Source organism: Corapipo altera, unplaced genomic scaffold (assembly GCF_003945725.1).
Source record: "Corapipo altera isolate COAL_440 unplaced genomic scaffold, ASM394572v1 61286, whole genome shotgun sequence".
NCBI lineage: Eukaryota > Metazoa > Chordata > Aves > Passeriformes > Pipridae > Corapipo > Corapipo altera.
Genome location: NW_020884907.1, coordinates 32,176 through 93,123, shown reverse-complemented (window position 1 = coordinate 93,123; position 60,948 = coordinate 32,176). Strand labels below are relative to the sequence as shown.

The 60,948-nt window shown below is 39.7% G+C and overlaps 2 protein-coding genes across 3 annotated transcripts in view; one reads left to right on the top strand and one right to left on the bottom strand.

Moving 5' to 3' along the window:
* The first annotated feature begins 528 nt into the window (after positions 1-528).
* Positions 529-50,302, top strand: SMC5 (structural maintenance of chromosomes 5). Of its 2 annotated transcripts, XM_027652533.1 has the most exons (24): positions 529-700; positions 1,332-1,473; positions 2,612-2,664; positions 4,761-4,923; positions 7,172-7,306; positions 8,556-8,696; positions 12,851-13,012; positions 17,354-17,425; positions 18,243-18,498; positions 20,328-20,482; positions 23,197-23,310; positions 24,403-24,497; positions 24,698-24,830; positions 26,148-26,321; positions 26,455-26,624; positions 30,154-30,277; positions 33,351-33,473; positions 38,332-38,457; positions 38,902-38,997; positions 39,376-39,480; positions 39,696-39,815; positions 43,553-43,732; positions 43,821-43,916; positions 46,551-50,302. In XM_027652533.1, exons 1-24 carry the CDS (start codon positions 573-575, stop codon positions 46,707-46,709), a joined length of 3,222 nt encoding a protein of 1,073 aa, XP_027508334.1. In that variant the 5' UTR covers positions 529-572; the 3' UTR covers positions 46,710-50,302. The 2 variants fall into 2 exon arrangements, with proteins under 2 accessions (XP_027508334.1, XP_027508335.1); XM_027652534.1 differs by lacking the exons at positions 529-700; positions 1,332-1,473; positions 2,612-2,664; positions 4,761-4,923 and having other exon boundaries at positions 7,196-7,306; positions 8,499-8,696.
* A 3,212-nt stretch (positions 50,303-53,514) lies between these two features.
* KLF9 (Kruppel like factor 9) overlaps positions 53,515-60,948 on the bottom strand; it is an 18,138-nt gene continuing 10,704 nt past the window's right edge. The window contains exon 2 of the mRNA XM_027652536.1: positions 53,515-57,077. Within this exon, the coding sequence (XP_027508337.1) occupies positions 56,845-57,077 (233 nt within the window). The 3' untranslated portion in view covers positions 53,515-56,844. The remainder of the gene's footprint in view (positions 57,078-60,948) is intronic.

Here is a 60,948-nt window from a genome sequence, read left to right as displayed (position 1 = left end):
AAAACAACGGCATATATAGAAAGCCACCAGGGGTCCCTAAAGACCCCCAAACCCACAGCAAGGTGCAAACAACCCCTTAAATGAAAGACGGTCGAACGTTCTGTAAAGTAAACCCTTCTCGAGGCTCAGCCCTCGCCTGCTGAGAGACGCCGGGAGTATGTCACTCTTAAGAGCGTTTCTGAAGGGCGGCTGTCCTCCCTGCAGGTTGTCTGGTCCCGGAATGAACACGTGTAAACAACGTTTTTCCTGTTACTTTGCTGCAAATGTAACAGACACTACCCCGCTGAGCAGATGCCCCTCACAGACCGGCGAGCTGCTGCCTCCTCGCGGGCAACCACCGGCCCCGCGCGCCGCGCGGCCTCACCCGCCGCAACGCCCCGCCCCGGCGCGCGCCCCGCACCCGCGCCGCTCCAGCCAATAGACGCCAGCACGGCGCGCTTCCCGCCAATGAAGAGCTTCAGCGCAATTTAGTCCCGCCCACCCTGGTCATAAGAGCGCGGCGAGCGCGCGAGCCCGGCGTTGGGGCCGAAGGGGGGGGGGGGGGGGGGAGAGAAAAGGTGATAGAGGCCAAGATGGCGGCGGCCGAGGAGGATCCCGCGCGGGAAAATGGCAGCGCGGACAGGAGGGCCGCGAAGGGCGGCAAACAACCTCAGCGTTTCATCCCGGGCTCCGTCGTTCGAATCTTTATGAAGAATTTCCTGTGAGTGAGTGAATGAGTGAGGGGCGCTCTCCCCCACCTCGGGGTGCTGCGGCCTCCCTCCGCCCGTCCCTCCCGGCGGGCCTGCAGCCGAGAAGCCACAGCAGCGAAGCGGGGTTACCGCGGGTGGCGGCGGCTGCAAGAGGACTGCGCCAAGGGATGCCTTCCTTGCAAGGCGGTACCCTGTTTGGAGTGTGGAGTGAACCTACCGTTTGGGTTAGATGAGTGGAATGTGCGACTGTGGTACAGCAGGCAGTTGGAGTTAAATTGACTGAGCTCACTCAATTCTTTCTTTTTTTTATTTTTTTTTAATACGTAAAATAAAATTATACCCTAGTAAATTCAAGATAAATTATCATTATGTTGCTGATTTTCTTTCTTTATAATCACTAATTTTGAAGGAAGTTCTTGTGAGTACTCTGGCTGGCAGGAATCTGTCTGTTTCACGGAGTTTTGTTGAAATGTTAATTTTCACTCTTGAGGTTTTCTTACAAAATGGTGTTTGGCGATTGAGTTTAGATTAGGTAATTTTACCTTGTATTCAGTTAAATCATATATTGTTTTTAAGAAATTATTCTTTTTTTTCAAGCAAATATGGTGTCTATAAGATTAAAAAAATTACTGTGTTTTCCAGAATATATGATAGCTGTGAAGTATATCCAGGGCCCAACCTGAACGTGGTTGTAGGTGCTAATGGAACAGGGAAGTCAAGCATTGTTTGTGCCATCTGCCTGGGACTGGCTGGGAAACCTTCTTTCATAGGGCGGGCCGATAAGGTAACTATGAGCTTTTGTAATTTCATGTTGAATCTGAGTTTGGTTAAGAGCATTGTTCAGTGGAGGAAGGGGCGAAAGGCTCTTCCTTGATTTGCTTTATTTTCATAAAAGGTAGGTGTGCAAATTGAAGAATTGCCTATTCCAAAGGCAAAGCGTTTTACAAAGGGATTTTCTCTTTCTGAATTAATAGTTGTCTTGGATGAATTATGAAATGGAAACACCTGAATTATACTGCAGCCTGGGTGGACTAGATGTTATGTTTGAAGATGATTAAGCATCCATAGTGGGGCTAAAAAAATGCCCCCTAATGCCTAGATAACATTTGATCAGAAGTACCAACTAAAGGAGGAATAAACAAAACAGTGTAAATTAAATTTCTGAGTAGGTAGTATTTGTAGAAATAACACATCCTTAGTGTGTCTGAGAATATCTCTAAAAGTATGCTGGCACTGATCTTAGGTTTAAGTGGAATTTGGATTGCTCTACTACATTTACTTTTTTTTTTTGTTCCCAAGAGATCACGTGTTGACATTGTAGTAGGAAGTTTGTATTGTGTAATTTTTAAGTTTTGCAGTTGCTATCACGGATATTTTCGTTTTACACAATGTATTTGAGTAGATCTTTGAAGCAGTGAATCTGGGTGCCTAAGTGATTGTGTATATTCTCTTGTGGCAGCTGAGCCAGGAGCAAATGTAAATACAGAAATTGACTTCATGGCAGTAGTGTGTGTTGGTATTTTTATTGACTTTCCAGGATTGTTTTTATACTATTGGAATTGGTAGTTCTGTTGGTACAGATATTTGGCAGTATCTTTTCATTTGTATTCCCTTTGTTGTCCTGATTTGTGAGAACTTCCTCTCAGTGGATCTGCTGATGATAATTTGTTCGATTTTGGAGGTTGAAGTTAATCAGGAATAGTTAACTTGTGGAGGAAGTTCTAATGATGCTAGTTGATGTGCAAGATAAGTCTGTTTCTGTATCTTTAGTTAATAGTTTAAAAAAAAATTTTTAGTTGTACGTTTTCAAGAAAATATCCCATTGTGTCAGCTGTATTATACAAATGCATGTTTTTGTAAAATATTAACTTTTAATACTGTGCTGTTATTTTGTGATAACAATTTCTAAATTAATTTTCTAGGTTGGTCTCTTTGTAAAGCAGGGATGCACGAAAGGTTTAGTGGAAATTGAACTGTAAGTACTAAAACTGTATTTCCTCATTCACTTTTAATTAGATCATTTCTCCACTCAGTTATTCACAAAGCTGGGGAAAAAAAAAATTGGTATACAGAGGTCTGTCTTTAAGCTGGTGCTTTTTTCTCTTTTTATTACCCCCCAGACTTAAAAATTTTAAGATTAAATAATTACCACAGAAGAAATAAGCAGTGATGGCTACTCTTGATCTCACTTTCTGGAGCCTTTCACCTTGTCTTATGTAAAAAGAATGTATAGATAAAAATTGTTGTATATGGTGTGTTTAGATTTTGATGACATTTAAGCTTCATATGGTTCAAATACAATCAGCACTGCCATCATTATGTAGAGGTTGGAATTTTTTTGTTAAATTGAAAAAAGTCAAAGTCTAAATTTTGAAACAGATTGTTCTGCCTTCACTTTCTTATACTGATACTGGTAGTATGAGGAGCTCTCCTACATTCATACCAAAAACATTACATACTGACACAAAAAAACTAGAAGATCTGGCTCATTCTTGCTAATGCAGTCTTGTATGTAAGCTTTTGCAAAACAGACCAAATCAAAATCATTTGTACTTACTCTGTAAAATTTGTAACTAGTGATACAGGGCCATGTTACATGCTTCCTTGCTTTTTTGTGGATGCAATGACACAGGTGATTTTAATAAGCCTTAACCTGGTCTGTTCACCTGACCTAAATGAAAGATAGAGATAATCAGCTAATTCATAACCTGTGTTAACAATTGGCCACCCTGATCAGATTGCATAAAAAGAAAATTATATTAAGGAAAAAAATAGTGGAACAGGCCTCTGAACAAGACCTGTCCACTTTTGTTCTTGTGGAAGTGAATAAAGACGACATTCTTTGAAGACTGGCCAAGCAGTAGGTCAGGAGGTAGGATGTTTTTCAGGGTAGATGGTGTTATTATTTTGGCATAAATGCATCCTGATGTTACATGAAAGTCTGGAAAGAGTCTTGCAGTGTGAAGACTTAGCATTTTTACTCTAGTGGTTGCAATGCAGTTGAGTCCTTTATCTAGTTGGTAGAAAATACTTAAATACAACATTTAGATTGAAAGACCAGTGATGCAGAAGATTGCATTTTGACAGGAATTGAAAAATTTGAGTTCTGTAGGCATATACTGTGCTGGTTGAATTTTACCCTTGAATTATAATTAAAATCAGGTTATAGTAGTAAAAGTCTTTAATTTGATAAAAGAAAAAGAGCACGGCTTTCTATGTCTCTTGAAGGAAGTCTGATAGAATAATGTAATCGAGGAAAGAATCATCCAGTCTTCAAGAAGTGGACTCATATCCCTATGGAACTTAATCCGAAAGCTGGCAGCAGATGCATATTCACTTTACATTGATCTCTGTTCTTAAGTCTCCTGAGCTATGTGGCCACTAAACTTTTACAAGCCTGTGTTTTCCAGTTTTAACAATATGCTTAACAGGCACTAGACAATTTCTAAATCAAAATTATAGCCAAAATTTGACTTACCTCATTGCTCATTTGTTATTGATGCATCTTAAACAGACTAAACTTCTGAAAATAAGTGTTGAGTTAGAGAACTAAATAGGCAATTAATGTGTTTTTACTGGTTTTTAAAAGCAGAAAATGAAAATTAGTATTTTTATGCTTTATGATGTTGTTTTTATTCCCAGATGGAGTATGTATGCACAGCTTATTGATATAGTTCTGTACACTAATGCTTTATTTTAAAGCCTTACAGCTGGTGTGTACCTCCTTAATGCCAATTTTTAAACTTACTAAATGTCAAACAAAAAAATTACACTTTCATAGAAACTGTTAACATCTGCAACAACTTTTGAATGTTTCATACATTCAGCATGAGCATCTCATTTATGTAAATTACTTCCTCTGAGTTAAGATTTTCAGATGTTCTAGGATGCTTTCCATATGAGTTTAGTTCATCACTGAAGTACTGGATGTTTTCTGAATGATGAAATGAGAATGTGATGCTACTGTCCAGTTATTTAAATATTTAACTGTCTAAAAATTCTAATAATACTTAGACACTTGGTAAACTTTGTGTATTCTCAAAAATGTAAACACTTATTTTTACTAATCAGGTTTAAGCCACCAGGCAATATTATTATCACCCGTGAGATTCAAGTGGTGAACAACACATCATCGTGGTGGATCAACAGAAAGCCAGCAACCCTGAAAACAGTAGAAGAACACATTGCAGCTTTGAACATCCAGGTGGACAATCTGTGCCATTTTCTTCCTCAGGTATGGATGAATCAGACCAGCTGCCCTGAGGCCTAATCAGCTGACTGGGGGTGGAGCCAAGCTCCTTGCCAGGAGATTTAAACTGCTCCTGGGAGCACAGTGAACAGGAGTGGGCAGACAGGGGTGTGGCATTGCAGTTTGCACAGGCAGGGCAAGCAGGAAGGGCACAGGCACCCTCCCAGCTCTTTCTGATGAGTTGTGAGGTAGGTGTGTGGCACTGGGTATTTTTCTTTTTTTTTCCACAACTCGACCCAGCAATGGTTTCCAAACAAGTGAAAGCCATTGCTGCTGATATCAGGAGGAGTGTGCTAACCCAAACAGAACCCCTCAAGAAGGGCACAGCTGTTCGGGTCACTGGCTGTAGGGAATGTCTGAACCTGGTGTTAGTACCAGAGGACAGTGCAAGAGGCACCTGCGTATGATGCGAGCGGGTGATTGATTTGCTGTGCTTAGTGGCAGAGCTCAAGGAAGAAGTGGAGAGGCTAAAGAATATTAGGGAAAGTGAAAGGGAAGTAGTCTGGTAGAGTCACACTCTTGCAACCCCCTGCCCCTCCTGCCATCAGACAGATGGAGCAAACCAAGTAGATGGGGGGAATGGAAACAGGTCCCCAGTCGCAGAGGTAAAAGAATCCCCTGCCGACCCCCGTCACCTCCCATGCTGTTGTTAAAGAACAGGTATAAGGTCCTGGACCAGAGAATCACGCAGAGGACAGTCAAGAAGAGGATCTGTCTGGAGAGTCTCCAGCTTGCACCCCGTCTAGTAGATGGGTTATAGCCACAGCCATAAAGAAAAAAGAAGGGTAACTGTAGAAGGCAAATCTCTTCTGAGGGGAACTGAAGGCCCTATATGCTGACCGGACCCATCCCACGGGGAAGTCTGCTACCTTCCCAGGGCCTGGGTGAGGGATAGTAGAAGACTCCCTGAGCCCTCTGATTATCCACTGCTGGTGTTCCAGGCTGGCAGTGATGACTGTACTGAAAGAGGTACCAGGCTAATTAAAAAGGACTTCAAGGTGCCGGGTCAGTTAGGTAATGGGACAGCAGCGCAAGTGGTGTTTGCCTCACTTTCTGCAGTAGCAGGGATGAGTGAGGAGAGGAGTAGGAAAACCCATCTTAGGTGGCTAAAAGATTGGTACCACTGGCAGAATTTTGGTTTTTTTGACCATGGAGCAAATTCTGTCATACCCAGCCTGTTAGAGTCAGATGGGCATCATCTATCTAGCAAGGGCAAAAGGACTCTAGCCCATAAGTTGTTGGGGTGATCAGGAGGGCTTTAAACTAGGTTTGAAGGGGAAAGGGGTTGAAACCAGGCTTTCCAGAGATGAGCTTCAGGGTGGAAAGCCAGGTTTAGAAGTGAAGTCAGCAGCCCAGCTCAAGTGCGTGTACACTAGTGCACCCAGCATGGGAGCTGGAAACCAGTGTGCAGCAGGAAAGCTGTGATGTAGTCACCATCACAGAAATGTGGTGGGATGACTCGCATGAGTGGAATGCTGCCATGGATGGCTACAAGCTCTTCAGAAGGGTTGGGCAAGGTAGGAGAGGTGGAGGGGTGGCTCTATATGTTAGAGAATTTCTTCTGAGTCTGTAGAACTTGAAATCAGTAATGATAGTGTTGAGTGCCTGTGGACCAGAATCAGGGGGAAAACCAACAAGGCTGACATGCTGGTGGGAGTCTGTTATAGACCACCCAATTAGAATGAAGAGGGTGATGAATTATTCTACAAGCAGCTGGCAGATATCTCAAATTGCCAGTTTAGGACTTTCAGCATACTCTGCTAACATAACTTCGTATTGAAAACAACTTTTTCTCTTCAGTACATAAATGTCAGTTTAGTCGGTAATACTGTGTTGATAGGGTTTATTTGTTCTCTGCCACTGTATCAATGGCAAGCACACCTTTTGCTTCAGTCTTGGTTTTGAGCTATTCTTCTGCCCTTACCACAGCAGCAATACTTCCTGGTGGCCTTGGCTGCCATCTTTAATATTCATTTCTATGTGACTTAACTTTTGAGTTAGTCATAGCATTCCTGCTGCAAAGGTGTAGCTTGAGCAGCCTGAGAACAAATGTTTAGAAGAGCTGGATTGCTCCTCTATGAGATGGTAATGAACTATGCTAGAGCTATCTGGCATAGAACTGTAAATCAGGTGATGTTCATGAGAAGTAGGTTGCAGGATATAAATCCAGTATTACTGTATTGCACTGTTTTAGCTATTCCTGTATTTTTGTAACTTTTTTCTCATTTTGTAGGACAGAGTTGGAGAATTTGCAAAACTGAGTAAGATCGAATTGCTTGAAGCCACTGAAAAATCGATTGGTTCTCGAGAAATGTACCAGTTCCACTGCGAACTAAAAAGCTTCCGAGAAAGGGAAAGAGAACTGGAGGTAAATAATGCGCTATGTAGAGACAGAGCAGTGACTGGAGGGAAATTATCATGATAAAACTTAACATGAGATCTTACAGAATTAGAAGGTGATATTTATTTCCCAAGTCTGTAAGTTGATTTTACCAAATAATGCTCATCTTCTCTCAGGATTCATTTCCTCTGACACTCACATGCTTATAAGTACAAGGACATGTGTGCAAGTGATCTGGACACAGAGAACAAGGGATGTCAAATACTTATCTCTTTGGAATTCTTGACTGGCAGCAACTTTTCTGGACAGATCCTTTTATGTCTTTTAGAAGTCATCAGCTATTACAGGATGGTCCTTTGCTTTAATCTTGCTGACTTAAACTTCCATAGAAAGGAACAGACAAAGAGGAAAAGGAACAGTGTTCTGAGAATAGTGTCTCTTCTTAGCCATACAGGCCATTAGTTTAATCCTTTCTTCTGCTGTGTCTTCTTGTGCTTACACTTGTGCATTTTCACTCATACTTGTTACACTCTTGTACTAACCTTGCTGTTTCTGTTGCCTATTTCTATATGGTCTTTTACAAGCATTTTTTTAGTAGTATTTATCAAAACTAGTTAGATGTTTAGAAACATATAGGTTAATGAAGGTTTGAGCTTAAAGAATTAATTTCCTCAACACATTTAAAAAAACCCAACATGAACTTTCTTCAGGTTAGGATTAATGTTTGAATTAGTTTTATTTTCACAGAAAGTATGTGATTGTCATTCATGGTTTAGTGGCCCCACTGTGACTCTCCAAACCACACTGCTGCTCGCTTGTTCCCCTCTCCTCTTCCCCATGCAGGTGGTTGGAGAGAATTGGAGGCACAAGATCAGGGCTCGAGATGAGAAGAGGTTACTGGAAACAGCAGGGAGATAAAATGCATAGTAACAGCACTGATATTAATAACAAAAATGTACAAAAGAGAAAGTGATTCACATGAAAAATGCTCACCATGGGGCTTGACCTGACCACAGCCATGCCACTTCTGGCTCAGAACCAGCAGCCACCCAACTGCTCCCGCCAGCTCAGAGCCAGTGCTGGGCTGAGCTCCCCCAGAAGGAAGCCTTTCTCCCTCGGAAGAGAGACAGGACAACTATTCCAAGTTGGGTTGTACCCCTCTATTTCCTGCTGTACTAAAATGTCCCCTCTAGTGTTAAATTTCTGCTTTAACATACAGGTGAGATGTGGACTGTTTCTGAGAAATGTGTTCACCAAATAGATGCTTACATTGCAGCACTTGTGCAGAGAAAAAACTAACTCATTGGAGAAAATGAAACAGATGATTGAACGATACAAGCAAGATGTTGACAGATACCTAGAGCACAAGAGCCACATAGATTTGATAGAGATGCTTGAGAGGAAAAGGCCTTGGTTGGTAAGTTTTCTTTTATTTTCAGTGTTTTCCTTGCCTAACCCATTTTTTGTAATACCCCAAAATTGGAAATAGGCCAAAAGTTGCTTTAAAAGAAGTTTGACCAGAACAGCTTGAATATCACTATGATTGCTTAATGCAGACAACAGGTCAGGTCTTGAAATACTGTTCTTGGCCTAACTGTGATCAGATGTTTGCTTACATATCTAGCTGGACTGAAGAAGTTGCTTCAGAAGTAATTCAAGCAGTTATTATTTCCCATTTAGGGAAGCCAACAATACAGACCAGGAGCAGTAGTTTATTGTGTGCAGACACTACTGGTTTAATTTAAGTGCTAGCCAGTTGTACTACTTCCTGCTGTAACTTTTTTTTTTTCTCCATATTTTTGCTAGGGTTTTTGTCTTTACAGATTGCATTCTCCCTTAATTTTTTAGTTGAGGTTTGGTGTACATGACATACATGACAGTGAATTTAGGTTGCCAATCTCAAAAATAATAGTGTCTGGACAGATAGAAATTTTAAAACAAATTTAAAAGAGCCTAGAATGAAGAACAGGTTGTTTACACAAAACAAAGTCTTTCTGAACAGCACTTCGATAATTGTAGTTTAGTGTTGAATGGTTGGTCAGATTAAATTTTTCTAAAGAGTTTAAACTGATGTGGGTTTCAGTTTACTGAAATGTTTGTCTCATTGGCAAGCTTTCTAGAGTTCATGAAATAGAGTTACAGAACTTGCAAGAAAACTTGCATGTACTATTTGTGGAGAATGCGGAAAGCTTCCTAAGTTATTTTGTTGCAATTTTGCATATAACAAAGCCTCACATGGCTATATATAAAAAACTTTACATCTTGAGCAACTGGGTTCAAGGGATGTACCATCACTGCCTTAATCTTTTTCGTAACAGCACAGAGGAGTAGTAGTTGAAATAGATGGATGGTGGTAGGTAGGAAGTAGGGTATACAGTCTGTGATGTCAGCACTTGCTGAATGATGCAAGGTTTTCGTACTGCAGATGCATTAGTTAACAATGAGTTAACTGGCTGAGTTAACAAGAGAATTATTTTATTAAGAGAGGTGTAGGTGTTGTGTAGATAATGTAGATTGATACTGATTGTTCTCTAAGATATTTGTATATACAGGACTCTGAAGGCTGGTTGGAAACTGGCATGGGGACAACTAAACTAAGAAATTTTATCTGCTGTCAGTTAAATTGCCTTCCATAAGTTTGAGAACATTACTGTTAGTTGCATGTTTCTTAAGCAAATTTAGTGAAACTCCTTCACACCTTACTCTCAGTGCTGTCTTCCAGACAGTTTGTGTTGCTCCGTATGTTAAATGCTTTTGGTGGGTGCATTTAGTTGAGATAAATTTAACTTTCTGGCCACTGAATCCATAGAAACAACAGTGTGTTTTGACACTTTGTTAAGCTCTGATTTATAATACGGACTCAGTAGTGTATACTAGAATGTTTTAGTAGAAGTCACCTCCTTAATCACCTGCATAATCTACAGAAGTCACCTGCATAATCTACAGTTGAAATCAAAAGTCATCATCAACATAATTATTTTACTAGGTAGAGGATATTCGAGCTATGGGCAGCAACAAAATTTCACATTCCGTTGCCATTTTGTGGTTTGTCCAATCGTGGTAGAACTCTTGCTATTCTCCTACATTGCAAAATATCAAACTCTCTCTAAAAGAAGAAATGCATTGTCTTAAAAGTGCATGTTTCTTTGTTGTCTGACCTAGCACTGTGTAGTCCTAAGAATAAATGTTTTTGGTGTCTTCAAATTGGGTTTACCAAAGTTGAGGGTAGTATGGGAGTTAATTCTTCCTTGAGTGGATGTTTTCTCTCCTCCATCCTCTCCAAAAGGGAGGTTTCTACTTGCAGACCAAACACACCTAGCTGTTTAGATTTACCTCTGTAAGAAAACAGAAGCTGTAGGTCAGCCTTCAAATCAGGGGGAGGCAGATATATGAGCTTTGCGTTATGTTATGAAATAGGAAGACAGGCAGCCTGAAAACATGTTAACTGAAATATGACATTAGACAATCTCTTGATCCTAATGGAAAAGGAGATATCTAGTGCTGAACTTCTTTAATGTTCTGACCACACTCAAAGTGCATTTTTATTCTGAAAACTCTACTGCTCTTCACCTGAGCAACATGTTTCTAATCAAGCATTTTTCTCTAGACAGGACCAACAGTTTCTCTTTTGAGAATTATGCACCATTTTTATGCATGTCTGCCTAATAAGCTTTTGAACATGTGCTTTAAATTGCGTAGAATGGACCGTAGGAGTACAGCGTTAAAGGATTTAGGGTATACTTTATGTTCTTGTGTGTACCTTAGTGGGGCTTGCATCAAGTGATGGTGTCATCTACAGTCAGTGCTGCAGGGGCTAGGGGGTTTTGTTTGACACGGATAATCCATCTTTTATAAAGCCTTACAGAAAAGGGGTTTCTTACCCCTCAAAGCTTAAAGTTAAGGTTGTGGTGTACCATAAGGAATACTGGTTTAAGGTAGTTTAATGGCAGGAAATGCTGTTCTGCCTGCTGCTGTAAATGTCCTGGAAACACATAATTTTGAAAATGTGTTTTGACCAAGCCATGTCCATTCTTTTCCTCCTCTGACATTTACAATTGAGAAAAATACTGTTCTCTGATTAAGATGCAAATCTTTTGGTGCTGAAGTGCTTTAGAAGTTCTGCAGATCTTTAACAGGGTACATAATTACAAGGATCAAAGTTATTTGCTTAAGGATTACTGAAATATAGAGGTCTTGTGAAAGCCAAGTTTTCTTAAGTGATAAAGGGATCAACTGTATAAAACCAGTGTCATGACAACTTCTAGGAAGAAGTGAAACATAATTGTATGTGTGTGTATTTGCTTTAACCTTGAAACTTAACTTCTTTAAAGCAGAGCTAAATTTTAAGCTTATTCTTTCAGCCTAGTGAAAGTATGATCACTTTACCTCTGTAACTTTGTAACACTGGCTACTGATCATACTCCACATCAGTTACAGCAGCTTTCTTCAAATACTTTTTGGCCTTATGAAAAAGATGCTATGAAAAAAGACCTTGAATTTTATAACCTATGTTGATGTATTTGTGATTAATCAGGGTAATTCAGTAACTATGAAAACGCGGTAGCAGATAAAGCTGAGTTAGCTGTTACAGATAGAGCTTCCAGGCTGTTTTTATCTATTATTATTTTAATGCTCCAAGGCTTGGAATAAGCTAGGCATATGCTCTAAATCAGGGGCTTTCTTTAGTGTATACAAAATCAAACAGCTCTCCCTTCCTCGATCCCCCTGCATACATCAATCTACTCCTCCTCCCTCTGGTCCTCTGAGCACCTTTTTTACTCAGGAGCCCTTAACAGTCCTGGAGCAGTAATGTTCTTTTGTTTCTTTGTTTGTTTGGGGTTTTTTCCATCCTCTTTTTTTCCCTCCAGAGAACATAACACATGAAAAAAATCATTGACAATGACTCTTTGAGTTTTAACTGCTTTCTCCTCAAAATTTCTACCTTCTTGAAGTGGAAATTCTTGGTCACCATCCTTCTTACCATCTCTTTCCTTTCAGGAATGTTATCTCCAGTTAAACTTCCTAGATAGTTACTTCTTTGCTATTTGTATGGTGGTTTTGTTTGTTTTCTGAAGTTCTGTTCCACTCTGTCCTCTTGGTTTAGTTCAGCAGAGTTATGTGTGTTACTAGGTCTGATCTGTCCAGCTCCTTTCCTTTTCTTTCTCCTGAAGTTGTCTGTGGTTATTTACTCCTTAGCTTGAGGACTTCTGCTTAAATAGTCTCAAATTATGGACAGAAGGGGTAAAGAATTACTTTTCCACACCGATCCCAGATGGACTTAGAGGCAAGGTAATTGCAGACAAATTGGTTGTTTCTTCTGCAACTTGAATTGTATATTTTTTAAGAACCAATTAATGTGTGTGCTTGTTCACTGGGGACTGAGTAATCCTTACAACTCCTAGTCAGTGTGACTAGTAACAGGAGGATTACTTAAGTAGTTGTTCTAATACTAGGTTCTGAAAGAGATCTTTCTCCTAAAACACATAATAATTAAATAAAATGTTAGGGCAGTATAAAATGCTGGAGTAGAAGATGGAAGTCTTTAATTATTTTACTTTCAACTCCTCCAAGGAATATGAAAGTGTTCGTATGCAGTATATGGAAGTGAAACAGCGCAGAAACAAAGCCAAGAAAGACCTGGAGATTCTGAAAGAAAAACAGTTCCCAAGGGCAAAAAAAATCCGAGAAGCTGAAGAAAATTTGAACAGTCTGGATTTGAAAACAAGAGATAATGTAGGTATTGAAATTCTTGGTTAACATGTGTTATATTTCAGATGTTCTTTGTTCAGCTTTGTGAAATGTCAAGTAATAACTGCTTGCTTTCTCATGTGTCATGATGCTGTGTTTCAGAAGAAGTTTTTCTGAAGCACCTGTGCCGTTGGTTCCTGTTGCCTTTGTATCTCTTTTCTAGGCATACATTCCTTAGTAAAAATTCAGAAGCAACTCTGAAAGTCTGCTCTTGGAGCAAATTTTATAATTCTTTTCACAGGGATATAATGTTAACAGTTTCCCCAAGTTAGGTACTTCTGTTGAATTAGATGCTTGTGTTATCTGTGGTTTGGATTTGTGGATGCTCTTATCTTCTTAAAATGTAGCCAGTTTGGGTAGTTAATTTAAGTTAAATTACAGCTTTTATGGTCTATCGGATTCCTTTAATATTGAATGTCATTCCGTGAGGGCACAGTAATCCTCCATAGGTTGTGAATATTTTTATGCATAAGGGAATTTAATGGTAAACCTACCTATGTGTTACAACCTACTCCCTGTTTTTTGGATAGCTGCTATGAGGGTTTATGGAAAATTACTATTTCTGTATGAAAAATAGTACTGTAGTTCTCTGCAGAGTTTTAACTACTATGTACTGTTGAGACTGCAGAAGTCATTGTTTGTATGAGCTGCATGAATTTTTAGTGGATAACTGAAGATAAATGATAACATGAGAATGTTCACTGCATTGAGTTCTTTTTGAAGATAACTGATCGGATCAGAGGACTTGATATGGAGATATGTGACACCTGTAGAGAACTGCTGCCTCGAAGCATCTTGTAGAATCAGGGTCTGAAACTTCAGTGGCATTTACCACTCTGTGAACTACTGGGCCATGCATGTGGTTGCTTTAAAAATAAAAAAGGCAAACACCCTTACCCCAAACAAAAAACAGATCCAAAACCAAGCCAGAAAAAAGACAAACAAAATCCACAGATTGTTGTTCACAGCATTTCTGTTTTGTTGTGATATAACTGTACCAGAAAATATAATTTACACAAGTACCTCACTATTATTGTTATTATTAGGAAAACCTTTTGCTAAATGTATTCTTTGGATTTTGTGTACCACATTACTACAAAAGTTTATTATATTGTGATTCAGAATACTTAAATGTTTAAAAATATTGCAGTTTTATTGAAATGGACTTTTTTGCTGTAGTTATGTTTTTTGTTTTGAAGGTTTTTGTTGTTGTTTGAAGTTTTGCTCTTCCTTAGAGGAAAGTTAACAGCTGGAAGCTTGAAATTAATTTTCATATGCAGTAAGAGCCTTCATGCTTGTTAATGGATAAGCTTTGTTTTCACTGCTTGGTGTTATCCTGCTAGGTTTTACTCATCTTTCAGTTTAATGGATGTTGTACTAATATGTTTTCTTCAAACAGGAAGGAGTTCTACTTAACCATTGGTATCACTGTTCTTGGAAGTGTTGGGCTATAGTCATAAAAAAGTTATTTTCTGTAGATCTTTTGTACTCTGTATGAGAAACCTAGGACAAAACAGGGATCGTTTTAGTTTTAACTTGCAGAGAGCTTGCTTGGCATAGGCTGCTTTGTACAAAGTGGAAGAAAAACAGGGGAATGTACTAGCTGATTGATTTATACTCTTGAATCAGCGTATTTTTCTGCTCAGTCTAAACTTGTGGAGTAAAGCTTTCACATACAAAATGTTCACAAGGTTAACTGTATGCTGAAGTGATGTTTAGTTTGGGCTCGGAAAATGGATTAGGTACATCTGTTTGCAATATTTCAGAAGCCAGAAGTGGAAAGCAGTATTAGAATATTGCAGTAAGTGTTCTATAAATTATTTACATGAAATGTAATATTCTAATACTACTTTCAGTGATTAGTTACCATTAGTTACTATTTTGTATTTAATTTATAGCTGATACTATGCTATATGTAATATTATAGTAAGACATTTCCAAATCTGAGTTTTGTTCTGGTGTTAAATAGTGTGTCCAGGTCTAATTTGAATGATGATTATTCTGTCTTGGATGCATACAGTCCAGAATTGTGGAAAAAGACTTAAGGGAATGTATTATATACTTGGTTATGGCATGAACAATTTGTAAGATAGTAGGCCAGTGAAGATGATGTTAGAGTTTTGCTACTTTGTGAATTTTTGTGACAGTAGCTTTTCTTTGGGTGCTGAAATCCATTTCCCTTCTACATAACCTTCCTGTTGAGCTGTTAGAATGCCTTCTATAAGGAGAGTCATTGCTGGTTGCACTGTCACGAGTTTCACAAGAGTTTTAAATACCAAACTGTTTAAGTTGCTACTTCTTCATTAGTGTGTCACTTTTTTGTAGACTGCTTGAATTTTTTTGTAACTTCAAATTCCATCTTTGTAGGTGCAAGCATTTGGTGAGCATTTCATAGATAATTCTTCTGTAAGCAAACAGGAGTTGATTAAAGAATGATTTTATTATAGAAAAAGTGTAACTATTCTGACCCAAAAGGAGTTTCTTTTCAAGCTAAATGTCAAAAGCAGTTTAGTATTTTAAGTCTGCTCTATTTTGGGCACATAGACCTGTAGGGAATGGTCTTCAGACCCTTTGGTCAAGGTTTGTATCCATTATCAAGTAACTGTAATTCTCACTGCTTCTTGAGATCTTGCTCTTGGCTTGAGGGTATATATGTGAGAGCAGAGATCAACCATCTCTTTGTCTTTGTTGGTAAAAAGCTGGGCGTGGAGTTAAAATTTTGCCTGGAAGGCAAAACTGAACTGAAAGTAAAGGTAGAGCTAAGTCTGGGAAGAAATTAGTGTGTCAAGACATCATATGACTTTTGTTCCTGTCTCTTCCTGTTTTAAAATTCTTTTGATTATTGGGTTAGATTAAAAATTACTAGTCAGAATTGGTGCTTTGGGATTGTTGGATGTGTAGATTGTGGGGAAAAAAGGAAGAGACCTGTTTTGTAGGAAGGAGTTGATAAAATTGTATAAGAGAAGTCTAGAACAGTTTTTGGTTCAGTCTCTTTAAAGGTGTATGAAGACAGTTGACTCTGAAATGCAATTTTTTATCCATATTTAATAGTATAAAGCGGTCTGTGGTGGCTGTACCATGAAAATCATAAAGACAGTTATAGTTATTTTTCTGTAGGGTAGGTGTATATATAAATATATAATAACTGAAAATATAATAATTGAAAAGTGGAATTTCAGTTCCTTAATAGTGTCCTGATTTTGAGAGCCTTCAGAATTGTTTTGTGAACATTGTGCATCAATTTCCTGGGAGAGAGCTTCCTCTTCAGATGCTCTTTGGAGAGAGCAGTCAGCTGCAAGACCAAGATGTATTTGTTCCATTTTGCCTTCATGCAAACAGCTGTGGAGTCTGAGTCTCAAGTTTTTGTGTATCTTTGAGATTGTGGAAGGGAGAAGATTCTGCGTAGTTCTATTTTCTCCATTCTTGGTGCATCTTGGTATTTTCCGTATGACTCGGTTTGTAGGAAGATGTGTCCTTTGGTGAGAGTGCTGTTTGTTTCCTTGTCTGCGTTGGAATTTTCTTGCAGTCCTTCCATCCTTCTGTAGTGTTCCAGTATTCTGTTTGCACTGTTTTCAACCTTGAGGATGCAGGAAAGGAGGAATTAATTTTGCAGAGAAAGCATAGTACACTCCACTGCATTCAGAACTCAGGTGTGTAAGTGCCTGGACACTAATAAAACCTAGTCTGAGAAAGGAATTGGACTGGGAGTTGCCAAAAAGTTCCTTCCGATCTATGTTATTACACAGCTTTATAGAATCTGCGGATAGAGGAAGAGTAGAGACATGGATGCCTACACATGAGCCAACAAGTTGTCAAGCTCAGCTGTGTAGGGTGTAGCTTCAGCACAGTCCACTTCGGAGGCAAGATAACTGTCAAATTCTGTTTGGCCAGCTCGTGTCTAGGAACTCACGCCTTGCTTGCTCTTAAGTATCAGCTTTCCTTGGTAAAGTTGGTTTGGAAAAAGGGGCAAAAACACTGTATAATTGTAAGGATCTGAATATATAACATTTTTTGAAATCAAGGATGGAGTTACTTTAATTTCAGATTAGGTTAGAATGCTTCCTCTGTGTGTCATGCCAGAACTGGCAGATCTATAGCTGAATGGTTGTGAACAGTTTGCATGCCATTCTAAATTCTTCACAAATTGCTGAAATTACATGTTACAGATACAGTTAAGAATAATAAAAAACTGTAAGTTACTTTGTCATTAGTAAAATATGGAGTAAATGCTTAATTATGTTATACGGTATGTTGCTTAAAATATGACTGCTTATTACAAGTATAACTGAATTTATGACTACAATTTAAATACCTTTCTGTATGCAGACTGCTAAAATCATAGAGATTTCCCAGAGAATTAAACAGAAGCAAGATGCTTTGGAGATGAAAGAAAAAAAGGTAAAAGTCTTGATATTTGTGACTTTCTTTGGTGTTTCTCTGGGTTTTTTTGTCTGCTCTTCTGTTAGCGGAGTGGCACATTTCCATGAAGATGCTGTAAGTGCTTGCACACTTCACTTCCTCCACTACACAAGGAATCTTCAGAACTCCTGTTAGTCAAACAGGTATTACTAAGGGATGTGTGTATGCTACATAAAATGAGTTGCAACGAACTTGGGAATAGACAATGTGTGTGTATAAATGTGGATATATACACACACTATATATGACAGGCTTTCCTTGAAAAGCTACGGTCTTTGTAGTGATGCCTTCAGCATTATGAATGCCCTCAGACCCTCTGTGTGAGAGGTGAGATAGTTGCTTCTGGCAAGTGTATGTATCCAGCATCTCTCCAAAAGAAAATGCAAAGATGTTAACCAGTGCTGGAGCTTAATCTAAGCACTTGGTCAAGAAATGCATTAGGTAAAATGTACAAGGGTGCAGAGTCAAAATTTCAAAGTTGTGTTTGTGCTAGAGGTTTTATTTAATCACAGACTAACTTTCTGATGTGTTAAGGAATATGTTAAGCTTTAGACTTTTGGTGAAAATGAAGGAACTTCAATAATTGTTTTAAAGGCCTAATTGTATTTTTGCTTATGTACTTCAACTGTCATAGTGCTATTGGAATTGTTACAGACTCTTAGGGGTTGAGTGTATGGTTATATCAGCATTTAATATCAGTTGTACAGTTATCCTAGGCATTTGTATATATGTATATTTATAGACTAGGCTCTATATACTAAACTCCTTTCTTATTGAAAATACTCAAAATTTTTAGATTGAAGAAATTAAACAAGCACTGAGAATGAAAAAAGATGAAGAAATGGACAGACAGAAGAAAATACACACTACTCAGGAGATAATAGAGATGTGGAAGAATGAACTGAATACAATGACAGTATGTGAGAATCTTCAGCCACAAATTGATGCTGTTAATAATGAACTGAAAAAATTACAAGAAGAAAGGACAAATATCGATAGTGATGTCAGTGATCTAAGAGCAGAGAAAAGGAATCAAGAGAGAGAAGAGAAAAGTAAGTTACTTGGGTTTTTGTTTGTTACTTTATTTTACTGCGTTAATGGCTGTACAGAATCTACTTTTCCTGCTGTAGTGAAATAATTTCAGGTGTTTACCTCAAGCCTCATAGTTGGCATATGTGTATAGCAGTCCTCTCTCCTGTTTTATTAAAAGTAACAGATAAGACTTTCAAAATAGAATGAGAAGATTCAAAAGTAACAACTGACCTTAAAACTATTCTCCAAAAAATTAGTATTTCTGATCTCAGGTAAGGGAACTCCTTTTGGGATTTTTTTTTTTGGTTACTAAAGGAAGGTGTGTAGTTAGTGGGAAGCAGAAATAAAAACAGTTTTCTTTCAAGAGGCAGTTTTTACAATTATCTCTTTAATAAATCATGGCTAGGCTTTGCAAATGAAGATTTGGGAAGGGCACTACCCACATTTGTTGCAAGCGTGTTGGTGGCTAAAAAGGCCAATACGAGATAGGCACTTCTGGTAGCAAAAGGCACAGCAGAAAGACTCCTTAGGTGGTATATTCTGCAGGGCACGATTCTTTCTGCGTTGTCTTTTCTCCTCAAGAGTGATCCTGTGTGTGTTCTCAAAGGAAGCAGCAGCGTTATAGATGGTTTGTCTCCAGACCTCCCGATTGGAGGCCAGAGTAGACCAGTTATGTTGATCAATGTGGCCAAGGCTGAGATGTTGTTTCAGGGAGTCCTTGTATCTTCTCTTTGGGGTTCCTCTCTCGCAGCAGCCGGTGGCAAGTTCACCATAAAGCAAGATCTTAGGGAGGCGGTGGTCCTTCATCCTGGAGACGTGCCCTGCCCAGCACAGCTGTGTTCTCAGCAACATGGCCTCAATACTTGTGACTGCTGCTTGTTCTAGAACAGATGTATTGGTCACATAATCTGACCAGTGGATGTTTAGGATTGTGTGGAGACAGCATTGATGGAAGCGTTCTAGCAGACACAGGTGGTGGCAGCAGATGACCCATGATTCAGATCCGTATAAAAGGGTAGACAGCACAATGGCTCTGTAAACACTGATCTTTGTACTTTTCTTCAAGTGTTTATTTTGCCATACTCTTTAATAAATAGAGATATATATTTCTCTACATTAGCTACTGATGCAGCATTTGTCCTTTCTAGATGAACTTTAGGTAACCTTAATTACAGAAAGCTTCTTTAGCCTAGGATTTACAATTATTTCTTTCTGAGAAACAAAATTCAAAAACTAAAGCTTGTCGGGTAGGAGATGTTGGATATATTCCTCAGTGAATTTAGCTCATTTGCACATACCCATATGTCTGTCTGGCAGTTAACTTGTCATAGAATCCAAGAAGAAACTGAGGTACAGTGAGTCCAAGAGATCTCGGGAGGGAGACACTATGTATTTTCTCTTGAGCAGCACAGAAACTATTTGATCTGTTTCTGCTGACTACCACACAGAGTCTATTGTCACACATTTTGTTTTTTTCAAGCATGAAATAACACACAGGTATTCATGTTACTAGTCCCACTGCTTCTTTTCTCTTGGGATGTTTTGTTCTATCACTGTATTTAAAAAACAAAGTCTTGAAGAAATGTACTTTTAGGATGAAATGCCTGTACTTCTACTGTGCTACCACATTTTGTTTTTCTTTAAGTTTTAACTTTATTTTAACCTTTAAGCCTTAATAGTTCTTAAGATTTCTTTAAGCAGCATCTCAATTCTGGAAAGAGAAACTTAGTTCTTAGCATTTACTAACAACCTTCTTTTTGGAGTAGCACAGTCAATAAATACTGGAAAATGCTAGTTACAGTGTGTACTTGCTGTGGGACTCTGTTTAAGAAACTGTCTTAAATTACAGGAATAATTGATCACCTTGGAAAACTTAATAATATAATGAAAATGAAGGAGGAGAACCTTAAAGGGAGATTCCTGGACACATACTCTGCTCTTACGTGGCTAAGAAAGAACAAAGACAAGTTTAAAAAAAAAGTTTATGAACCCATGATGCTTGAAGTAAGAAAATTTACTTGTGTATCACTGACTAGTTAATGATTAGATTATTTATGTGTTGCAAGACTTGGAGAACGACTTTAAAAACTTTTAAGACACCTTGGAATGGTCTGCCAAGTACATGCAGGATACATTAGCATGATGAAATATTTGTAATTATAATTCATAGGCAATACTGTGGTTCTCAACATTGATTAAGATGGGATGGTTCCTTCCCTCCTCAAGAAAGTGTCTATTGCAGATTTCCTCTAAGGTGCATCCAGTTATTTAGACTTCAGTAGTTCTTACTTGATGCTTAGAAAAGCAGTGGTATTGGAATTGAATATCTCCACTTATAGCACAACCTGCTCAGCTGTGGTTACATGTCTGTGATCCCCAGGTATCTTTTTGGTTTGCTTTGCACAGCCAGCTACAGACAGAAACATGTGATCCATCCCTCGTTTTGGTTTGGTTTGACAGATGCTGTACAAGCTAGGAATAGCAGGAATAAATTTTCAAAGAGCATATAGATTTATTCATTTTTTTAGTGTATTACTTGATCACTATCCCAGCGTCTTGCTATATATGCCCCATGTAATGTGAAGAGGATGAAGATCTCCAAGTGCACTTCTCATCAGAATTGCAAGCTTATTTAATAGTGTATTGCTGCAATTTAAATAAGTATATTAGAATATTTGTATATCAATTCTTACATTTTCTACATGCACTAGGACTATTCAATGTTACTTTTTTTTTAGTATAGAATCCCAAGTATTTCCTGTTATTACCAGAATTTCAATTCTTCCTGGAAGACCACATCAAGTTCGTTTTACAGATGCTTTGATAGGATGCCTTTGCTTTAAGGTCACATTACATACTGTAACATCCATTGATGTCTAAATTTTTCTTCGTATTGTGGCTCAACCCCAGACAACACCAAGCCCCATGCAGCAGCTGCTTGCTCACTCTCCCCCCGCAGCAGGATCAGGGAAGGAATGAGAAGGGTAAAAGTCTAAAGACTCGTGGGTTGAGATGAAGATAGTTTAATAGGGAAACAAAAAGCTGCGCACACAGGCAAGGCAAAATCAGGAATTAATTCACTGCCTCCTGTGGGCAGGCAGGTGTTCAGCCTTCAGGAGAGCATGGCCCCATCATGTCTAATGGTGACTTGGTGTCCTGGTTTCAGCCAAGGACAGGGTTAATTTTTTGCAATAGCTGACAGAAGGTGTGGCTGAGGGGCCACACCCTAATGTTGTTGATCCTACCTCATGTCACTGCCAGGGGTGGGGAAAAAGGGACTTTCTCTGCTTCTGAGAGGAAGAGTATCCCTTTCCAGTCAGGAGGAAGAGTGGTGGGGAAAAACCAGTCAGTATTTGTTGCAGGCTTTTGGTGTAAATGGTCCCTTACACCTTCTGTAATTAATACTGAGGGTGTTACTGTTCATTTTCTTATCTTATTGCTGTTCACATAAATTGTTCGTTTTTTAACCTCTGATTTCAAATTTTGTACCTCCAGTTCTCAATTCCATCCTGTGGGAGCTGAAAAGGGAAGGGAAAGTGAGGAGTAAGTGGCAGCATGGTTTTAGTGAGACTACTAAATTGGAGAATACTGTTCCTAAACCACAACACTTGGGAAGACAAAACACCATTTATCCAAATGTCCCCCTTTCCTCCTTTTTCCCCCTACTTTTTATACTTTGTGTGCTTTCATATGGTATGGAGCATCCCTTTGGTCAGTCAGGGTCAGCTGTCCTAGCCATGTCTCCTACCAGTCTCCCACTTTCCTCACCAGTGTGGCAGTACGAAGTGCAGAAAAGGTCTTTGCTCTGTGTAAGCCCTGCTCAGCAATAACAAAAACATCTCAGTATTATGAACCCTGTGTTCAGCATAAATCCAAAACAGCACCCCTTACTAGCCACTGTGAAGTAAATTAACTCTACCCCACCAAAACCAGCATACTTGGTATATAAGTTAGTCTCATGTATTTAAAAATTTTAGCTTTCAAATTGCTTTTAACTCTACCCAGCCTTTATCTGACTTGAGGTTATTAAATTGTGTAGGTCTGTCTAATTTTGCCTTTGTGTGTTACGTAAAGTGACATAATGTCTAATTACTAGTGAGAGTTAACTGAAAAATACTTTAACATTTCAGATATGACAAACTTCATCTGTTGAACATGGGTTTTTTGTTGTTTGTTTGTTTGTTTGTTTTTTTTAAAGAATTCAAAGACAATTCAGCCAGTCTCAAAATCTGTCTAGCTAGTGGTCCACTCTTCTTTACTTGTAGTTGATCTTCATGCTATCCAATTAAGGGGAACTCCGTATGAATAATTTGTGGAGTGTGGTGTTTTCTGCTTGTTAATTCCTCAGCTTGATTGTTTCTGAACCTTGAGAAAGCTTTAGTAGTACTGGAGCAAGGCCATTAGACATCAGGTGGGGGTGGTTGCAATTGTAAGGTTAGGGTGGAGCAGAAGAGGGAGTGGTGGTATGGAGAGAGGTGGTGGCTTTGGGTGTGCTGAAGGATATGGATGGCTAAAAACTAAGCACAATGAGCTATGACTCACAGTAGATTTCTTCCTAAGAGAATTGGTTGCAAAAAAGGCAGGGAATATGTTTTTAAAGACATTTTCTTTGTTTTCATTAAATGTAGGCATGCATATAATCTTGATTATTTAAAATGTTTCTTGGGGTGATAATTGCAATTGTATTAAATCACTTTCTCATTATCTTTTTTTATTAGATCAATCCAAGAGACAGTAGACATGCTAAATATATTGAAAACCACATTTCAAGCGATGACATGAGGGCTTTTGTTTTTGAGAGTCAAGAAGATATGGAAGTGTTTCTTGTAGAGGCAAGTTGGCACCCATTTTAAAATTCGATTAAATAGTGATGTAGGAGCCTTAAACTTTGGAGTTTACCAAGTAAATATTAAGTTTTGATTGGACCAATAGCTAATACAAAGTGTTTAAAGGTTTTCTTCTGGATTAAGGTTTTCTTAATCAGTAAGATTTTTTTTAAATCTTAGAGTAACATTCTGTAGAGGAATGCAGAAATATTAAGAATGTCTTTTTAGAAATACCTTCTTGTCTTTTTTGACTAGGTGGTAATTGCTAAATATAAAATACTGTGTACAAGAAAATGGGCCAGAGTGGGGATCTACAAATTGAGTACCAAGATTTTGCAGTGCCTTCTCACGAAAGAGACAAGAGAGCATCTTCTGTGAGATGCAATGGTCCAAGTAGCAAATCAGGCTTGTATTTTCTTAGTACTGCTCCTTTCTGAATCATAGAGGAGATTGTTCCCGGGTAGATGATGCAGGAGGAAAAAGCCATAAGATATGGTGTTAAACTGTCATAATGCTTCCTATCTACTGTCCACAGAATAGTGTACTCAATGACAAACTGTCCTGCAATTTTTGAAGACCTTCACAGGTCTGCCCTTCACAGAAGCTAGTGATTTTTATATACATGAACAATAATGGTGATATCTGAGATTCTGAGGGCTTGTCTTGCCTGCAGGTTGTGGAACCCGGTGCAAGGCTGCTTTAACTAGCTAAACTGATGTTTCATTTATATCCCCAGTCTTTTCTGCGCTGTTAGGGTTAGGTTTTTCAGCATGTTTGCAGTCAGTGGTCTACCATTCTCTGTGCAAAATGGCTATACAACTTGAGACCATGGGCTTCCTTATTACATCCAGATTAACTGTTCAGGCTGAACATCTGGCTCTGGATTTGATTGCTTTTGTTTTCCTGTAGTGCATAATACTTAGAGACATTAACAGAGTTTGTTTTTAGAGAACTTGGTTATACCTGAACCAGAGTGTATTTATGTGGGTTCTTCCGGAGGTCATCAGTTTAAAAGAATTCTGATGCTGTAAATTGATAATAAATACTTTATTTTTGTGTGGTGAATTTTTCTGGTCTTCTTTACCAAATCTAATATAGATACGTGATCATCAGAAACTAAGAGTGAATGCTGTATGCGCACCTGCTGCATCATGTGCTGAAAGCCTCCCTTCAAGACCTATTGAGGAATTACAGTATGTACCAGATTGTATTGGGGGGGATGGTTTTAAATGCAGTTGTTTTTTGCTGTTGCTATATATTAGAATTTTCTATGCAAATCAGATTTTTGAACCAGTTCAGTTCTGGGTTAGTGGGACTTCTTTCTGACTTAGTAACTTCAGCTTGCTTACCTGCTAAATTTGATTTCTGATGGGTGCTTTTTTTTTTCCTTCAGCCAGTATGGATTTTTCTCATATTTACGAGAGTTATTTGATGCTCCTCGTCCTGTGATGAGTTATCTATGTTACCAGTATCATGTTCATGAGGTTCCTGTGGGAACAGAGAAGACCAGAGACATGATTGAAAGGGTAAAGTATCTGAAGTAGCACAAACACCTATGGTCTAGAGTTTTATTGTGGGAATTTTTTGGCAAGTTAATCTGGAGAAAACAAAAAAATTGCTTTAGTGGTTTTGTTTCGCCTTTTATTTGTCCTTTAGAAGTGGGAACAGTTCATTATAGACTAATATACTGCAAGACATTTTAACAAATTCAATTGTCTTAATACAGTACTTCACAGGAAGTTAAATCTGTCTTTCACCTGTATGCTGTTCCAAGTCAGTGTCCTGGTTTGGGCCAAAGACAGTTAATTTTTTGCAGTAGACAAGAGGGGGATGCAGGTCAGTAATCAGTCTACCAGGCCCCTTGTATTTATATTTCGACTGTCGCCCTCCCCTTACCACAGAGGCTTCACTCATTTGGCTGCTTCATTGCAGTGTTTCATGGTTGTGGATAACCTGGAGACTGTCCATGGTTCAGTTCACCCCTCCATCACGAGTTCACCTGTATGTTGTATCTCTTCCCTGATGACCTAAGAGGTCATGGACCATGCCCCCTCAGCTGTGCCCTTTCTTGGCTATGGCAGAAAATTAACTCTTTATTGGCTGAAACAAGGACAGTTGTCAACCAGAGTCTGAGTGGTAAATCAAAGTAAACACTCTTTACTGAACCAAATCAAGAGAATACAGCTGGTGCTGTGTATATAAACTGAACAAAATTTTTGGTCAGATTTATCTTATCCTGTGGAGGCTTTTTGCTGTTTTCTGGTTTACTGGACATTTTATGTCTTTATATCTTTTTGAAGTACTGTGTTACCTTGCATTATTAGAAATAACCGAAGATTTACCATATCCTTTTTGATATGAGTAATTTAAAAGTAGCAACTAGTATTTTTATACCTCCTTATTTCTCCAGAAGCATTTACTTGACTGAAGATAATGCATTACAACTCACTTTATGACTTCATCTTTTAGTTTCTTGAGTACTTTATTTCTGTGTTACGCAGGCTACACCTATAACATGTCATACATCTGCAGCCAGTACAATCCTTGTTCATGATACAATACAAATATTAACAGTTGCTTCTGGTATCTGTAATATAGTAATAGTCATAACCTGTTTAACTGCTTATGACAGAGTAACAGTTAACAGTTCTTTGCTCACCAGTCTGAATTACAAATATAATGATGCATTAAACATAGCATCATCTTTTTGCAAAGCTTGTTAGCAAGTCAGAGTCTTGCATAAGCTGAATTTTTTTGCTGTGGATTTTAGTTTATTCGTTGTTCCGAAAAGCATTACCTTAAGCAATGCTTTTGTCAGATTAATATTTTTGTGTGTTTTTTAGGTCATACGAGAAACCAAATTTAGGCAAATATACACAGCAGAAGAAAGATATATTATTAAAGTATCTTCTTATACAAATCGAACCCTCTCTACTAACACATTCCTGAGGGCAGCACAGTTTCTCAGTGGTTCTGTGGATACAGATGAAAGAAGGCAGTTGGAAAACCAACAACAGGTAGGAATTTATTTCTGTACTGTATATGTTGTGAACTACTACCCATTTTACTATACAAAAAGAAGAACATACTTGCATGTTGTTAGTATGGTGTATTTGTAGTAAGAATGCTAGTGGTGTGTGTTCATTTCAGGACATCAATAACATGTCGAAGTCATTGGATATGCGTTTGACTGCGTTGTTTGAGAGACAGAAACATCTGGAACACAGAGACAATGAGCTCAGGCAACAGAAGAAGGACCTTTTAGAGAGAGGAAACAGAAGGAGACAATTGGAATCAAAAATTGCTTTGAAGTATGATAGGTAGGAAACAAGCCATATTATCTTATGCAAAATGAACATTTTAATAACAAAGTTGTTTTTGCCACCTTCTTACTACAGTGTGCTTTTACAAAGTAACCAGTGGCTTAGCATCAGATAATCAAGACAAGTGAGGTGTTTAGAAGTTAAGATTTAAGACAGTATCTAAGGCACCAGGTAGCAGTATTCCAGATGGTTTCCTGTAATAAAATCGTAGGATTCCAGTTTGAATAATTCCATGCAGTGACCCCTAATATTACCATATTCATCTGTTTTAGCAGCACATGTCTAGATAATACCATAATGTACATAAATGGTACTAAGTAAGTGTGTCAGGGTTTGAGTTGGACCTAATTGTCCATAGCATTTTTCATAACATTCTTTTGTTTTGTGGGCCTCTGCAGTTAGTTCTTCCGTTATGCTTTGTCTTAAGGCAGAATCTGGGCATGGCTGAAGAGGTATTTCATTTAAACTCACACTCCCAGAAGGCAGTAGACAGCACTGACATCCACTCTCAGTCTTTTTTGTTTCAGCTTTGGACCACTGTCATTCCTTGACCATGTGCAGTACTGAACAGAGAAAAAAATCACTCTCATCCTGCCTGTGCTTCCACTCATACAGCCAAGGACTGTGTTTGCTGCCCAGGCACACTGCCCGCTCGTGCACAGCTCATGTTCCACCAATACCCCAAGTCCTTCACTGTGAACTTTGCTGCAGTCAGTCTGTCCTGAGCCTGTATCACTGCCAGACCAACCTGCTTCTCAGTACAAGACTCTGCATTTGTCCTTGCTGAATCTCATGAGCATTCTGTTGATCCCTCCAAAGAGCAGGCCTGTTCCTCCCCCCAGTTTAGTGTAATCAGAAAACATGATGACAGGGGCCCTCTGTCTGCTTGTTGTGTCACTGGCAGGAGTGTTAAACAGGACAGGTCGTAGAACATAGTCCTATGGTACCCCACTTGATACTGACCTCCAGGCAGGATACAACAAACTCAAGAGTGGCTATCTTTTTTTACTAATCTAGTCTTTCATTAATTCAGACTTGTGGTCTTCAAAATTCAGTACATCTGTAGTGTGAGAGACAGCGTTGAAAAAGTTACAGAAATGAGTCTGGTTCAAGCAGACTGAGGGGAAGGTGGAGCTGATGCAGCTTAGTCCTCCCACTTGCATCCAATAGTGAGGCTAATCCTGACTTCCCACCAGATACACAGAACACATCTGAACAGCATCTAAGTATTTACACATGACCATACAGCACAGATAGACGCACAAAGCAATGGCGCAAATGCAGCACCAGTGGCTGCCTCATGTTTCTACTCCCTCTGAGCAGCGTGGGGCTCCCCTAGAAAGGCTTTTATGCATACCTGTGAGCAACGTGGATCCCATGAGTAGCTGGGTCTAGACACTGAATCTGCACAGTAACTGCCTCTGGACCTCAGTCTCTTCACTGTCTGGTACCTGGGAATGCAAGTCCCTGAGGCTGTAGCCCTGCTCCTGTTACTTGGACAGATTGTCTCACCCATGTGTACATGCACACTGAACTGGCTGTGACTCTGTAGTTTCCCAGTAGCCCTTTCTATGGTCCTTCCCTCAGAGACACCGAGGCTATATAAATGTATAGAGGTAGCTAAGACTCGCCCAATCCCTGCCTCATAGCCATTACCCCTGCCATCTTACCCCTAAAATACATACACATCTCACCAGTAGAAGCAGCAGCCATACAGGTCTCGCCAGTAGAAGCAGCAGCCCGGCTGGACTCTCCTGGTCTCTCCAGTAGCCATTTCTTCCTGTGGTCTCACTCTTAGTGACACACATACCCACTCCCTTGGCTCCCAGGCCACTTCCCATCTAGTATGGCTTGATCTTTGTTAGGGATCAAACACTCTTGCACACTTCCACTTGTACCAGGTGCTGGCTCCATGTCCACCTCTGACCTGTGGTGCCACTCTGGTGGCTGTCATTTAAGTCCTACTCACTCTTCTCCAGCCAGATGCAGCCATCACAGACAAGCAGATCTCTTCCTGTGACATGTGATTTCATGATAATTGGGTGGGGAAGGAGGTGTGACTCTTCCTTTGCCAGGAGAACTGTCACCAAAGGTGGTGCCAGCAGTTGAATTAGGGTTGCGGACTGCTGTTTAATCTTGCAGAGGGAGGCACAGAGAGGCATGTTCTCATTCATCCTTGGAGCCCCATGTGGTACCCCTGCAACCTTAAATGACAATAGCTTTTTCAAATATATTTTTGCATTTCAGAGCCTGAAATTAAATGAGGGCTGTATTTTACTACCTTATCAGAGTGGCTTTTTGTTTTATTTTGGTTGTTTTTTCGGTTTTGTAACGTGACATGCAAAGGTGACTCTTAGAAACACGGTGTTGTTGAGGACCTGGCAGTGTTAGGGTAACGATTGAACTCAATGATCTTAAAGGTCTTTTCCAACCTAAACTGTTCTATGATTCAGTTCCACCTCAAGGAAGCAACACTCCCTTAATCCAGAGGGTGCTGTGGTATTGATTTATCTTGTTGGGTTTCACACCTGGACACTGGTGCTGAGGCTGTCCGGGGTTACAGGGTGTCCCTTCCTCTGAGTTCTGAATTTGGGTTCCTGTCTGCCAGGGTGCCCCTATGCTCCTCTGGGCTTGGGGACATGGGAATTTCATGAGCTGTTGACTACTGTCACAGGCCTGTGAGTAGCTAAGGTGTAGGGTGTTACTTGGGCTTCCCTCACCTGCTGTTGTCTCTCCTTTATATGTGTGCAGGTGAGCTTTTATCAGCTTTTAACAGAAAGCCTTGCTAAAATTGAGGTAAATGACAACCATTTGGTCTCCTGTCACCTTGTTCTTTTACAGTTGGATTCATCAGGTATGATGTACCCCTCATAAATGCTTTCTGAGTGTTCCTGATCACCATCTCTCTTATGTCTCTAGAATTATTTTCCAAGGGGCCTTGCTCTGGAGTTTTCTAGGGATCAAAGTCAGAACAATTAGTTTGTAATTTCCTGGATCGTCCTCTTGACCTGTTTGGCAATTCTAAATGCTTTGCAACTCACTAAGATGTCACGATTATTTCATATGAACTTCTTGCGTGTTTTGGAAGTTTAGGACAAGTGAAAATTCTGGTTTTTGTGCTAAGATGAGGACGCAGAGGTTTTATTTTGGTAGTAAATGTAACAAGAAATAAGCAAACTTCCTGAATTCTCCTATGTTGTATGGTTGTAAAGACATAGGAGCAGAAGAAAAATGTCATTCCTTATACTGATTTTTTTCTAATTTGAAATTTACAGAAGTAAAGGACTCTGCTTGTGGAGGGATGCTGATGCTGTTAGTAGCCAAAATTGGATTAATTTTTTTGTCTTTTTTATGTCTTCAGTTTAAAAACAGCAGATTGGGAATGCTTCTAATGTATTTGGAATGTTTAGATTTACAAATTCATATCCTTGCTAACTATTGGTTTATCATCAAATTAGAGAACTTTTTTATTTTTATTACAACTTATTTTTAATAATGATTAATCAAATATTGATTCCTCCTGTAGTTTAAGACAGCTGGAACAAGATGCTATTGATATAGAGAAGGAATCTCAACTGGCAAATCTAAAGATCAAAGAAATAAATAAGCAGAAAGCAGAACTTGTTACTGAGTTTATGCATCTCACAAAGGTATGTGTTTGTATCTTGGTATGTGTTCCACTTTTATTCACAGAGTTCACAGAATATTCTGAGTTGGAAGGGACCCACAAGGATCACTAAGTCCAACTCTTAGGTGAATGGTCCATCCAGGGATTGAAACCACAACCTTGCTTTATTAGCACCATGCTTTAATCAGCTGAGCTAATCTCACAATAATAGGAAAAGTCCAATTCTTTTAGTTTAAGTAGGAAACATGCAGCATTTGTATGCATTCCTGTAAATGTTTGAGCTAGTTTTCTTCAAGAGAAAGTTCTTTTGAAGGTTTTATGAACTTGAACTTGTTCATCTGTCATTGATCTATAGATCATTTGCTTGTGTTGAGAGTCTGTGACTGAAATTTTAACAATCCGTGGTTTGATTCAGTAAATACAGGAATGAACTCTGTAACTATTTCATCCAGTATGTTTTCTGAATACATCCTAACTCTAAACTTTTTCTTCCACCCTGGTTCATCATCTCCTTTTTTTCTTTCTGTTCTTGTTTTTACTGAGAAAAGACTAGTCATTACTTATGTGAAAAAGTGACCTGAGTGTCTGTGACTGTGGAAAATGTCAAGGATGGGAAAGATACTCAGGTCTCAGGCTCCAATGTCATAAGGCTTTTCTTTAACTCAGAAAACAGTCTGGACTTAATTGTTGCATTAACTTAAGCCTGCAAGTCCTAGTGATGGAAGACGCTATAAGGTGAATTTTCTTAGGTGTTTTCTTTGGGGGGGTGGGGGTGGGGGGGAGGATTGATGGGGTTTGGTTGGTTTGTTTTAGTAACTAGAAGACATTTATTTCCAAGGGAATCTACTTGTGCACTCAGCAAGAAATGATCCTGTTCTTGCAACTGCTTTGAGCATGTGTGTTTTCCCTTTGCCGTCACTTGCTAACATCAAAACATATTCTTGCTTACCCCTGAAAAGAGCTGAGTGTTACCTTTGAAGTGAGGATGATTTCTAAATACTTCAATTGCTGATATTTATATAATACAGAAAAAAATACTCCAAATGGATGGGTTGTTTCTTTTTGTTGATAGGTGTGGACTTGGCAGCAATGGCATTGTTTCAGAGATCACCTTTGGGTCAGCCAGCCACAGTAGTTTGAAAATGCCAAAGAATGGCAGAAGACACCTGCCATGTTAAAAGTATTACTTAAACTGTAGATTACTTCACAGAAATTACAGAACTTGTGAAGCTAGTAACAGTGCTGAAAAGTAACTTCTCAAAACTTGTGCAAAGTGCTGCTGTTGTAAAGTGCAGCTGAAGTTGTTTACTGAGTACTGTATGACCTGCCTGAAGAATGTCTCTTAAATTCTTTTTCACCCAGTACAGGAAAACAGATCTGACACATACTGTGTATTTCTCAGAATACCAGGAGTGTAGGGGAGGATGGATGGTATTTGCCTGAAATAGTTATTGATTGCAGAAAGGATTTATTTCAGCTGTGTGTTAACTCAATTTTCACACTTGATGTGCTGTAGCAAATACATGCTAGTACATACTGAAAAGAAGAAAATGGTCTGGTACAAGGAAGATATTTCATTATATGTTTCATCACAATAGTTGAAATCCATACATATCTAGTTGTTCCCAAACCAAACTTCATGAATGCTTCCAAAGTTGAGTCTTTGTATTTTCTTTATTAGGTTCTGTAGTTATACTAGCTGTAGGTTATTAAAGTGAGAAAAACTTCAGTTGTATGTTTCAGACATACTCATTTCTGCCACAGAGGGAAATTTAAAATAGACAGGATTTGTGTGTGTATGTGAATGGTAATATAATCTCTTTTTTTAAAAGAGTTCATGAGTCAACTAGAGAGACAGGCTGCATGTGTACTTACACAAACACACACGGCAGAGTGTACCTGGCACGTACCTAATACATGTCAATACTTTACAACCAGTTGACAGAAACAGCCACGTTCCATAGTTACAGATTCTGGCACTGCTTTTAGATGTAGCTCTGTTTGTGTTGTTGTTACTGAATAATCTTAAGGTTTTCCATTTTTTTTATCTCCCTTTTTATTTTTTTTTTCAGTTTGCATTTCTGATAGTTTAAGCTATCAGTTTAAGTTCTGATAGTTTTAAGCTGTTTAAGAGAATTGGAAATAGACATTTTCCTATGTCCAAGTTCACACTACAGAAATTCAATATCAAATCTTTTCAGATCATAGCTCACCATTGTGGTCAGAAGCTAACACACTCAAATCTTCATCTTGTAGGTTGTCTATGTTGACAGCTGAAACCTTGTCCTCCCTTTCATTAAGGGGGAGGGTTCTTTCATATTTGTAAGCCAATCATTAAAAAGAAAAAAAAAAAGAGGTAAACTGGTGTTCTCAATGCCCCATAATTTAAAGTCTGAAGATACCCTTCAAGCAGTCAAGAATCTGTTGCTGATTTTGAAGCCTCTGGATCATTCCTGAGGCCGACTTGTTTAAAAAAACAAGCATTTTAATGTCGACACTGTCAAATCAGGTTCTGGGAATCACTAAAGCCTGTTAAGAAGCTTCCCAAATAGAACCTCCTTCTGTTGTCAGACACTTTTCCAGTTAAGAAACAAGGCACTGGAGTCACTGTGCATCTGTCAATCAACTTGTATTGTCATTAAGAGATGTATATATCTTTCATGTTTATTTTTTGACCTCTTGTCATCTCTGTGTGACATATGGCGTCCACCAAAATCCACCATGACGTCCACCGAATTCTGTCTCTGAGAAACAATTGAGACTGCCTTGGCTTTTCTTACATTTCACATATGGTTAAGGGAAAGAGAATGTGGGGTTTTTTTGATGTAAAATTGTTTAGTTGAAAGTGATGTGTGTGTGTGTGTGTATACACATTTAGAGATAAAAGTACTTGGCGAGTGTACATCTTGAAGAACTTGGGTCACCAATAAGTCACCTTTTTCATTGAATTTGACAGCAGTGTTGATGAGCTGAACACAGTGTGAGATTGTGTGTTATGACTAAAAAAAACTGGATAATTTCTGAACCCTGATAGTGATTATATTGGTTTTGAGTCTCTGGTGGAAAAAAAATTATCTGTTCTGTTTTCTTTGTAGGATATCATTCCACTGAGCATCCTCAAGGGGATTTTGACTCTTCGAAGGAGTAAGGTGATTGCTGAGAAGGCCAAACTAGAATCAGAGTATAAACCAGGAACTGTACAGCTAAAAGCTGCAGAGGTAAAAACTTCTATGAAAACTGAGATATCTACTATGACATCATCTTATGTGGAAGTCTTTATGGTGTTCAAAAGGATACTTTTCTGTCTTTGCTTAGGAGTGGGTATTAGTACTGCTAAATATTTAGCCTTGATTTCTGTAGTTTGACTTCAAGACAGATAAGCTTCTATGAAAATGTGCCCAAACAGTCATACCCTGGATCTTTTTTGCTGAAATGCATAGTGTGTGTAAAAACGCTAGCTGTCACTTGGAAGTATTATTTTTCTTCTGAGTCTGTCCATGGACAGGTAGCTCTGACCCACGTGGGAAATACCAACTCAAGATGAACCAGAAAGTGCAGCAGCAGAACAGAACTATTTTACCTTTCTTTTATAACTCATTGCCTCGTGCTGTAATTAAATGCCTTTTTTTGCGGACAGAAAGGAGGAGGTATGGCCCTTGTATTGATCACATTAGGAAGCTATGCTGTGTTCAGGTAAAAAGACAGTCTCTGAGGAATTAGTTTTAGAGGCAGATATTCTTTTCGAAGAGTAGAGAGGATGCTGTGATGCTCATGGATTGCTGCATAGAGGTCAATTTTTGTATTTGTGTGGTGGTACAAGCTTTAAATGCTCTGGGGAGTAAACTATGAAAGCAAAGAGGGGTAAGTTTTCTGTTTGGGTTTTTTTTTTTTTTACCTATAACCTACTGCTAGTTCAGTTGGATTCATAAAAATAAGAACTGGAAAGCAGTTCAAAAGGTAAGTGATAGTTATTTTGCATGGATATGGATACATATTTCCAAAAAGAATGACCTTGGCATGTCTTTAGAAAACCACTTGAGGTTATGGTTTCCATCACTTGCAGGAAAACTGGGCAGAGGAGAACTTCCTAAGAGGAGCAAAAAGTGACTTGAAGACAGAGACAAGTCCAGCACGTTATTTGGAAAACGGTGTTGCATCAGTTGTCACACGATGCACCTTTTATTCAGAGTTTATCAAAATCCAATGCAAATGACTGTTGCTAGAGCTCAATAAGGAGTAAGAATGTATTACAAAGCCATGGGAGCAGTGTGTATTTTCACTGGGAAATTTATTTAATGTTTTTAGTTGTCTCTACCCACATCTTCAACATTTTAGAGAGAAGCTTGGGCTGGTGCATAGTTAGATGTCTGGTCAGCTTAGTAGACAGTACTTGTGAGGTAAATGTTCTGATAGTTTTTAAACAAAAATTGCCTCCTTCGCTAGTGAAGAGATGTTTGAGTCATGTGGGATCCCATTACTTGTCATTACTGGGTTACATTCAACCCCATCACTAGAAGAAATCATATCAGTGCTTTATTTTTGATGGTTGACTCAATGAACATTAAAACAAATAAAACCCTAAAATTAGTAATCACAGTGATTATAATTTCTAAAAGTGCACCTGCTCTGGAGGAAAACTCCTCTGAGTGTTCAAGTGCATTTTAATTTTCAATGTACATGGAAATCCAAAGCTATACTTCCCTGTATGCTGTGTAAGTGTAGAAGACCCTTCTAGATTTTACTATGAGGAGATTAGGGGTTTTTTGCTTAAGAAAGCTTTCCTCTAGTGGCTTGAGGTTTTATAGTACCTGAGTAAATATCTGATAGAGATTTGAACCAAACAGAAACCCCACTTTGGACATCTAAGTGGAAACCTTTTTTGAGGTCTCCGCAGTAGGACAATGTGGAGAGATAGGTTGTTTGTTGCTTCATTTTTTTTAACAATTTAAGTGGAAAGGCTCAAAAAGGACATGTTTTTGAACAAGTCCAGTTAGCAACAACAGATTTCAGGGGTTTTTATCACATCACTATGGTTCAAGTGGGCACTATAGTGATATCTTACCTTTGTATTTAATTTATTTAATGAGCCTGGGAAGTAAAACCCGTGTTTGTGACCCATACTGAACATTAAGGAGGATTGTTAGCCCCATTTGCTCATTAGGTAATTGCCACAGTTGCCTGCATGTTTGTTTATGATGGTTGTTTGAAAGTCTTGGTAATTGACTTGCTTTGTTCATTTACAGGCATGGGTTCAAACAAATTCATGAGGAGTGGTTCACTACTGCAAGTTCTATTTTCTTTAACCAGCTTCTTATTTTGCATAAAACCAATTGCAGTACTGATGAGTGCAACAGAGTAGAGTTACTTGTGCATACAGAATAGAATTGATTTCTGCTCTTTGGTAGAATCCTTTATGGAAGCTGTAATTGGAGCTCTGTACTAGTGCAGAACTTTCCTGAAGTACGTGGATACAGCTATTTACAGACTGTTGGCTAAAACAAATTTAAGGTTTTCTCTAGACTTACCATTTTTATGGTAGTATCTCTGTTCAAAATGGCAATTCTTAGACCTACTGTTTTTACCTACGATTGTTCTATTGAAGCACCTTCAGGAAATCAACAGGAACCTTACCCTTTTATTTAGCATGTGGCCAAGACAGTAAACTGGCAAAGCTGAATGAAAATTGAAACTTAACCTGTTGTTGGATTGTCAGTGCATTTATTCTGGTACACACTTCATAATCACATCCAATGTCTATTTCTTTCCAGTCTTTCTGTTGAATACTGAAGTTTCCACTGCCAAACATGTATTTTCCTCTTCCCTGAAGAATTTTATTTGGCTTGGATCAGGCATATTCCATGTTGAATCTACTTGGCATTTGCAGTGCCTAGAGATCACCTTGAACTCTTATTCCATGCAGCTCTGCAGGGCTTCAAGTGGAAGCTTTAGGTACAATTGAGAGTTGAGATTACCCACTTCAAATGATTCAGAATTGACTTGAGCTCTGGAAATGGTCAAACACATAAGTATTAAATCAATGCTCCTTATATAAAAAAGTATGGGTACTGCTGACTGTATCCTTTGCCTTCATGATCATGAAGTCAAACACATTTCAGATTAAGCCTTTAAGGCTTTGAATTTCTGGGTCCCATTTTAATTTAGAACTTTCTAAAACATTCCTAAAATTTTTTTATTTAAAGTATTATGTGACATATGCAGATATCCAATGGAACGTAAGTGTTGTGCTGTACAGGTTTGTTTATGCCAATTCAGTGTACTATAAGATCTTGGCTGTAAACAGAAAAAGCGACATCTTCCCTTTACTGTTTTATCTGTATGGCTCTAACGCCAGTCCTTCTTGCCACCCCTGTGACATTTCCTTCCTTCTCTGCAGTAGACTTCATGAAGTCTTCAGAAAAGACCTTAAAAAGGTCTTTTTTGTTTTCCTCAACCTTTCTGAAAAACAGTGTAGAAAAATACAGTGTGTTTATGGAGACTGTAATTTCTTATCTCTAAAGCAAAATATAGTGCTTGGTGTGGAGAGAGGGGAAGAACAGGATTGTTGATTTGATACATGTTGAGAAGAGCAGCCCTAATTCTTGAGTTGAGTGTGAGAACTCTGTGGTTGATTACTCACAGTCACATCTATTACTACTACTTCTGTTGTATTTAATGAATAAGGATTGATTAAATTGCCAGAAAGTAATGAGAGTTGCTATCAATGTCTGCATCCTGTATTTCAAAATAAGTGTTTCTCTAATTGCATAATCTCCAAAGGAAAGCTTTGAAATTATTTCACCACTGGAGGGCTCCCATATTTAACTGAGGTACACAACAACAATAATTGGAAAGATAAAGCTCTCATAGTATAAGAATATAACTAAACTTTCCAAACTGCCAGAAGAAAGCGCTGAAGGAAAATACTGTGCATATGAATTTTTGAACTAGAATTTTGTGCCTCTGAAAAAAGGTGGAAATAATGTATTCCTGCAGTGTACTGGTCAATTGAAAAGATGGAATGTATGTGTAATCACTGAGCAAATGTATAGTAAATTAACCCTGGTTAAAATCTACCAGTATGTTTGTATGTAGTCCTTTTCCCTTCTGAGTGGCATCTCCCAGCTGTCTTGCAGTGGTGCTCACCTGAGCTGGTAGGCTGTAGTGAGCAATCACTCCCAAACACTGCAGGCTCAGCAGTTGGAAGCAGAAAGCATTCCACATACAGAGAGATGAGTGAGTGCGATTGCTGGGGTCAGGTGGAGAGAGAGACTGCAGACTTTCCAAATTCTTTTGCCTGAATACTGCTTATTTGACATAATCTTTAGCTTGGTGTTTTGTGAAGGTGCCATATTTTATGTACTGTATTTTAACTGCTGTAAATGACTGTTGACATACTATTGCATTGTAACAGTCATGGGCTGAGTTAGCTGCTTACCTGTAGTAAGTTCCAAAGAGTTTAACCTTGAGACCACTGTGAAACCAGAACCATACCTGCATTTCAAATACTTTTAAGCACTAGTTTAAAAATAGTGTGTGTTTCTTTTGTATTTTTCTAGCTCTTATTACAGAGGTAGAATATGAAACAACAAATTAGGTACTTCTGATTGTGTGATGTTTACTTGGTAAAATGATGATGTTTACTTGGTAAAATGTCAGCTGAAATAATCATTCAGTGTACATCATGTCCACTGTGCTTTCCTAATGAGATAAATACATTTAAATGTGATCTAATGTAAGGCTTGCAACAGCTTATAGGTAACTTCCTGTAAAATAGTCTATTTTGAGGCATCTATTAAATCTACATGCACACTTGTTTAGTTGGGAGAAAATAAATTTACCTGTGTTAGAAGAATTTGCTTTTGACATTTTACCTTGGCATCCGTTGACTTGGAGCAGAGAGGTATAATGAATTCTGTTTGTTGAAACAAATTTTTACAATATTCTAACATTCAGTCTGATTTCACTTCTGCTTCATATGTGGTTTGTTGCCAGTATGCTGGTGTCATCTCTAGAAATTCATAATAAAATTTAAAAATAAGGTGTATTTTTTTAAAATATCTTTAACATTTCTGACAGCAATGGTTTCATGAACTGGATGATAAGAAGCGAGTTCTTTATGAGAACTGCAAGGAGCTGTTGAAGCAAGCTCGACAGGTCTGCAAATTGAGTCCAGATCAAGATTTTCCAAGAGAATTGCAAAGTGTATGTACAAAACCAAATCTCCACATCTGTCTTAAATGTATAGCTTCTGCAAAGAGTATTCTTTATTTTATATTAGAGGGCTCTCAGTAAAGGATAATGTGTATTTCTTTTATTGTCACTTAACCTTTTAAAGAACCTTTAAATAGTGCTGGAATACCCTCTGACTATCACTTTGTTTTGTGCACAGGGGAGAGAAAATTTGATCTGAGATTTCAATTAAAATCCATAGTATTTTGTTCACAGAAATAATTAGAGGCCGTATTTGTCTAACTTCCTTCTCTGTCCAAAGTAGTTTGTAAAGGGAATTTTGCTGTGTTAAATTTTGAATATGCAACATCCTGATTAAAAGTAATAGAATACTTTATGGTTTATTCAATTTCTTTTTAGAAAATGTGAGTCCTTAATTAGTATTGCTTTGTAACACTTGCATCCTTTCTCTTGTAGAGTTTTCAGGCTCTTCCAAACACATTGGAGGAAATTGATGCTCTTCTGAACGAAGAGAAGACCAGGGCCTCCTGTTTCACAGGCCTGAATGCTTCGGTATGTTCAGTGCTTACCTTCCACTCACTCTTCCTCTCCCTCTACTTGCACTGTACTTGCTTTCCACTCTGTGCTACATCCCTTGGTATAGGTATAAAAAGCTAGACAGCAGGAACAATGTGCTGTAAATGCCAGATTCTGCATCTATTCAGATTTTAAGTAGGTTGTTCCAAGAGAACAGTGTGTTCTGTGCCTTTTAAAAAAAAAGTGAAAGAGGTAATGCTTTACAATTTCTTTGCTTTAAAGCTAGAAATGTTTAGTGTGCAGTGCAATAGTGTATATAATTGTGTTTGAACATTATCAGTGCAGTGTGATATTATTACAGTGAAGGTTAGAATTGGGAAACATTTTGTTGATTACCTTTTTTTATTCTGGCAGGTTGTTGAAGAATACAATAAGCAAACACAAGAAATACAGCAGTTGACAAAATATCTAGAGGAAAAGAAAAATGAATTGAATAACTATAGGCAAAACATTTCACAGGTAATGGCTCAAGTTATCACTTTGGTATCATTATAATCTTATTTCATTATACATTATAGAACAAATGTATGTACAGAAATAAAGGGTAAGATTTCAAATTGTTTTGAGTGTAAACTGAAATGTGAGCTTCCCTAATTATGATGTTTCTTTAAATGCTAACTCTAAGAGAAAATTCAGTTTTTGAACTGGCTTTACATGGGTTTGTCTACTTTTAGGTCAAAGAAAGGTGGCTAAACCTCTTGAAAGGCATGATTGAACAAATTAATGCTAAGTTCAGTAAGTTCTTTAGTTCTATGCAGTGTGTTGGTGAAGTTGATCTTCATGTGGAAAATGAGGTAAGATTTATTTTTCATATGGAAGAATAACATTCTTTTGCATCACCTTTTGTCCATTTATTGCTAGAGGAAAGTAACAAGTGGTCATTTGGAGATGTTATTTTTAAAAAATAATGAACTTTTACTGAACACTTTGTGTACTGAACTTACTTACCAGTCTCAGTTGAAGAAAATTGGGTCTTTATCCAGATACATAGGACTTCACGTCTTGACTTGTGGAACAGGCTTGCAACTTACAGAGCTTGGTTAGAAGCTGTGACTCAGATTTATGAAATTAATGATTTGATTCTGCATTTTCAGCTGATTTGTGTTCTTCTGTTAACATCTGTATCTACTATTATTAGGTATTGATTTTGTTCTACATGCAGCTTCTAGTGGAGTGTGCTGGCATTTTGTCTGTTCTGGAAGCAGGAGTCATTGGTCCCATCCTGTTATGCTCTCAGTAGGGTTTACCTCTGAAGAGTTTAAAGCATCAGTAGAATTTGGGAAGAAATAGTAAGCGCAGTGAACAGAAAAGAAGTTGGATATTTTGTTTTAAATTGATCTCTATAGTTACGATTTCAGAACTTACATGTGTTAATGCATAGACTCCAATAGTGAAAATTAAGACTTGAGCTTTTATTTTTTTTTTTGCTATTGTAAATTAACTCAGTGGTTTGAATCTTGTTTTCCCCCGAGAGGCTAAGAAAAGTGGTAACCCCCAAGGGGTGGAAACCCCTGAAAGTTTTGAAGTTCTGTCCAATGGGCGCTCCTGCAAAAAATGTAAACATATCACAAGCACCGGAAGAGAAGAGTTGTAGTTTGGGTAGTAGGTAAAGTGGCCATGTTGTAGGAGCCACGAGGAGAGGGCAGGAGCCCTCTGGGGGGGGCCTCTGCCCCCCAGCCCCAGTTGGGGGCTACAGAGACTTGGAACAGTGTTAAGCTGGACTATGTGTCTGTAGCTGTGAGCTGGGAGATGTTTTCCACTGTGAGTGAGCAGAGACAGAGCAGAAGCGGCAGCAGCGTCCAGAGGTTATGGCTAAAAGCCAACTGATAAGACCTGAACCGGAGAAGCAGCAGAAGCTAGCAGCAGAGCTACGGAGTTCTGGGGGTAGGAACTGATACCAGACCTGCCCCCCCCAAACTCCTTTGATCCCTCTGAGAAAAAGACGGAGATGGACTCCTATTTTGGAGAGCAGTTTTGGACATGCAGCACCAGAGAGAGAGAGAGAGAGAGAGAGAGGAGCTGAGAAGCTCAGAGCGTCCTGGGAAGCTGGACCGGGACGGAGAGGAATGTGGAGGAGGGCTTCGCGCCCCTAGAGCCTTGAGACAGAGCACAGAGCTCTGCAAAGGGGAATTTCAATCCCCTGAGGAAGGGACTTTCACGAAGATGCCCCTGCATTTCGTGATATACCTGTGGTGACGCGAGTCTGGTCCCTGCTGGCAGCCCACAGGTGAGGCCTTCGCTTGGACCGAAGGAGAGCCGAGGGGCTTGGAGACCCCCTTGTGTGTATTGAACAGAGATCCAGCTACAACAATCCAGTTACTGCTGCATGCATGAGATGAGGAGACCTGCTGCCTTAGAAGAGACTCCTGCTTGGGACTGGAAGGGATCTGTCCTTCTTTCCCTCCTGGACTTTTATTTGGAGGAGAGAAGAGATCTGATCCATTGTAAATACTATATGTCATGGTAGAGATAGTTGTGATCGTGTGTATAAAGTATTAGGATATTTATTTGTACAGTCATTGTAATATATTCCCTTTCCCCCACTCTGAGTCTGGTGTGTTTTGTCTGGAAAAACCCATCTCACATTGGGTTGAGATGTGGGAGGGGGGGATGGAGCTAGGGAATTGGATTTTGGGACTATCTCAAACCATGACACTCAAGCAGCTTTTTAAAAAATATTTGAAGTGGTAGCTATTACTCGGGGCAGAATAGTGTCCGACAAGGCTCTGTATATGAACTGCATAAAACATGTTTACATGGGGACTAGTATGAAACAGTAGGACATTAAAACATGGACTTTTCTGGTCTTTTGATAGTTACCTGGAGAGTCAGATCTATTTTACACAAAACTATCTTTTAGATAAAAGTAAGTTGGCAGTGAGAACACAGAAGGAACATTAAAGCAGTTCAAAAGCAAAAGGAGTCTGGACTGTCTTTCTGAGTATCTTCTTTGGAAGGTCTTGCTTTTCTATACCAAAGATGTCACAAGTAGTTTTAAGAGGTTAGCCAGTGGTATTGTGCCACTTCCTTGCTCGGGGGGATCAGTGGCAAAAATGCAGAAAGGTAGATAATCTGTTCCTGAGCTTGGATTCCTTACCCTTCGCTGCAGCAGGGTCTTTTGCCTGACCTGTAGATATAAAGAGGAAACACTCTTGAGGTAGAATTATCTTTTCTTAGAAATATTTGTGTGACACTGAAGTTCAAACCTCTGTTAGCCTGCCTTGCCGGTAACTTGAGATCTGTTGATGTCCTTGGTGACAGTAATAGGAGGAATCTTGGACATTGGGAGAGATTTCACAGAAAGGGAGATATTAGACATTGGAACTAACTGCCTAAGGAGGTGGTCTAGTTGACATAGTGGTGTTCAGTAATAAGTTGGACTCTGTTATCTCAGAGGTCTTTTCCAACAAAATTGATTCTGTGATTCTGAATCTGTGATAGTATGTGAACACTTCACTGGGTTCTTCCTTGACGTCCTAGCAGAAGCCTCAGTGAACATTTTGACTTTCCTTGGCTAGCAGAGTTCCACTAGCAGTGATAACCCTCACATTCCTTGATTTCCCCACAGGGAGTTTTGAGCATTGTTCTTGTCAGGTCTTGAACATCTTGTCAGTTGTAGAAATTGGCATTCCAAATAGTCTGGCAACAAAGGCCTGACTTTCTGACAGCATCATGGCTATGTTGGAGGGTAAATCTTTCTTACTCAAAGTTTTGCTAGCCTGTACCTTGTTTGCTTTCCTGAGCCTAGCTTCAGTTCTGTGCAAATGGATCTAAAATTATACTGGGTCTAGAGACCTTAGATCCTAGTTTTTATTTCTCCTTACATGAAGTTGTGATCAGAACAACTGAACACAACTTCAGAAATATTAATGTGTACTCTGAAGATTTCTTTTTTCTCTGAATCATGAATGTATTTCCTTGCATGATGCTTCTTTTGAATCATGTCTGTTACCTGACACCTTTGCATTGACTCAGGCTGCTGACCAGTGTCACTTTACTGTTAAAGAAAAGCCAGGGTTGGAATCTTTGTGTGTGGTTTTCCTGTGTTAAGGATGAAAAGAAAATTGCTGTGGTGAATTTTGGACTGCTTGCACTTGAAGAGGTTCAGATGGAATCTTAACCTACACACCACCATCACTCCTTTGTTCAATTTGGTAGTACCATGTACCCTAATGCCCTGATTTTTTTTCTGATTAATGAGATTTATAGGGACATTGTTTTCTTCTTTTTCTAGCCAAGATTTTTTTTTCCTACTGATGTTCTGAATGTGTATGAAACCTTTCTTACCAGGGATTCAGAAATGAACAGATCATTGTCATGGGGAAGGAGTGTTGTTGAAAATTCTCTAACAAGAGTATATGAGATTTAAGGAAAATAGATGAAACAGAATTAATATATTGATTTTAAGTTGAAACTGAGTAGTTTGTAGACCCTTGTAGAATATTTGTCATAAATTTCTTCAAATTGCATGTAATTGTAAAATAAGCTGTATTACGAAGAAAATGAGTCCGACAGGTGCTGGCTTTTACAGGAGGAGTACGACAAGTATGGGATTCGCATTAGAGTCAAATTCCGCAGTGGCACTGAACTTCATGAATTGACTCCATATCATCAGAGTGGAGGTGAGAAGAGTGTTTCCACTATGTTGTACCTGATGGCTCTACAAGAACTCAACACATGTCCTTTCAGGATTGTTGATGAAATAAATCAGGTGAGGATCAATAGTGCAGTATTGAACTTATTACATACAGGTGCTTATGACATAGTGAAGAGAACAGTTTTTTTTTTTCCCCTTTTAGGGAATGGATCCAGTGAATGAGAGAAGAGTTTTTCAAATGGTTGTTGAAACTGCTTGTAAAAAAAAGGCATCTCAGTACTTCCTCATTACACCAAAGGTGCGTGGCAGAAAATGAAATTAAAAATTTTATGTGTAGGAGATTTAAGATTTGTGTGATAATACCTCTATAAACACTGTATAACTTAGCTCTGTTTTACCTAAGGACTTTATATTAAAGGGTAACTGAGAGGATTTGTCTATTTTAAGGACAGTCCTGGCAAGAATTGAGGCAACTTAGACCAAGGCTCATGTCCTCAAAAACCCATTCAGTGGAAGTATCATATGTTAACCACCAGCGGCTAGGGTTACTGTGGAACAAGGCCTCTAGCTAACACAGAGTTCAAACTGTAGAAGAGACCAATTTCCAAACAAGTCAGATGACAATACTGGAGGAGGAGCAGGCTAGTGCTGCTGATGTCAGAAGAACTAGAAGAGGCCCACATTATTACAGGAAAACTATTCAAGTAATAATCCAAGACACAGAAGCTGAGAAAAGGTGAGAGCTAGGCTCCAAGAGTGCTTAATTGTACTCTTCTGTTAAAATAAAAAAAATTAAAAGATGATTGGCTTACTAAGTGATGTGGTGATGTGATGCCAAAGCTTGAAAGGACTAAGGTAAGTAGGGTAGCTGTTCACCCACACCTTTAACAGAAACTAATGTTATTGAACTAGTAAAGGTTATATGTGCACCGGGGAGACAAGCAGTCAGTAGTGGGCTGGTTTTTATTAAGATATCGGGTCTGCACCCTGTTACTCACTGTTTTAGAAAATCTGGCTGGTTTATGGTATTATTTTCTGTACATAACAGTTGAAGGGTCTGAGTAAAGCCACCTTAACAGCATTTACCTGACTGAAAGTGGGTGGAAGGTGGTGCTGCTTGTTCCTTCTGATCTTGCTGTATACTTGACTCCACACAGTTTCGTGGTTTCCTGACCACATTACTTCTTTATTGTTCTCTGTGTTACCCACTCTCTTTTATCTTCTTGAGATTCCCTTCCTTATTGGATCAACTTTTCTGTGCTCTCTCCTGCTTTGAGAAGGAACAGAATGATTTAGATGTTGAAAAAATAGAGTTCAACTAAGTATTATGCTTCCCAAATCTAGGAAACTGTAGAAAATGACTGTCTGGGGTTCAGAGTTGTGTTCTATTCTAAAAGTTGTGCTCATTGTCAAATTACTAAGAATAGAGATGGGGAAATGGGAGTTGCACAGAGCTAACCAGAAGGAAGAGAATAAAAAATAAAATGGGTAAAAAAACCTCGGACGCATTATTCAGCAACAAAAGATGGTGCTATGAAGAGGTGGCTGAAGGTATTACATCCTTCTGGCTACCCCTTCTTCCCACTCCCCACAAACAGGTATGGCCACAGCAAAGTTGTAATGGCTTGTCACAAGAAACATCAGTGAGCGAGCATGTCATGTACAGATTTTAGCCCATAACAGTATTTGAGTGAGCACATCAGAGAATCGTTGAAAGGCTGCACAGGGCAGGCTGAGGAGAAAGCCAGACTGCTGTTGCAGTGCCTTACCTGCAGTTCCTGAGCCTGTGCTGTATGTTACCACTTCCTAGAAAGCAAGGATGTAATCATATACTAGGAAGTGTGACTAATTGCCATTCTAAGGTAAATTCTATGTATGTACCCAGTGGATACAGGGAAAACTGTGACCCTTTTTTGTTGACACTCTCCCCAGCTATATTTTTAAGCAAGCTATAAATGGGAAGGGGTATAAACTAGTATGCAGTAAAGGTGATTAGGAAAATTGTATTCTGTAATTCATGGTCAGCTGAGTAGGTGAACTGAGTGTGTTCCTTAGAAGTGGATTTGAAAATCAGTATTTTTAATAGGAATCTGTGCTGAAGCAAATTACGTTTGTTAAACGTATGCATTATCACCATGTTGGGAGTTAATCCTTTTTTGGCTGTAAAGCAAGATTAGAATTCTAAACAATCTTAGGTGTCTTTAATTGAAAATAGGATTCATTTCAGCACAGACAAGCATAAAATTTGGTACTTAAATGAGAAAAATCAACAACAGCATCTGGTCTAAGGCCTAAATGACTGGGGAGACAAGTTACTGTGGATAATAAGTTGAGCATCAGTTACAGGTAAATCGCTAAACATCATCCTGACCACTGCACATAACCCTAGAGCTTGCATGACATCTGTCTCCTGGGCTTGTGCCTGCAAGATTTGGATTGTGGTAAATGTCCAGCTTTAGCTGTGACCTTCAGAAAAGTAGTTTGGGGGAGCTGGAGTTACTCCAGAAGACAGCAGAGCAACTTTTAAGTAGTTTTGATTGTTTTGAGTTTCCGCTAATGAAAATTGCTTAGCTTAGAGGAGTGAGCACAAGGCTAAAGAGAGACATAATAATTGTACCCAAGTAAATCTACTTCCTATCCTGCCCTAGGAAAAAAAAAAAGGAAAACCAGCTGTTACTCTCTCCCCATTGTGGATACAGAAAAAAAGTACTTAAACGGTTTCTTCCAGTAAGAATAGTGACACATGGAAATTGCCTGAAGAATGAGTGGAGTCTCTTTGAGGTGGTTTCTAGGAACAAATGTACATCATCTGTCAGAAAGGCTATAATTCTGCCATATTGACCTTTTGAGATCTAAGGTCTCATGTAGACTTCCCTTTTTAGAAAATGGGAAACGTACCTATTTTGACTTTGGGTTTTGTGTTTTTCACTAGCTCCTGTGGAATCTCACTTACAGTGACAAGATGACTGTGCTGTTTGTCTACAGTGGACCTTTTATGGTGGAGTCAAAAAAATGGAACACAAAGTATTTCATGAAGCGAAGACGGCGACTGTCAAGGATGGCTGAACAGTGTATAGCTACAGATATGTAGCTATACATATATAAAATGTTTCTGTAGACCTTTTTTGAAACATTTGGCTTTCAAGACTCCAGAAGTTGTAAAAGAGGAGAACCTGCAAAGAATTGATAATTAAGAATGTGAATCTTAAAATTTACACAAATGTATGACAGATTTGAAGTGCATGATTTCTTTTTGAAACCTATCATAGTGGTCACTTTCTGTGAAGAACTTACTTTTTCTCAATGGTAGGTTTAAATAAAAAAGGAAATTTCTTGTATTTTTCTGGGTTTTTTTCAGTAATGCAGCATCAGAAGTACAGTTAATTTTTCTATGTTATACTGGACTGATTCTATTACTGTTGTTTTTTGGAGTCTGGGTTCTTTTCCCCAAAAATTGCAATTAGCTTTCAGAAATAGTCTTCATTTACCACAGATATGGATGTTATCTAAAGTTCACCTATTGAAATGTAACCTTTTTTAATTAGTTCAGATGATCTGTAGGAAGAGAACGATTTGTAAGTAGCTGAGCACTGGGTTTTTTTTTTGTGAAAATACACCTGAACTTAATATAAAGAATATGGTTCTATGAATGTATTACTGTTGAGTAAATACTTTATAATCATTATTTATCATCTTTGACATAATGTTTCATTTTGTAGTCCTCAAGGGATAAGGTCACAAAATCACAAATATTTGACAGAAGAGCTAAAAGAGTGTGGAAACTTGAGCTCTGGTCCGGGGTTTGGGTTGGTCAGCAGAGTATCCTCAACATAATTAAAACTGCAGGTCTGTCTGTCTGTCCAGTGTATTGCAGGGTCTTTGTTTTATATGTGTTCTTTGATAGACAAAATACTTCACTTCTTGTAACCCTGAATTTTTAAGGTGGTTGTTTTGTTACATTTTTCATTTTTATTTTTAGGGAGTTGTAAAAACATTCTGTTTAGTCTCTGAGCATCACTGTATGAAAAGTGCAGTTTTTCAGTGTCTAAATAAGTGAAACTATTTACACGAACATGTGTTAGACTTGGTTCTTCTGTGACTAGAGAGCACTATCTGTTCTTAATGCTGTCATCTTAGAACTTCATGGGATTTCTTCTTTGATTTTGGTTCCTTTCTCACGTTTCAAACTGAGGTAGGAAATAGAAGTGACTTATTTCAAGAGGATGACACTTCAGATCCTGTCTCAAAAAATTACCTCTTGTGGATACATGGCTGCCACACTGCACAAGTGAAGAGGTGTTTGTCTTTTCCTTAAAGCCATTGACCACAGGTGCTGATTTCATTCTATCTTACTGCAATCTTAATACAATACTGTCATTCATATTAACTTACCCTAGGCAGTGTAATGAGCTGCAAACCTCCACTGTCATGGTACTAACAAATAGATCTTCAGTGTCCAGCAGCTCTCCTACCTGAGGCCTCTGAAGGAGGTCTGTATATGGAAGCAGGCATTGCTGTTTGCAGTGGGCCGCACAGCATGGCTGTGTCCTCCCATACACTGGGTCCTGTTAGTCACCTGCTGATTTGTGTGAGAGGTGCATCCAGAGACCTTCTGGTGTAAAAGGGTGTATTCAAACTTGAAAATCTACGTGGAGTCGCCAAATGTAACTGCACTGTTACAGAGCATTCTCTACCAGCTAACAGGGCCCTTCTGTGCTGCCAGCTTCCTCATGCTTTGCTACTGACATTCAGCTCTTGCTATAAAAACCCATGGAATTGATTTCAATGTAACTTTGAGGAGGGGAGAATGAGTGGGAGTTAAGGTTAAATATACATGTGATATCCAACTTTCCCTGCTGACTAGACAGGACCTCCCAGAAATGTAGAAGTGGAAAGACCCCAAATAGTCTTAACAGCTGATGTATAAATTGAGCTTTCTCAAAAAATAGGTGCTCCGTTGTTTAGACCAGCTGAAGACTAGGGCAAAGATCTTCTTCCACCACCATCTGCAGTTCTAACAAACTAACAAACATCTTTCTCTGCTTATGTCTTGCAACAGAGAGAAAGAGCATGGAAATTGTGACTTACTGAGAAATAAAAAGATCTTGGGAAAAAAAAGGCATTTGATACAACATGTACTTGTACAGGTACATTATTGTTATTTAGGAGAGATTGCTTAGTCAAAACAACAAATTACAATGAGGAGAGACCCTTGCACCACTACACTGCTTTTAACATGCTTAGATGAAGCTTAGTTTTGTACTGGAAATAAAATAAATGTGTCCTGACAAAGTTGTTCCTGACTGGGAACATCTGTTCTCCAAGTTTTTAGAGTTAGTGAGAGATGACAGAGCTGGGCTGGGCTTGCAGGATGCTTACTGAGAATTATGGTAGATGCTTTAGAGGCTGGGATAGGCACCTGCTCCAGGCCTCATAGCAAGTGGTACTTAGAGTTAACACTACTAGAGGCTTTTGTCTTTGATTTATTCCAAGATGCCTTCTCTTCCTCTCGAAGTAAAATTCTCCAGTTGTCCAGTCTTTCTTCTGTTGATCTATTTGTTACCCCCACCAGGCCAGTGGGTTTTTTTGACAGATGTACTGCTTTGGGCTGGGATAAAGTTAATTTTCTTCATAGTAGCTTGTATGGGGTTATGTTTTGGGTCTGTGACCAAGAACACTGTTGGTAATGTAGGGATATTTTAGCTATTGCTGAGCTGTGATTGCACTGCATTGAGTCCTTTCCTGGTTCTTGCACTGCCCCACTAACACAAGAAGTTTATAAGAAGTTGGGAGGGGACACAGGTAGGACAGCTGACCCCAGCTGGAGAGAGGGCTATCTCATGCTGTATGATATTGTCCTCAGCAGTGAAAGCCAGGGGAAGAAGGAGGAAGGAGGGACATCTGGATTACATCTTCTCAAGTAACCACTGTGTGGGATGGAGCCCTGCTTTTCTGGAGGAATAGCAATGCTTGTCTGTTGATGGGAAATAGTGAATGAATTCCCCGTTTTGCTTTGCTTGTGCATGCGGCTTTCGCTGTAGCTGTTAAACTGTCTTTATCTCAATCCACGTGTTTTTTCATTTTTACCCTTCTGAGTCTCTGGCCCATCCCACTGGGGGAGGGTGAGCAAGTGGCTGCCTGGCACTGACCTGCTACCTAGGATTAATCTCAAAATGTGACATTATGCCCTTCATTATTGCACCTGGAGCTACATAAAATGGTGGCAAATGTCTTTGCTCATTGTGTACTCAGAAGAGCAAGTCACCTGCTCACAGGAAAGCATGGATATGAGAACATGGCAAGTTAGCTGGAAAGGAATGACAGAATTCACTTTGTTGGGGATAAGGAACCATGCACAGTGGCAGTCAGAGCTGATTTTGCAAGAAGAAAGAAGGAGGGAACAGATGGTAACTCAGGGTGGCAGAAGATATCAAGGAGCCTTGGAAAAGAACAAAGAGCAGAAGAGGGCACAGGTAATGTGCAACATGAATGGTTCAAAGCAAATCAGGATGATGTAATTTAAAAGGGAAAAGTCTCCAATTCCCCCTTCCCCAATTTGTAACCAAAGCTGTAGACTGAACAGTATGCAGCTTGATCTTAACTGCAGTCCATTAGCACTGGTTTGCCTCAGTTTGTGTCATGTAATAGCTTTTTCATGGAAAATAAAGGGTTTTTTTGACTGTTTATTTTTGGTTTGTGGGGTTTTTTTGGTTGTTTTTGAGGGGGATGGTTGTTTTTTTGGTTAGTTGGGTTTTTTTGGTTGTTTGTGGGGGTTTTGTTTGTTTGTTTGTTTTGCATAGGTATTTTGTTTGTTGGGTTTGTTGTTGGTTTTCCTGAAGAATTACAGCATAAATCCAAAGCAAATGATCGACAGAAGGAGTGCAAAGACACTCTCAGACACTGCTGACATTATCAACCTCACTTTGTGCTCCTGCAGTGATGCTTAAAGGTCTGTTCAGGTGAAAAGCCACTGATGTTACAGTTTTCTGTGGGCTGTGGTGGTTGAGGAATCTGATTCCACTTTGTGTCTGCTTCTGAGCTGAACTGTACTGTCTGTGAAGAACTTTTTTGGTCAGAAATTTTGTAGTATTTAAAATACACTTTGCTGTATAAAATATACTGGCTTGGTGCCAGTATAATTAAAGTGATACAGTCTTCAGTGTGTATGTACTTTCTTAAGCATCAGTATGTAAAAAAATCAGTATGTTCACGAAAAATCATTGGAGTAAGTTATATTGGGAGAATCTCCTTTGTTTCAGTTTGGATAAATTTACAGTAAGTCTGTCCCCCTTGATATGTTTCAGTTTAAAAATGATAGCCCTAAGAAATGTGGTTTGTGAGGTATAAGAGCTGAATGTAGCTTAGTTTCTAGATTAGCCTGGATTATCTTCTGCAGTTTAGAAAGGCAAAGGCAGTGATTTGCCACCAGCATTGCACAGGCTAGTAACACAGTTGTGGTTTTCTCTGACCATGTGTTTTTTCTGACAGACTTTTTCAGCTTGGAAACACTATTCAAGGCCAGCAAAGCACTCATTAACAGCAGAAGAGCCCAAACTCATATGTGGTCTCTGCAGGGAGCTCTAGTGCAATTTACATCTATGTCTGCTGAAACTTCTAGTGTTGTCTTTCTGGCCCCTGCCCATTAGCCAAAAGAGGGGGAAAAAAGTCATTGGGAAAAGCTCAAAACTTTTCTGTGTACCTTTTTAGCACAGTGTGCGGAGGGCTCTGATGTCGTCTCTCTTCTTTGGTTTCTTTTTCCATGTGTTCTGAATTCCAGTAGGGTTTTCTTGTATCTTGGCATGGTGAGCTGCCTCTCTCTACTCAGAGATTCTCCTTATGCTGTGGTTTACACACTCCATTTCCTTGGTACCTTGTGTTTCATTGTGCAGACACCCAGGCATTATATGGCCTAAGAGGCAACAGACAACACTGAAATAGAGACTGATGGGTTTTGATATGAAAAGCGATAGGATGTTTATCCTTCTGAATTGGAGGCCACAAGCCAGTAAAAATAGAGTAACAGTTGCAGCAATTTCAAAAGTACAAATCAAAAGCAATAGGTATTCTTCTCTCTCTCACCCCAAAAGCCATACATGAGTTGGAAAAATACAGAAAGAAGCATTTGTTAAGGATTAGAACTGATAGCAGTCAAGACCTTCTCTTTTTGAAATGAGAGGATTTCCACAATACTTGTGGAAGTGTTTGAGGAGGTGTTTTAGGGGTCAGGGAGTTTCTCATTGAGGAGAGCATGACACTGAAACCTGGTAACTGCAAAATTCTTGCCATTGGGAAAGCTTCCCCTTCTTTAAGGCAGTCCCTTAAAGAGTAGCTGGGTAAGTACAGTTGTCTGACAATTGTGAGTTCACATTAAATTACTGTTGATGAAATTTGTCAGATGTGGTTGGGAAGTGCAAGGAGCTCAACCTGGAACAGATTGTTTCCAAAGCAAAAGCCATTGAAAAAGTAGTGGTTGTTACAGAGCTCTGATGCAGAAAGGAAGCCTCACTGACTCCTTAGCCCTGGAAGAGGGAGTGCTGAACAATATTGTTCTAGACTCCTATGGAGATCGAAGTCATCCAGGTCACCCAGCAGGCAGATTCAGAAAGCCACCCTTCCTCATATGCAGCTTTCTGAACCACTTTGCAGGCATTGAACCGAACTTTTAAGACATTTTATGGCACATTTCCCTTCTTCTGTTCTTGGCAGAGAGGAAGAAGGAAAAAACAAGAGACCCTCACAACCTTGTAGACGTTATGCTCTCAGAGTCAGCTGGTCTGTGTTCAGGATCACTCTTCCCTGTACCACTGTTGAAGTCTGCCAGCACCACTGTGGTGCACCCAAGTCGTCACATGACATACAAAGTCGAGTCAAAATTTACACTGCTCCTGGCAAGACTACTCTGTAGAGTGTACTAGATCTCAGTGGTTGGAAACATCCTCCTAAGGCTAAAGCCTTCTCTGTGCTAGGAAGATTTTTGTAGCTGTTCCAATTACAGCACTAAAGACAAATACTAGGGGTTCAAGGTGAAGAATGGTAAATTTGTAGAAAGTCTTTAATGAGGGGCTTGCAAGGGAATGAGGCCATTGCCACAGCCCTGTGTCCCTTATTCCTAAAATCAATGACAAGCTAAAAGAAGAAAACCTCACGCTGAGTTTGTTTTATCTATCCTTTGGCCATCCAACCCAAGAAGAGGAAACTCCAACTCAGAATCAAGTCAAATCTGGAGGCTACTTAAAAGTTTAGTTCCAGGTGCAGATGGTATGCTTCCACCTGACTGTCTCTGCCTGCATTGCTGGAAGGTTATGTGTTCCCTTGGGTCCAGGGCTTATCCTGCAGTCGTACCCTAGCACTGTTCCCATGTACCAGGTTAAGTTAGTTCATCTAAGTAGTTGCTTTTAGCAACTGCAATGTCAGTGACTGTAAATGTCAGTGAGCTTTTTGGCACAGGGCTCCTTGACCTTTTCTCCTTCAGAGGCTAAGCAAATGGTTTTTTATCCCATATACCAGCAACCCTCCAAAGCTCAAGGCAGCAGTGTGGCTGCACAGCCTAAAGCATCATTAGTTCAAGGAGCAGCTGTGTGAGGCAGAGCACCAGTCTGAGCTCAAAAACCATGGAGCAATGGGAGACAGACTTCTTAGGAGCTGGAGCATGCAGGTGATGTGACATTTTTCCCCCACTACAAGTTGTGTCTCTCTCTCCTTGTTGTACTGGCAGAAGGAATACCTGGGAAACAAGACCCAAGCCAAATAATGACTAGCAACACTAAACCCTTCAAAGCTGGTTCATACAGTACTCAAACCATGGATTTCATCATGTGCAGCAGGATTTTTTTTGTAATCATTGATTACATATCAATGACCACTGCTTGAGTCCAATCATTCAAGATAAAGTTGGGTTTTTTTACTCCTTTTTTCTTTATTTGGACAATATATATACACATATGTACAAAAACATCTATGCCTACTTTTTTTTTCTTTTCCTTTTTTTACAATTTCATGTGATTTACAAAACAGGACAGCAAAATAACTTATAAAGAATACGAATACTGTACAAAAATAAAACTGATTAAACTGTTGGAAGTTGGTATTTTACAGTGTTACAGATCACTAGTTTGTAAAACAGCACTTTGAAGTATGTGTCCAGTCTGGGCTAAGTCCTTCTGTAAGCTGAAAACAGATCTGTAATACAGGTAATGAAAAACTGTTCAAAAAGAAGAATGTTACATATCTATACCTTTAAAGCCATGACTTCTCTATACTAATGGACTTTCTTAACCAAGGAGAAGAGCTGTCCTAACTTCAGCACTATTAAGTACTTCCAAAATAGTACAAGTACATACGGTATTAGAGAACCTGATTTTTTATTTCTTTTCCAACATTTGCAACACTCTTCGAAACTTAACTTCAAGATGCGAAGAACTAACCTGCAGTTTGTTTTATGTGTTAAAGCCATTATTTGCTTTTACTGAAAACAAAAAGAAAAAAAAAAGAAAAAACCAAATTAACAAAACAGTAATATGAAATCCCCAAACCTGATTATTCCCAGCATATTGTGTTAGTGGTTAATGAATCACATTAATCCTGTCTGCCTAATGCTGAAATACAGCATACATTACCATTTTTTCAGCAACAGGATCTTTTCACCAGCAATGGTGACACATGTCCCATTGTCCCATGGACTAAAGTATTTCCCTCCTGTTGACTCTTTCAGACTTTGCAGGAAAAACAATGTTTCTTTAAATATGCATTCTACCCCAAAAAAGCAAGGTGGAAACCATAAATCTGGCCCTTTACTTCCATGTATTGGTTAAACCCAGTAGCTAAGTGACCAAAATATCTACATGCTGATTTAGGAGCTGCTTATCAGTGGCTTCCCATTATGGTTGACAGAATGTGAGGTTCTCTTGTATTTCACAGGATCAGGCTTTAATTTTCCAAGTGCTGCATTTATCCCACAAAATGGTAACAATCCAGACTGCAGGATGGACTGGAAATCTTGCTTGATCTTCAGAGAGAAGAAGGAAGATGAACGTGCATGCACCTTTGAATTTCACTGGGCTACTCGTGGCTACTTGTGGCTCTGACCCCACTCAAGGCAGCATGAACAGTACTGGTAAGCAGAACACTTTCTGTATTTCTAGATCAATAGAAATACCAATGCTACCAGTTTTTATTGTGAAGAACCGATATCCCTATGACTCATTTTGAATACAAGAAATTAAAGTTTGGTTTCTAAAATAAATGTTTCAAAAAGGTGAAACGGAGGTAGAAAGTGTGCTTGGTTTCCTGATGTCTTCACTGAAGAAAACACATCCCTTTTTTATTCCACAGACTGTTCAATATCCCCAATGCTTTAAAAGCAATTCTCTTCATATAGACGGAATTTATCACGAACTACACAGGTAAAAACACAGTATGCAAACTGATTTCTAATGCTGAAAGCCATATTCAACTGTAGAGGAAAACACTCTACTTTCCGAGTTCATTTTTTATGGTTTTTTTTCTAGGAAGCAAGCTTTTTATCAGATAAAATGATAAGATACTATAATTGCAGGTGTACTAACAAGATTTTTTATGTACAGAATTTTACAAGATGACCTAAATTCGTCTGCAGTGGAAACACTTTGGGTTTCAGTGTGATTACTCACAAGATGAATTTGGCCCTAAGTCTCTCTAGTAGGGGTGAAAAACCAAACAGAATAATGTTTCTGGAAAAAAATAATGTGTAAACAGAATTCTCCCGCCTTTATGCAGCTGGGGAGGGAAAAAATATATCACTGATAACCCCTTAAATTTCATGCTTTTAACATAAAAAAAGATTGAAATATTCAGCTAATCACCATGACTGAAAGTTTTCATTCAGTGATCTTTTTGCTCCCTGTAAAGAGCAAAAAACAGCTTTCAAATAAAAGTAATACTGCCTTTATCAGCATTTGATGTGCCATGCATGAAACAGGTACAAAGCAAGGTACCAAGAGAAGCTTGTGTCGTAAGGAGTATTGCAACACACCTTCCGTATTTCAAATTAGCTCTTGGTTTTCCCCGTACTCTAGAGAATTAGCAATCAAGAAACAAAGGAGCCCTTCCGAAGTGCTCTTTACAATAGTTTCAGGTGTTTCCATTAGCAGAGTACTCTTAAGGAAAGATCTACTCTCTCCATAAGCATACACAACTCCTGGAGGGCTCAAAGGGAGTTAGGCCATGGTATGAAGAGAATAAATCTTTAAGGCAAGTGTAGGAAGAGAAGAAGCCTTTAAAAAAGCAGCAGTTTGTAAGGATGGTAGCTGCTATTATGCACCCATTCAAACAAAACACAGCAGAATAAAGCACTGTTAGTGGCATTTCTACAGTACAGTACTGTATTATTGACAAGTAAAGTACAGGATCACATGAGACATATGCTCAGCTCCCACATGCCCACCACATTATCTAAGCAGACTTGTATTTTTCCAGGTAAGTGAATAACAGAGCTAAATACACATACGATCAGAAAATGACTGAGCTGTTGTGGGGTTTTTTTTGCTTTAAGTATCTTCTTGGATTATACATGTTTTTACTGGAAAAGTCCAGCTTATATTTAAAAGTATAGTTAATGCAAAGAAAAATTAAAAGACCCATTTATTTAATGGGCCTTCTTGAGTATAAATTCACCTATCTCAGTATATCAATCAGATGCTATTAGTAACATTTGTAATGTTCTCTTAACAGTCTCTTTAAGTGCAGGATCACTCTGACACAGAAGTAAACCCACTTCTACAATGTGCTATGGAGTTTTTATCTGAGAGTTATTTATGTGACTCGGAAAGTGTTTTTACTCAACAAACTCTAAATACAAGCAGCATTACACTGTTCAACAAAACATGTTCATGACACAGCAATCACAAAGACTTTGGGGTCACGCTACTATGGTGGCACAGGCCAGACCACCCTGTCATATGTATGTACACCAGTATCAATGCTTTATGTTTGAGGAGGTGATTGCCTCCTCTGCTGGCTGTCCCTTCCCTCCTCTCACCCTACAGTCTGCTTGCTCCAGACTGTTGTTCTCAGAGCAGAGCACGGGAGATGGAGGACAGGGACGGAGCTGCTGAGTACTTCTGTTTTTTTAACATCGGCTACATGTGCTTTTGGACAGTGAGGGTGACCGGCACCATAGCGGATGCTCGTGCTCTGGCACCACTGCCTGCATCCCCACCCCCACTCCCCTCCCAGGGCCAGCCCTGCCTTCACAAGGAGCTGCTGGAGCTGGACTTCTTGGATCGCTTGATCATGCTGGGGTGGAACTCGGTGTGGCGGCGGGCGTGCTTGGTCAGGTGGTCACTGCGCATGAACCGCTTTTCACAGAGGGGGCATCGAAACTGCTTCTCGCCAGTGTGGGTTCGGTAGTGCCGGGTGAGCTCATCGGAGCGGGAGAACTTTTTAAGGCAGTCAGGCCATGTGCAGGGGAATGGTCGCTCACCTGCAGGGAGGAAAGGATGACAAGAGATTTAAGGAGGCAGGGGTAATGCAGGTCGGCACATACCAGCTTTGCTGAGGAGCCAGAGAACATGCTGCTGAGGGGAAAAAGCTGCTTTTGTTTCCTGCTATGGTGCCAGTGGAGTCTGTGGACTTGTCGATGACTTGCTTCATCAGGTTTCAGTCTCACCTTCAGCAGAAGCCAAAAACCCCTCCAACCACATGAAAATCACACTCTGGTGCAGAACCTTACATGACCTGAAGACTCTAAGCAACAGATGAGCACTGCCTGTTCCTGTATGCTTTTCATGTTGAGCTCACTAGAGTGGTTTGGGAAACAAGAGCCAGAAGTGCTCTCTGACACTTACATTCTACTGAACAAAAGTATTTGTAATGGTTAGAAAATAAGCAAAAAAAATTCCTTCACCATGAGAAGTCATTCCAGCCCACGGACAACTGAGTGGGAAGGCATCAAGGAGAGCACTGAAGTCTTGGGGCTGCAAATATGTAGAGCAAAACCACCGCAGCCGCAGAGAGAAGTCCTATGCTCCCCTACATGGTATAGCTACGCCACAGGCCCTGAAAGCCCTAGTAAGCCTCTCTTAATACCGCAGCTGCTGTCACCATTGAGGCTCCGGATGATTTGGTGCTCCCTAACAGGGGCCGCCCCATTCCAGACCAACCAGTGTGCTGCAGAGCTGCACCTGGACGAGTGGGACTGCATAAGTTACAGCAGCTTAGCGGCTGCATGCCTTGAGCTTGCCTCCCTTGCCGCATGGCCATGCTAGTCCTCAGTCAGGGGAAAAGGATGGAGCAGAGGAAGCCAAGTCAGCCGAGTGCCTGAGCCTGGTGGAGGCACAGCTGCGAGCCATCCCGAGCTGGGACTTTGGGTTTTTTTGTTATACATGCATTTCTTGGCTCTCTGCTGTATGCTTTTGGATAAGGTTGAAAGACTTTCTGAACAACCACTGCCTGTATAAAATAAATTAATTAAAACTGTATGTAGGCTCACATGTGCATGAAGGTCACGACTGCAGTTACACAGCACAGCAGGACCGGGAGCTGTACAGAGGCCTCACAACACTGCTCTGCCTCAGCTTCGCCTTGTCCAGCACCTGCCTTCAGCATCTGAGGCAAGTGTTTCACTTGTACTGCTCTTTTGCTATCTATCTCATGGTTTCTGTCTCAGCTCCTGGAAGCAGGTGGTAGTGGGAGGTGCAGAACAGCTTTCTAGCTCCCCCCAGGAGTGTGGGAAGAGTGCTATACATCCTGCATGTGTGGAGCTACCTAGTATATGGCTCTGGGGTGTGTCAGGCACTTACACCCCAGAGCAGCAGGAGCAGCTGAGGTGTCCAGCGCCATGTAAGAGACTGAAGGGGTTAATGGTCAAACATTGTTTAGATCACCAAAGGACTTTGCCCACTATATCAAACTGTGCAAAAAAGCAACTGCTCATCTTCAACCATCAAGACCATCCCCTGAATATGCCTCCCAAGTGGAACTGGGACTGTGAGTTAAGCCACCTGACAGAAACTTGAGATAAGGTAACTGTGAGACCATTGTCCAGTTATCTCAGGTGTAAGGAGAAGTACACAGTGCTAGGGGAGGCCACAGCCCAGAGTCTCATTTGCTAAGGAAGGGTTTGCATACGCTTCTCCCCCAGCCAAGGGGGAGGAGGAGAGTTTTTGGGTGTGTGGTGGTGATCCACATAAGACAGAGGGGGTGAACACCCACCACTGGAGGCTACAAACTTTTGAGGCTGTTAAGAGGCAGATCCTTGGAGGTGGGATGGTGCTTTTTATCATGCCAACTGTCCTCCCTCATGAAATTCACTGTTGTAAAACTCCCCTCCCTCCCCCTGGGGAAAGTCTGATGGGGCATTAACTGGCTCAACTGCACTGATGTGAGAGGCAGCTGTCATGTCTTAGAAGGGGTCATACACCATCAAAGACCCCCAAAGCACCCCCAGACTCATTTCTGAGGCCTTCCACCAGAGGACTGAAACAACCCCTTCAGGGGAGGTACCCGGGTGTTCCCACCAAGCACATATTAACCCCGTGGACTTTGTGTTTTGTGGGCTTTTTCCCCAAACCAGACAGATCAAGACTGTGACCATCACTTCAACCAATGGACATCAAAATTGCAACAATCAATTCTTGTCACGGAATCCACAGGTGGCAATATGTTTCTACTCTTTTCCTTCCTTCCTTCCTTCCTTCCTTCCTTCCCTTGTACATTTTCTTAAGTGATATTTTTATGCTTTCCTATTGCGATATTACTATAGTAATAATAAAAACTAAAATGACTACATACCTGTCTTCCATTGCAACCAAATTGTTCTAAAATAAACCCTAAAAATATATATATATGAACAAACACCAATCATTCAGTGCCATTTCACTCTAATCCGCCTCATGGGATCTGTTAACAAGAACCTGGGTTACCCTTGCCTTCTGGAGTGGATCGTAGCACCCCATCTCCAGAAAGCATGTTTCCACCCACCTCAGGACAGCTCTTCAGCTCTGCATAAGTGCCCAACTGTACAGCAGGGAGATGAGGTGCCTAGGCAGGATAACAAGCATCATAGTCTTTGGGGTGCAGCACCTACATTTTAGGCATGGTGGTATCCAACCTGAGTGCCTAAAAGCAGTGTTTAAAATCTGGCCCCAAGCAGCCCTCAAGACACTGAGCTCCTCCTCCACGCTCCCTGGGAATTGCACACAGCAAAAGAAAAAGAAGGCCTGCTTCTGGAATTCCCTGTGAAACACGATGGGAGCAGCATGACCTCCACCATGGCTACCCCACACACCCATTTCATATGATAGGGGAAAGCACTCTAAAATTATGCAGCGCAACACAAAGCTTTAGGGAAAGGCAGGGTTTGCTCAGTATCCCTTGTGTATATTTGGCACTGCAGTTCCCTGGGAACCAAACCAGGGCTTGGCTGGGGGAGCGCACCAAGGCTGCAGAAGACTACTGTGGTGGAGGCATGCCTTGCTACCCACAGGAGAGCTACCTTGTAGGGATGCAGGACAGGGAATGCAGCAGAGATCACGGATAGGAATGAGCAGCTGTGCTCCCTCGATTCACCAGAGCTGCCACAGGCACCCACCACCCACTGCTGAGCTCCCAAGTACAGTGGCTGAGAATGGCTTCACCACCCTGGCAACACAAACCCACGGAAGCTGTCACAGCCACTTGGGAAGTGCCTGTACGAAAGTAGGCCAGGCATAATCCCTGGCACCTAAATGCATTAAACTCCAGACTTCTCACAGCAGAGACACAAGGGGGAGGGAGGCTTTTCCAGGCCCTCAGGGGTTGTCTCGAAACTCAGAGGATCCACCACTCCCCTTAGTCACAAAGCTGTAAGGGATGACACCAGCCCAAAAGGGTGATGTCAGTGACAGACTCAATAGGTGCAAAGCAGGGGTGGAGTTTTCCTCCAGGAGGCTTTTAATGCAAGGCACATGATAACTGTCCACCTAGCAATGCTAGTAGCTGTATTTGCTATTTTGTAAAGCAGCAGAGATGTTTGCAGAAGAGTCCTCTGAGAAAATAGGTCTTGCAGTTCATATGCTTGCTGGGCAGGCAGTGGCCCACAGAGCTGCAGTGCAAGCTGTTGCTGCCTCCATCTGGAGATACGGATATCTTGCCATGTTTCATGCATAAAATATCTTTTCTGTACGCTTTTTCTCCTTTAGTTTTGGGGGTAGTAATACTAAAGCTTGAAACAGCAGAATGAACCATCAAAACAGAGTGCTATTATACACTGATTCCTTTGTTGGCTGTATGTTACTAACATTTTAAGATATGCTTTAGATGGGATTTCTATGAAGAGATGAAGGAATGGCCAATGGTATATCATGGTAGTTTAA

Coding starts and splice junctions, on each gene's coding strand:
- SMC5 (XM_027652533.1), top strand. CDS start 573: ATGGCGGCGGCCGAGGAGGATCCCGCGCGGGAAAATGGCAGCGCGGAC. Junction 17,426..18,242: donor TGGAGATGAAAGAAAAAAAG/GTAAAAGTCTTG, acceptor CAAAATTTTTAG/ATTGAAGAAATTAAACAAGC. Junction 23,311..24,402: donor TGGAAGTGTTTCTTGTAGAG/GCAAGTTGGCAC, acceptor AATCTAATATAG/ATACGTGATCATCAGAAACT.